Genomic DNA, 72089 nt, shown 5'->3' on the forward strand with positions numbered 1-72089 from the left:
TGGTGCAAGGCAAAACGAGAGGTAATGGGACAAGTTAACGAACAAAAGGTGGCTCAAGATGAGGTGTGAATGATGATGGCAGAAACATTAACAACTGCCATGTGAGGAAATATGAGAACAAATAAAAAAAAAAGAAATAGAGAGGCCAATTAATAGTCTAAAATTGTTGAACTCGGTGTTAAGTCCAGAAGGCTGTATAATGCCTCATAGAAAGATGAGGTGCTGTTCCTCGAGCTTACGTAGAGCTTCATTGTAACAATGTAACTGGCCAAGTAAGGAGAGATCAGAGAAGGAGTGGAGTGGAGAATTATAGTGACAGGCGCCCGGAAGCTCGGGGTCACACTTGTGGAATGAATGGAGGTGTTCCGCAAAGCAATCACCCAATCTGCGTTTAGTCTCACAATGTAAAAGCAGCGAATACAGTTTACTAAATTGTAAGAAGTACAAGTAAATCGCTGATTCACCTGGAAGGTGCCCTGGGTGATGGGAAGGAAGGAGGTAAAAGGGCAGGTGATGCATCGCCAGCACTTGCACGGGAAGATGTCAGGCGAGTGGGGAAGGGTTGTTGGGGTGATAGAGGAGTGGACCAGGGTGTCGTGGAGAGAGCCGTCCCTTCAAAATACTGAAAGTGGGGAGGGCAGATGTGATTGGTGGTGGGATCATGTTGTAGGTGGCTGGATTGGCGCAGGCTGATCCGTTGAATGTGGAGACGGGTGGGGTGAAAGGTGAGGACAAGGGTGGAACCCTATCATGTTCCTGCGAGTGAGGGGAAGGGGTGAGAGCAGCAGTGCGGGAAATGGAACGGACACAGTCGAGAGTCATGTCAACCACGGTAGAGGGGGATCCTCAGTTGAGAAAAATGGAAGACTTGCCGGAAGCACTGATATGGAAGGTGGCATCGTCAGAACAGATGCAATGGAGACTTGTTAAACTGGGAGAATGGAATATAATCCTTACAGCAAGCGGGGTGGGAGGAAGTGTAGTCCAGGTAGCTGTGGGAGTCAGTGGGCTTATAGTGGATGTTGGTAGAAAGCCTAGCCCCAGAAATGGGGGCAGAGAAGTCGAGGAAGGGAAGGGAAGAGTTGGAGATGGACCATCTGAAGGTGAGGGAAGGGTGGAAATTGGAAGCAAAGTGAAGGAAAATATCTAGTTTAGGGTGAGAGCAGGAAACGGCACCAATACAGTCATCGATGCACCGGAAAAGAGGTGAGGAAGGGGATCTGAGTTGGACTGGAACAAAGAATGTTCCACATATCCCACGAAAAGGCAGGCATAGCTACGGCCCATGCAACACCTTTAATTTGGAGGAAGTGAGTGGAATCAAAGAAGAAGTTGTACAATGTGAGGGCAAGTTCAGCCAGGCGGTCGAGGGCGGTGGTGGATGAGGACTGGTGAGGCCTCTGTTCAAGGAAGAAGTGGAGCGGCTTAAGGCCGTCCTGGTGGTGGATGGTGGCGTGGAGGGATTGGACGTCCATAGTGGAAAGGAGACGTTTGGGAACCGGAAACTGTTAAAGTGACCAATCGAGAAAAAATAGTCTAGCTATGAAGAAATCTGTTCTGTGGGGAAAGAAGAGGCCCCAACAATTGGTCGGCTAGGGCAGTCCTGTTTGTGGATCTTGGGAAGGAGGTAGAAGTGGGCAGTGCGGTGTTGAGGAAGTGAGAGGTTGGCGGCCATGGGGCAAGATCTCCAGAGGAGGTGAGGTCAGTGAAAGTCTTGGAAACGATTGCTTGATGTTCAGTAGTGGGGACATGGTCCAGGCTTAAGGTAGGAGGAGGTGTCAGTGAGTTGCTGTTCAGCATCCACATGGTAGAGAACGGTTCACCAAACAACAACAGCACCACCTTTGTCAGTAGGTTTAATGAAAATGTTAGGGTTGCATCGGAGAGAACGGACTGCGGCAAGTTCAGAGGGAGGTAGGTTGGAGTGGGTGAGGGGAGCAGGGAACTGGAGATGGCCGATGTCATTTCAGTCCCATTCTTTGCACTCCAAACCAACAGAGAGAGTAGACAATGGTAATGCAGCAGATGTAATGTTTCTTGATTTTCATAAGGCCTTCGATAATGTACCCGATACTAGACTGATGAACAAGGTCAGAGAATGCTGAGTCAGGGGACAAGTAGTTGAATGGATTGCTAGCTGGCTTCAGGACAGAAGGCAGAGAGTTGGAGTAAAGGGTAGCTTATTCACAGTGGCAGAAGGTTGGCGGTGGTGTTCCACAAGTATCAGAGCTGGAGCCACTGCTGTTCGCAATTTATATTAATGATTTAGATTAGTAATCTGAAACACAATTTATAAATTTGCGGATGACACCAAGTTGGGGGGCTAGTCAATGCTGAGGAGGACTGCAACAAGTTACAGGAGGACATTAATAAACTTGCAGAATTGGCATAGAATTGGTAAGTGAAGTTCAACACAGATAAATGTGACGTATTTCATTATGGTAGGAAGAATAGGGAGGTCACTTATCACTTGGAGGGCACGAGTCTAGGTGGGGTAGACGAACAAAGGGGTCTCGAAGTACAAATACACAATAGCTGAAAGTTGTTACACAGAATAAAAAGGCCATAAAAAAAGCAAACCAAGCACTCGGGTTTATTTCTAGAGGGATAGAATTGAAAAGTATGGAAATTATGCTAAACCAGTAACAAACCTTGGTTAAAGTAAACCAAGCACTCGGGTTTATTTCTAGAGTTATAGAATTGAAAAGTAGGGAAATTATGCTAACCCAGTAACAAACCTTGGTTAGACCAAGGGTACAGAGAAGATTTACAAGGATGGTACCAGAAATGCGAAGGTATACATATCAGGAAAAGATTAACAGGCTGGGTCTCTTTTCTCTTGAAAAAAGAAGGCTGAGAAGTGACCTAATAGAGATATTTAAAAATATGAAACCTTTTTACAGGGTGAATACAGAGAGAATGTTTCCACTTGTATGGAAGAGCAGAACTAGAGGCCATCAATATAAGATAGTCAGCAACAAATTCAATTGGGAATTCAGCAGAAACATCTTTACCCAAAGGGTGCTGAGCATGTGGAGCGCGCTACCACAGGGAGGGGTTGAATAGTATAGATGCATTTAACGGGAGGCTAGATAAGCACATGAGGGAGAAGAGAATAGAAGGTTATGCTGATAGATTCAGATGAGGAAAGACGGGAGGAGGCTCGGGTGAAGCATAAACGTCGGCATGGACTGGTTGGACTGAACGTTCTGTTTCTGGCGGTATGTTAATAATGAGTGATTAAATCCCGGGGATTGTATTTATTTCAGTTCTATTCTTTGCACTCCAAACTAATCAGCGGCTGTGAACCGTTGACTGATTGAAATACGAGAAGTCCCGATGGATCTGGAATTGTTCATTTAATATTGGAAATGCTCCGCAGGTCATAACTCAGGATTTCCGGCTTTGCTTCAAATTATTGCAGGACCCGTGTGAGTTTCCATCCAAACTTTTAAACAAATAACAAAATCAAGAAAAACCCCTGTCTACCAAGAATCAAACAGCTCGCATGGGGATTGAAGCAGCGAGCATGGCGATATTGGTACCACGCTCTAACCAACTGAGCTAACCAGCCTTCAATCATTTGGCTATCAGTTCATTTATGGTTGATTTTCCTCTTTGTCGGCTCATTCACTTTTTTCTCAGCAGGCTCTAAAAGAAAGACTTGCACTTATAGAATCTTTCATAGAATCATAGAATGGTTACCACACAGAAGGAGGCCATACGGCCCGACGAGCCCGTGCCGTGTCTCTAAAAGATAACTTCTGCTTGTCCCACTCCTCCACCCTTTCCCTGCAGCCCTCCAATGTTTTCCCTGTTGAAAGCCACTCTTGAATCTGCCTCCACCACCCTTTCAGGCAGTGCACTCCAGATACTAACCACAACATTTGTATTTCTGAATAGAAGCGGGGATGCTGCAGTAAAATGAAAAGCCAATTGCAGCAGATGCTGGATCTGGAATTGTTTATTAAATGCTGGAAACATCTGTGGACAGAGAAACGCAGGGTTAATCTTTCAGGTCCATGAGCTCTGGGCAGAACTAAGTCGGTAGCTTTGCGTCAAAATATTGCAGGTCCCGTGTGCGTTTACTTCCAAACTTTTTAAGCTGCTCAAAAAGAACAAGAAGAAACTAACTCAATACAAAAATGTCAATGGCCCGTACGGGGATCGAACCGTGACCTTCATGCTCAAACAACTGAGCTAATCGGCCATCAGGTTTGGCTTATGTGTCCTAAGATTTTATTTTCGAGAAACACTCTCTGGCATTTTTCTGCATTAATCTTTCTGCTTACAACCTGCAGTTGTCGATCATACACTATCCGATCGGTAAATGCAGTAGATATGGCACTTTGTGCCACACATGAACACAACCAACACAAGTGCCAGTAAATCAGCTCCAACAAGCGAAAGTCTATGCACCACCCCTTGACATTCAACAGCATGACCATCACCGAATCCCCAACCACCATCATCAACAATAACAACTTGCATTTATATAGCGCCTTTTATGTAGTAAAACGGCCCAAGGCTCTGCACAGGAGTATTTTCGGAAAAAAAATTGACACCAATCCACATAAGGAGAAATTAGGGAAGGTGACCAAAAGCTTGGTCAAAGAGATAGGTTTTTAGAAGTGTCTTAAAGGAGGAAAGAGAGGCAGACAGGTTTCGGCAGGGAATTCCAAAGCTTAGGGCAACAGAAGGCATGGCCACCAAAGGGTGAGCGATTATAATCAGGGATGCTCAAGAGGGCAGAATTAGAGGAGCGCAGATATCTCAGGCGGTTTTGGGGCTGAACGAGATTACAGAGATAGGGAGGGGCGAGGACATGGAGGGATATGAAAACAAGCATGAGAATTTTGAAATCGAGACACTGCTTAACCGGGAGTCAGTGTAGGTCAGGGAGCACAGGTGTGATGTGTGAACGGGACTTGGTGCGAGTTAGGGAAAGGGAGAGCAGAGTTTTGGATCACCTCAAGTCTATGTAGGGTGGAATGTCGGAGGCCAGCCAGGAGTGCATTGGAATAGTCAAGTCTAGAAGTAACAAAGGCATGGATGAGGCTTTCAGCAGCAGATGAGCTGAGGCAAGGGCGGAGACGGGTGATGTTACGTAGATGGAAGTAGGTGGTCTTTGTAATGCTGTGGATATATGATGGAAAGCTCATTTCAGGGTGAAATATGACATCAAGGTTGTGAACAGTGTGGTTCAGCCTCAGACAAATGATCGTGAGATGGATGTGGTTAGTGGCTACGTAATGCAGTTTGTGGAGGGGTCTGAAAACAATGGCGGAATACAATCGAAAACATCAACATCCTGGGGGTTACCAGTCAGATGAAGAGTGTGGTTACAAGAGCAGGTCACAGGCTGGGTATACTGTGCCGAGTTTCTCATCTTCTGACTCCCCAAATCATTTCCTCCTTCTACAAGGGACAAGATAGGAGTGTGGTGGAATAATCTCCACTTGCCTGGATGCGTGCAGCTCCAACAACACTCAACAAGCTCGACACCATCCAGGACAAAGCAGCCCGCTTGATTGGCACCCCATCCACCGCCATAAACATTCACTCACTCCACCACCAACACACCGTGTTTGGAGTCTGTACCTTCTACAAGATGCATTGCAGCAACTCACCAAGGCTCCTTCAACAGCACCTCCCAAACCCACGACCTCTACCACAGCCTTATCTGCTGATGATACAAAGATAGGTGGGAAAGCAAGTTGTGAGGAGGGCACAAAAAGTCTTCAAAGGGATATAGATAGATTAAGTGAGTGGGTATAAATTTGCAGATGGAGTATAATGTGGGAAAATGTGATGTTATCCACTTTGGTAGAAAGAACAGCAAAGCAAAATATTATTGAAATGGAGGGAGACTACAGAATGCTTCGGTTAAGAGGGATCTGAGTGTCCTCGTACATGAAACAGAAAAAGTTAGCATGCAGTAATTTAGAAGGCAAATGGAATGTTGGCCTTTATTGCAAAGGCATGGAGTATAAAAGTCGGGAAGTTTTGCTCCAAATGTACAGTTGCGAACACACCTAGAGTATTGCATACATTTTTGTTCTCCTTATTTAAGGAGGGATATACGTGCATTGGAGACAGTTCAGAGAAGGTTCTCTAGGTTGATTCCTGGGATGAAGGGATTGTCTTATGAGGAAAGGTTGAGCAGGTTGGGCCTATACTCATTGGAGGTTTGAAAAATGAGAGGTGATCTTATGGAAACATATAGGATTCTGAGGGGGCTTGACAGGGTAGATGCTGAGAGGGTGTTTTCCCTCATGGGTGTATCTAGAATCAGGTGGCATAGTTTTAGAATAAGGGTTTGTCCATTTAAGACCGAGATGAGGAGGAATTTCTTCTCTCAGAGGATCGAGAATCTTTGGCATTATCTAACCCAGAGAGCTGTGCAGCCTGAATCATTGATTATATTAAAGGCTGAGCTAGACAGATTGTTGAACTACAGGAGAGTCAAGGATATGGGGCAACAGGCAGAAAATTCGAGTTGAGGCCTGATCAGATCAGCCATGATCCTACTGAATGGCGGTGCAGGCTTGAGGGGACGAATCGACTGCTCCTGCTCCTATTTGTTATGTTGTTATGTTTTTATAAGGGCAGCCGGTGCATGGGAACACCATCACCTCCAAATTGCCCTCCAAGTTACACACAACCCCGACGTGAAAATATATCACCATAACTTCATCATTGCTAGGTCAAAACCCTGGAAGTCCCTCCCTAACAGTACTATTGGAGTACCTTCTCCACATTGACTGCAGTGGGCCAAGAGGGCTTCTCACTAACACCTTCTCAAAGGGAATTAGGGATGGGCAATTAATGCTGGCCTTGCCAGCGATGCACAAATCCTAGGAACGAATTAAATTAAATTAAAATAGTCACGACTGGATGTGGCAGGATTTCAGAGAATTGTTCTGATCCGTTGGTTGTTGGATCGCTTAGCTCTGTATACACATGCTGTTTCCATAGTTTAGCATGTGTGTAGTCCTGTGCTGTAGCTTCATGAGGTTGGCACCTCATTTTTAGGTATGCCTGGTGCTGCTCATCACATGCACTTCTACACACCTCATTGAACCAGGGTTGGTCCTGTGTCTTGATGCTAATAGTAAAGGGAGGGATATGCTGGTCCATAAGGTTATAGATTGTGGTGGAACAAAATTCCAAAACTGAGGCCCGCTGTGCCGGCTGTGGTGGACATAAATGATCCCATGGCACTATTGGAAGTACAGCAGGGTGGTGAGGTTCACCCCGGTGTCCTGCAGCAAATATTTATCCGTAAATCAGCATCACTGAAACAGATTATTCTCGATTATATCATTGCTAGTTGCGGGAGCTTGATGTGCACAAATTGGCTGCGGCTGTTTTTCCTATATTACAACAGTGACTACAACTTCACTGGTTGTAAAGCGTTTTGAGACGTCCTGTTGAAAAGCGCTGTAGAAATCCGAGTCTTTCTTTTACAGCCTTCGAAGTCAACTGACAAAGACCAGAAGTCAACATAAATTGAATGTAACAACAAAAGATGTGGAACAAAGCCAGTTACCGCAGTTCGTTAGAGCGTGGTGCTAATACCACCAAGGTTGTGGAATCGATGCCCGTACCGGACATTTATTTTTTGCTGGCCTGGGTAGTTTTTTAATGTTGTTATTTGCAGAAAAGTTTAGAACTGCAATACTTTGAAGCAAAGCTGCAAAACCTTAGTTCTGCCGAGAGCTCAAGGACCTGCAAGGTTGAACCTGTGTTTCTCTGTCTGCAGATATCATCTGACCTGCATACTGCTTCTAGTGGCGCGTGGATCCGTGGCTGCTCCTGATGTTATCAGAAGATTGTGGGGTCGACTCCTGCTGCGGTCGTTTTACAAACTTTTTAAATTGTGTTCAACTTTAGAAAACAAAATTGCGTTTCCACTCATTAGCTGAAGGTTATTTCCTTCCAAACACTGCAGGGCTCTTTATTAATTAGTATTTTGACGCTGTTCTGTGTGTGTATTACTCACTAGTTCCCATGAAATCCACAATATCTAATTCATGCCGATAAATTATTAGTGTTTCAATTAGAACAACAGCTTTGCGCTAATCAGTGTAATAAATTGCAGAGGAGGGAATTCTGATCAGTTTCGGGGCCAGTGTTCTCCACAGGGAGCCGATTAAATAAAATAAAGAATTTGTGGCAAAGTTGCTGAAAGCAGGTTTCGAACCAAGATTTTGAGCCAGTGAAAATGAAGGATCAGCAATATACTTCTAAGGCAGGATGGTCTGCGACTTGCAGGGGAACTTGGAGGTGGGGGCGCTCCCATGCGCCTGCTGCCCTTCTCCTTCTGGAGAAAAAGTTTGCGTATTTGGCAGGTGCTGCCGAAGATGCCTTTGTGAGTTGCTGCAGTGAATCTTGTCGATGGTACGTACTGCAGCCAAGGTACACCGCTGGTGGAGGGAGTGATTGTTTAAGGTGGTTGATGGGGTACCAATCAAGCGGGCTGCTTTGTGCTGGATGGTGACTAGCTTCTTGCGTATTGTTGGTGCAACGCTCATCCAGGCAAGTGGAGAGCATTCCATCACACTCCTTATTTGTGCCTTGTAGATGGCAGAAAGTCTTTGGAGAATCAGGAGATGAGACACCCGCCGCAGAGTATCTAGCCTCTCACCTTCTCTTGTTGTCACAGTATTTATGGGGTTGGTCCCGTTATGTTTCTGGTCACTGGTAACCCCCCAGGATGTTGATGGTCGGGGATTCGGCGATGGTAATGTCGTTGAATGTTAAGGGGAGGTGGTTAGACTCTCGTTTGTTCGAAATCGTCATTGCCGGGCACTTCTGTGGAACGAATGTTACCTGCCACTTATCAGCACAAGCCTGAATGTTGTCCAGGTTTTTTGTATACGGGCATGGATTGCTTCAATATCTGAGGAGTTCTTAATGGCACTGAACACTGCAATCATCAGCGAATATCCCCACGTTTGACCTTATGCTGGAGGGAAGGTCATTGATGAAGCAGCTGAAGATGGTTCGACCAAGGACACTGCCCTGAGTAAATCCTGCAGCGATGTCCTGGGGCTGTGATGACTGACCTTCAGTCACCACAACCATCTTCCTTTGTGCTAGGTAAGGCTCCAACCAATGGAGAGTTTCCACCCCACCCTCCGAATCCCATTGACTTCAGATTTACTAGGGCTCCTTGATACCACACTCAGTCAAATGCTGCCTTGATGCCAAGGGCAGTCACTTGCACTTCTCCTCTGGAATTCAGCTCCTTATTTCATGTTTGGACCAAGGCTGTAATGAAGTCGGGAACCGAGAGGTTTTGGCAGAACCCAAGCTGGGCATCCATTAGCAGGTTATTGGTGAGTAAGTGCCACTTGATCGCACTATCGATGACAACTTCCATCACTTTGCTGATGATTGAGCGTAGATTGATGGGGCGGTATTTGGCTGGATTGGATTTGTCCTGCTTCTTGTGGACAGGAAATACCTGGGCACTCTTCCACATTGTTGGTTCGATGCCAGTGTTGTAGCCTCACTAGAACCGCTTGGCTAGATGCGCAACAAGTTCTGGATCACAAGTCTCCAGCATGATAGCCGGGATGTTGTCAGGGCCCATAGCCTTTGCTGTCGACAGTGTGCTCAGCCGTTTTTGATATCACGTGGCGTGAATCGAATTGGCTGAAGTCTGGCTTCTGTGGTGTTGGGGACCTTAGAAGGAGGCTGATATGGATCAGGACAGGTGATCCTCCCAGATTCATTTTTATTATTTTGTTTTATAGCGGTTTGTTACAACTGAGTGGCATGCTAGGCCAGTTCAGAGGGCAGTTCAGAGTCAACCACATTGCTGTGGGTCTGGAGTCACTCATCGGCCAGACCAGGTAAGGACGGCAGATTTCTTTCCCTGAAAGACATTAGTGAACCAGATGGGTTTTTACGACAATCCGATAGTTTCATGGTTACCATTACTGATCCTGGCGTTTTTTTGGTGAGTTGCAATACAGAAGGAGGTGCCTCGTGTGGAGACCAGTTTGTGCAAATGGACTGTTTCTGTGGTGCAGACTCTATGATAATATGTAACACCCGTTTTAAACAAACATAGAATGATCTGAGTCTGACAGACGATCCCTTTTAAACAGACACAGAATGATCAGGGACTGCCAACACACCCTTTTAAAAAGTCAAAGAATGATCCGGGACTGACAGCACATCCCTTTTAAATAGACACAGAATGATCCGGGACTGAAAGCAGAACCATTTTACACAGGCATCTAAAGCTGCCTGACTTGCAGAGTGCTTCCAGCATTTTATCTGTTTATATTTCAGATTTCCAACATCAACAATATTTTGCTTTTGTGATACAAGTGCCTTTAGTTGGCTCTGTGGCGCAATGGAAGTGCATTGAACTTATAATTATCTATGTGACTAGATGAAGTCATTCAAAGGCTAGTGGGTTCGAATCCCACCAGAGTTGAATTTTGGATCAGGGTTCTGTGGTTCCTCCACTGACGGTGCATTTGGCAGTAAATCAGTAATTCAGTGAAAGGAAACTCCCCCCCCAACACTTCCTTTACACAAGTGGCTCCAGTCCCACCCCACTTTCCCTCTGAGTCCTCTCAACCCCTGAATCTGTTACACAGGAACAGGAGGATTCAATTGAACCCCTCGAGTCTGTTACACAGCAGCAGGAGGAGGCCATTCAGTCCAATGGCTCTTTTACATAGAAACAGGAGAAGGCCATTCAGTCCTATGGCCCTTTAACTTAGGAAAAGGAGGAGGCCTTTCAGTCCCATGGCCCTCTTACATAGGAACAGGAGGAGGCCATTCTTTCGCATGATCCTTTGACATAGGATCAGGATGAGGCCATTCATGTCCATGACACATTAATAAAGGAGCAGAGGCATGCCATTCAGTCCCAAGGCCCTTTTACACAGGAACAGGCGGAGGCCATTTAATCCCATGACACTTTTACATAGGAACAGAATGCCATTCTGTCCCATGAGCCTTTCGCACAGGAACAGGAGGAGGCCATTCAGCCCCTGTAGCCTGTTATACAGGAACAGGAGGAGGCCATTCAGCCCCTCGAGCCTGTTACACAGGGACAAGAGGAGGCCTTTAACGCCTCGAGCCTGTTGCATTGGACTCGAGGAAGCCATTCAGCGATACAAGATCTGTATAAGAACAGTAGCAATCCATTCAGCCCCTTGAACCTGTTACAGAGGATGACAAGGAGATAATTCAGAGCCACGATCCAGTTATACAGGAACAGGAGAAGGCAATTCATTCCAACAAGTCTGTTATACAGCAACAGGAGGAGACAATTCAGAACCACGAGCCTGTTTCACATGAACAGGAGGAGGCCATTCAGCCCCTCAATCCTGTTATACATGAATAGGAGGAGGCCATTCAGCCCCTCGACCCTGTTATGCATGCACAAGAGGAGGCCATACAGCCACTCGAGCCAGTTACATAAGAACAGGAGGAGGCCATTCAACCCCTCAAGTCTGTTACAATGGAACTGGAGGAGGCTATTCAGTTCTTCGAGTCTGTTATTCAGGAAGAGGAGGAGGACATTCATCCCCTTGAGCCTTTTACACAGGAACAGGAGGTGACCATTCAGCCGCTCGGGTCTGTTATACAGGAAAAGGAGAAGTCCATTCAACCACTCAAGCCTGTTACACAGTAACAGGATGAGGCGATTCAGCCACTAATGCCTGTTACACAGTGTCAGGAGGAGACCATTCACCCACTCGAGTCCGTTATCCAGGAACAGGAGGAGGCCATTCAGCCCCTCAAGCATGTTACACAGGAACAGGAGGAAGCCATTGAGCCACTCGAGTCTGTTATATAGGAAGAAGAGGAGGCGGTGAAAAATCCTCTCCGTCACGGAATTAAACCCCGGTCTCCAGCGTGAGAGGCAATGATACTCACCACTATACTAAGAAAGAAGTGAGCGATGCAATGTCCGTCAGTGCTAGAATTGACCGAGGGACAAAGAGGCAGAAGGGAGAGAAAGAAGAATAAGAACAGAAGAAATAGGAGCAGGAGTGGGCCATTCGGCCCCTCGAGCCTGCCACGTCATTGAATAAGATCATGGCTGATCAGATCATCCACTCTACGCCAGATTCCCGCCAACTCCCCATAATCCTTGACTCCCCTGTAGCTCAAATATATGTCTATCTCTGCCAGACCTACAGAGCGAGAGCCTCAGTTTGACGTCTTACAGAGTGGCCCGAGGGATAAGGGACTTCAGTTATGTTGATAGTGTGGAGAACTGGGATTGCTTTCCTCAGAAGGTTAAGAGGAAATTTAATAGAGGCTTGCAAGATTACAAGGGGATTTGGTAGAGGAAATGAGGAGAAACGCTTTCCAGTGGCAGGAGGGTCGGTAACCAGAGAACACCGATTGGAGATAACCGGCAAAAGAACCAGCATGAGGAGAATTGTCTTACGCAGCAAGGGGTGAGGACTAATGAATGTCTTAATGCTCAGGATAAGTTATCACGGCGCAGGTACACTCTCATTCCAGTCTTGCACACGTTGCTAATGTGGCATTTTTCACACTGGCAATGAGGTGATTGATAGCCGTGCTGTGATCAGCTAAGTTTGTTCGGGAGATGCAGTCGGCAACAAAATACATGGATGACGGATAACAACCATGACGGTTCTGACACTGTGAGGTACAGTTAAATGTTTGCAAGTAAACATTTAAAGTATCTTGTTCCCAATGTCATTTCCTGCAAACATTGAAACAACAGGCTTTTCACAGAAGGCAATGAAGTGTATAACATAACATTACATAAGAACTCGGAGCAGGAGTAGACCATACGGCCCCTCGGGCCTGCTCCACCATTCAATAGGATAATGGCTGATCCGAACCTTGACTCACGTACAATTCCCTGCCCGCTCCCCATAACCCCTAATTCCCTTATCAGATAGGAAACTGTTTATCTCCTTTTTAAATGTATTTAATGTCGCAGCATCCACAGCTCTCTGAGGTAGCAAACGCCATAGATTTACTACCCTCTGAGTGAAGAAGTGTCTCCTCATCTCAGTTTTGTAATGGCAGCCCCTTATTCTAAGACTAGCTGGAGTGCCCGGCGGTGCCGAGGCTTTTTCGAGGACATGTTGTTGGAAGAGAGAGAGAGAGAGCGACTGGGGGGGGGGAAAGAGAGCGAGTGACTGTGGGGGGGGGAAGAGAGCGAGCGACTGTGGGGGGGGAAGAGAGCGAGCGACTGTGGGGGGGAAGAGTGCAAGGGAGAGAGGGGGGGAAGAGAGCGAGGGAGAGAGGGGGGAGTGAGGGAGAGAGGGGGCGAGGGAGAGGGGGCGCGGGAGTGGGGGGCGAGGGAGAGGGGGGTGAGGGAGAGGGGGGGCGAGGGAGAGGGGGGGCGAGGGAGAGGGTGAGGGCGAGGGAGAGGGGCAGGTGAGGTGGGGGTGAGGGAGGGGGGCGAGGGAGAGGGGGGGCGAGGGAGGGGGGGCGAGGGGCAGGGGGGCAAGGGGGGGGAGGGAGAGGGGGGCGAGGGAGAGGGGGCGGGGCGAGGGAGAGGGGGCGAGGGAGAGGGCGAGGGAGAGGGGGGGCGAGGGAGAGGGGGGGCGCGAGGGAGAGGGGGGGCGCCGGGGGGGAGAGAGAGAGAGAGAGAGAGAGAGAAGGGGGGGAGAGAGTGAGAAGGGGGGAGAGAGTGAGAAGGGGGAGGAGGTGGAGGAAGGAGAGTGGGAGGAGGGGAGGAGGGTTTTGAGGGAGTCAGCGAAAGAACAAAAATTTTTTTTTTTCAAAAACGGGTGTTAAGAAGATGGGAGGCCATCTTGAAAGGTTTTTAATGTTTTTAAAAAGCCGCCATGGAGAAGGAATGCGCAGTCTGTGAAACCAACAGATTTTTTTTTTTTTTCAGCTGCTACGGAGAAGGAAACCAACAGAATTTTATTTTTTTTAAAGCTGCCACGGAGAAGGAACGCGCAGTCTGAAACGAACAGAATTTTTAAAGTTTTTTTTTAAAAAGCTGCCACGGAGAAGGAACGCGCAGTCTGTGAAACAAAAAGAATTTTTTTTTATTTTTTTATAAACGGGTGTTAAGAAGATGGGAGGCCATCTTGAAAGTTTTTCAGTGTTTTTAAAAAGCTGCCATGGAGAAGGAACGCGCAGTCTGTGAAACCAACAGAAATTGTTAAATTTTTTTTTTGAAAAGCTGCCACGGAGAAGGAACGCGCATTCTTGCTGAAAACACCAAAAGTTATTTTTTTTAAAACGACTGTTAATAAGATGGGACACCATCTTCATTGTGTTTTAACGTTTTAGACATTGTGTTTTTACGTTTTACACATTAAAAAAAAAAAATCGCTCCTAACAAAACAACAGAAATTTCACTCACTTCTTAATCCTGCAAGTGACTCACGTGTACTCAGGCCAGTGTCCGTCTCTTTGTTGATGAAAGAAGGCTAAGCTAATGTATTTATAGTCTATGAAGGATTAGGCCCCACCCAGACAATAAACACACAGAAGGTGAGAATAAAGATGGCGGCCACTCACCTCAGTTCAGAACGATAAGGCCCGCCACAGTAGCACTGATTGGTCGATTGTCATGTCACCGAAGCATAGGATTGGTCAATCGCCCTGTCACTCGACTCTAGGAGGGCCCGGCTTCACATGCGACGAACCCGCCCCCGCCACGCATTGATTGGTCGACCATCGGGTTGGTCACTCTATGGTAATGAGTGGATAATGAGCGGAATGTTGAAGGTTTTTCGGATACCGCGGGCACAATTTTTGTCCGGCCGAAACGTAAATATGCTTACCATCGTTTTGGAACGGTGAGCTTTCTTTTGATGCAACGCACGCATAGGTACGCTCTGTAACTTTCGAGCGCATAGCCGGACAGACGCACACCCGAGGACAGACAGATGGACAGACAGAATGACAGACAGAAGTACGGACAGAACGACAGACAGAAGGACAGACAGACAGAAAGAACGATCCGTTTATATATACAGATGATGTACCCTAGTTCTATTCTCACCCATCAGCAGAAACATCCTCCCCACATCCACCCGATCAAGCTACCTTTCAATCTTATATGTTTCGATAAGATCGCCACTCATTCTTCTGCATTCCAATGAGTAGAGGCCCAACCTACTCAACCTTTCCTCATAAGTCAACCCACTCATCTCCGGAATCAACCAAGTGAACCTTCTCTGAACTGCCTTGAGAGCAAGTATATATTTTCTTAAATATGGAAACCAAAACTGTACGCAATATTCCAGGTGTGGCCTCACCCCTACCCTGTATAACTGAAGCAAGACTTCGCTGCTTTTATACTCCATCCCCCTTGCAATAAAAGCCAAGATTCCATTGGCCTTCCTGATCATCTGCTGTACCTGCATACCAACATTCTCTGTTTCCTGTGCCAGGACCCCCAGATCCCTTTGTACTGTAGCACTTTACAGTTGCTCTCCATTTAGATAATAAACTCCTCTTTAATTTTTTTCTGCCAAAGTGCATAACCTCACAATTTCCAACATTATATTCCATCTGGCAAATGTCTGCCCACTTACTTAGCCTGTCTATGTCCTTTTTGCAGGATTTTTATGTCCTCCTCACTCACTGCTTGCCCTCGCATCTTTGTATCATCGGTAAACTTGGATATGTTGCAACTGGTCCCCTCCTCCAAATCGTTAATATAGATTGTAAAGAGTTGTGGTCCCAGGAATGATCCCCGCGAAACACCACTAGTTACTGATTGCCAACCTGAGAATGAAACATTTTCCCAACTCTCTGTTTTCTGTTAGATAGCCAATATTCGACCCATGCAGGATATAACCTCAAATCCCATGGTATTTTATCATGTGCAGTAACCTTTTGTGTGGCACCTTGTCAAATGCCTTTTGGAATTCCAAATACACCACAACCACTGGTTCCCCTTTATCCACACTGTTTGTTACACCTGAAAGAATTCAAGCAAATTTGACAAACATGACTTCCCCTTCATGAAACCATGCTGACTCTGTCCGATTAAATTATGCTTATCCAAATGTCCTGTTACTGCTTCCTTAATAATGGACTCCAACATTTTACCAACCACAGATGTTAGGCTAACTGCTCTATACTTTCCAGCCTTATGTCTACCTCCCTTTTAAATAAGGGCTTTACATTAGCAGTTTTCCAATCTGCTGGGACCTTTCCTGAATCCAGGGAGTTTTGGATATTACCTCCAATGCATCCGCAATCCCTACCGCTGCTTCTCTAAAGACCCGAGGATGTAAACCATCATGTCCAGGGGATTTGTCTGCCTTAAGTCCCATTATCTTACCGAGTACCATCTCCTTAGTGACTTTAATCGTGTTTAGCTCCTCCACCCCTATAGCCCCCTGTTTGTCCAGTGTTGGGATAGTTTTAGTTTCCTCTACTGTAACGATTGATACAAAATATTTGATCAGTGTTTCTGCCATCTCCATGTTCCCAAGCAGTAATTTCCCGGTCTTGTCCTCTCAGGGGCCAACATTCACTTTAGCCACACTTTTTCTTTTTATATAACTGTAGAAACACTTGCAATCTATTATTTGCTAGTTTACTTTCATAATTTATCTTCCCTTTCTTAATTAATCTTTTAGTTATTCTTTGCTGGCTTTTAAATGCTTCCCAATCTTCTCTCCTCCCAGGAGATTTGGCTACTTTATATGCCCTTGTTTACAGTCGGATACTATCCTTTATTCCTTTCCTTAGCCATGGATGGCTGTCTTTTCTTTTATGCCCCTTTTTCCTCAATGGAATATATTTTTCTTGAAAGTTGTGTAATATCTCCTTGAATGTACACCACTGCTCACGTACCGTCTTACACCTTAATCTATCTGCCCAGTCCACTTTAGTCAACTCTGCTTTCATACCTTCATAATCTCCTTTACTTAAGCATAGTACGTTGGTTTGAGCTCCAAATGTCTCACCCTCCAACTGAATTTGGAATTCAACCATGTTATGGTCAGTCATTCCAAGGGGATCCTTTACTAGGACATTTTTTATGAATCCTGTCTCATTACACAAGACCAGATCTAAGATTGCCTGTCCCCTGGTTGGTTCAGTAACATACTGCTCAAGGAACCCGTCCCTAATACACTCTATGAAATCTTCCTCAGGGGTGCGCTGCCCAATTTCAATTGTCCAATCATTATGAAAGTTAAAATCTCCCATGATTATAGCTGTTTCCTTATTACAAGCCCAAACTATTTCCTGATTTATACTCCGACCAATAGAGTTCCCACTATTAGGAGGCCTATAGACTACGCCCACTAGTGACTTTTTCCCCTTATTATTCCTTATCTCCACCCAAACCTTTCCACTATCCTGAACATTTGACCGAATATAATTTCTCACTATTGCAGTGATTCCATCTTTATTAACACAGCCACCCAACCTCCCTTTCCTTCCTGTCTGTCCTTCCTAATACTCAAGTGCCCCTGGATGTTTAGTTCCCAGTCCTGGTCACCCTGCAGCCATGTCTCCGTAATGGCCAGCAGAACATACCCATGTGTAATATTTGTACCGTCAACTCGTCTATTTTATTACGAATGCTGCATGCATTCAGATAAAGAACGTTTAAATATGCTTTGTGACAATTAATTCCTGCTTTTACCCCCTTTACTACTTTACCTTTATTTTTATATATTCTGTCCCTTCCTGACACGATCTGGTTTTTAATTCCCCCACTGCTACCTTGGTTTTTAATTCCCCCACTGCTACCTTGCTCTATTGCCTTCTCCGTTGACATTTTTATTTTTCACTCTCTTGAAACCTCCCTCCCCCCACTAATTATTTTAAAGCCCTCTCTACAGCCCTAGTTTTTCGATTCGCCAGGATTCTAGTCCCAGCACTGGGCAAGTGAAGTCCTTCACAACGGAAAAGCTCTCTCCTGTCCCAGTACTGGTGCCAGTGTCCTAAGAAGCAAAACCCATTTCTCCCACACCAGTCTTGTAGCCACGCATTTAACTCTCTGATTTTATTTACCCAAGCCAAATTTGCTCGTGGCTCAGGTAGTAATCCAGAGATTATTACCCTTCTGGTTCTGCTTTTTAATTTGGCACCTAGCTGCTCATACTCCCTCAGAAGAACCTCTTTCCTTGTCCTATTTATGTCGTTTGTACCAACATGGACCACGACAACTGGATTCTCCCCCTCCCACTCCAAGTTTCTCTCCAGCCTAGAGGAGATGTCCTTAACCGTGGCACTGGGCAGGCAACACAGCCTTTGGGACTCTCACTCTCGGCTGCAAAGAACCCTATCTATCCTCCGAATGATGCTACCCCCTACCACTACAACATTTCTATTTACTCCCCCAACTTGAATGGCCCCTCGTTCCACGGTGCTGTGGCCAGGTTGCTCATCATCCCTGCAGTCCCCGTTCCCGTCCTCACAGGGAGTAAGAGCCTCGAACCTGTTGGACAAGAGCAAGGACTGTGGCTCGTCCAGCACTAACTCCTGCTTCCCCGTCCCTGCCTCAATAATAGTCACACCATCCTGCCCTGACCACGGACTACATCTGAATTGGTGTGACTACTTCCAGAAACAGAGAGTTCAGGTAACTCTCCCCCTCCCTGATGTGTCACAGTGTTTGAAGCTCGGTCTCCAGCTCATCAACACGGAGCCAGAGTTCCTCGAGAAGCCAGCACTTACTGCAAATGTGATCACTGTGAACATCAATGCTGTCCACCAGCTCCCACATATTGCAGCAGTAACACATCACCTGCTCGCCCATTCTATGTAATTAATTACATTTATTAATATTATTTTTAAATACCCTCTGCCCCGATTCTAGATGAAGAATATCGCACCTCTATTTAATTGAACTTATCAACTTATAAAGGTTTCAAAGGGAAGGAAAAGTACTCACGAACCAGCCAATCACCTACCAGCTTTTCTGTGATGTCACTTTTAAATTCTGACGTCCCCTTGGTATGTTGACTTTGGAGCCTTTTTAGGCTGCTTCGCCTCGCTGCTCTGACTCGACTCAACACCCACTGTTGCTACCGGCAGCCTCGACTGGGCCTCGCCTCGCTGCTCCGCCTCCACGATGTCTGCTAATCCTGAGACTGGCAGGAAAACAAGGCCAGAAACAAAACAGAAACAGCACCTCACACCCCAATTACCCTAACTCTCTCACTTACCCAAACTCTCACAGCACGCTCTGCTACTCGCACTGATCTTTTTATACTGTTTGTTTGTAACCAATTGAATCACCCCTGCTGATTGGTTAGAGAACTGGTTTTTACTGCCTGCCAATTAACTCTGACTGCACTGTTACTGCCAAAAGCTTTTATAAATATATCAAAAGGAAAAGACTGGTGAAAACCAAAGTTGGTCCATTGCAGTCAGATACGGGGGAATATATAATGGGAAATAAGGAAATGGCAGATCAACTAAATGCATACTTTGGGTCAGTCTTTACGAAGGAAGACACAAAAAACCTCCCTGGGATATCGGGAAAAATAGGGACATTGGCAAAGGAGGAACTGACGCAAATCAATATCTCTAAGGATATGGTGTTAAGGAAGCTAAAGGGATTGAAGGTGGACAAATCCCCAGGGCCTGATAACATGCATCCTAGGGTACTGAAGGAGGTGGCCCTAGAGATAGCGGATGCACTAAGGATGATTTTTCAGAATTCATTAGACTCGGGAACAGTGCCGATGGATTGGAGGGTAGCTAACGTTACCCCACTATTCAAAAAGGGGGGTAGGGAAAAAGCAGGTAATTACAGACCTGTAAGCCTTACATCAGTTGTGGGCAAAATGCTGGAGTCCATCATTAAGGATGAAATAGCGGAGCACTTAGCAAATGGGGACAGGATAGGACAGAGTCAACATGGATTTACAAAGGGTAAATCGTGCTTGACTAATCTATTGGAATTTTTTGAGGGAGTAACTGGTAGAATAGATGGGGGAGAGCCAGTAGATGTGGTGTACCTGGACTTCCAAAAGGCCTTCGATAAGGTCCCACATAAAAGATTAGCATGGAAAATTGAGGCTCATGGGATAAAGGGGAAAGTTTTGGCGTGGATAGGGAACTGGCTGTCAGATAGAAAACAGAGAGTTGGAATAAACGGCTCATTTTCTGAATGGCAGGCAGTAACAAGTGGGGTACCACAGGGATCTGTCCTGGGCCCCCAGCTGTTCACAATTTACATTAATGACCTGGATCAGGGAGTCGGATGCAGCATTTCCAAATTTGCAGACGACACTAAACTAGGAGGGGGGGTGGGCTCAGAGGAAGAGACCAGGAAGCTCCAGAGCGATTTGGACAGACTGGGCGATTGGGCGGATAAATGGCAGATGCACTATAATGTGGACAAGTGCGAAGTTATCCACCTTGGGTGCAGGAACGGGAGGGCAAATTATTATTTAAATGGCAATAGATTGGGAGAGGGGGAAGTACAGAGAGACCTGGGTGTTCTTGTACACCAGTCACTGAAGGCGAGCATGCAGGTGCAACAGGCGGTCAAGAAGGCAAACGGTATGCTGGCCTTCATAGCAAAAGGGTTAGAATACAGGAACAGGGATACCTTGCTGCAGCTGTACAGGGCACTGGTGAGACCACACCTCGAGTACTGTGTACAGTTTTGGTCGCCTCATCTGAGGAAGGATGTTCTTGCCATGGAGGGGGTGCAGCGGCGATTCACCAGGCTGATACCAGGAATGGCGGGAATGACCTATGAGGAGAGACTATGTAGTTTAGGGATGTACACACTGGAGTTTAGAAGATTGAGAGGGGACCTCATAGAAGTGTATAAAATTCTGACAGGTCTAGACAGACTGGATGCAGAAGGAATGTTTCCCTTGGCGGGTGAGAACAGAACTAGAGGACATAATTTAAGGATAAGGGCTAAACCATTTAGGACAGAGATGAGGGGGAATTTCTTCACTCAGAGAGTGGTGAACCTGTGGAACTCATTGCCACAGAGGGCAGTGTACGCCAGCTCATTAAATATATTTAAGAGGGAATTAGATATATTTCTACGGGCAAAAGGGGTTAAGGGTTACGGAGAGAAGGCGGGGACGGGATACTGAATTAAAGGATCAGCCATGATCTCATCGAATGGCGGAGCAGGCACGAAGGGCCGAATGGCCTACTCCTGCTCCTATCTTCTATGTATCTATGTATCTATGTTACCTTGCATTACTCTTCTTAAATCAACAGAATCTCAAATATTTAACTTTTCCCCTTTACTTAAACTGTTTAAGTAATCTTATCAAGATACTACTGGCAAATGCCACTAACAATTTGCACCACTCCAAATGATTCAAAGAGAAATAACCATTGAAGAACTATGTCATTTACCCAAACTTTCACAGCACTCTCTGCTAATCGCACTCATTTTGTACCTCTGTACCGAATGATGCGCTGCTGATTGTTGAGGCAACAGCAGCGGTGTGGAAAGTTGAAAGGTTCAGAGGTGCACGCAACTTTTCTCGTGGCTGCTTTGAATGATGCTATTACAAACAGCCGAAAAATGCACTGTTCTCTGACTGCAAATGGAACCCATGCCGCGGCGGTTTAAGCGCCGAATCCTAACCACTAGAACAGGAAGCGTGCTACCAGCAAGCAGAACAATGCAGTCTTTCCTCCTTGCTGCTTTGAAATTCAGGTCACATTCATGCCAGGCAAACTTTTCGTACACGATGACATTTTTTAGGCGAGATCACAAAGGACATGTTCACGAAACCACAGCATCAAGTGCGGGGAGGCGTTCACCTGAAATCTATTTGCTTCTGTGCTTTTCTCAGAGACACACAGTCAGAGAAAACCCTTCGGGATATTGAATAATCAGGACTAAAATATCAAGGACAAAATAGAGGAAATAGTAATGCACTGCTTGAGACATAGACTCAAACACATACACGAACACAGATGTGTGCTCACTTTGTGTGGGTATGTCTCAGATATCCATATGATTCATGGAGGATTGCAGTACAGTGTGAGGCCATTCGGCCAATCGTGCCAGTGCTGTCCCCTTGAAAGCTCAGGCGTGCTTTCTCCCGCTGTTATCTGCATTTCCCTGTCCTCTCTCGTTCCGCAGTGCCCCGCACAAAAGACAAACAGAAGGAGAACACTATGCTAACGAGGAATTGATGCAGGAGGTTTTTCTACAGTCCCTCACCGTTTAAAATTATTTTAGGTTCAATTTTTCGCTTTTGATCTTTTCCAAGGAGCGCTTTATGGTGCTGCCCAAAGGTTTAAAATTGGGGATGTTAAAATTCCTCCCCGTCGGGGAATTTCACCCAGGTCTCCCGCGTGACAGGCGGGGATACTCACAACGAGACAGTAAGCAACGTAATGTCTGTCAGAGTAAGAATCGAGCCTGTTACACAGGAACAGGATGAGATTCAGCCCCATGACAGCTGTTAGCACAGTGAACAGGAGCAGAACATTCATACCCTTGATCCAGTTGCACAGATACAGCTAATATATTATATATGCTCAAGTGATGTGTTTGCTATGAAATGAATTGTTTAAAATGTTAACCTGCATTGGCCGGGAATCGATCCCGGGTCCCCCGCGTGGCAGGCGAGAATTCTACCCCTGAACCACCAATGCACGCCGAGTTACCAAATTTCCTTTACTGGTAGCTACAATTTATTTTTGACTTTTGTTAATACAAGCGGGGACACTGCGTTAACTTAAAAAGCAAAATGCAGCAGATACTGCATCTGGAATTGTTGACTAAATGCTGGAAACACTTCGAAGGTCCTGGAAGATCTGTGGACAGAGAATCACAGGGTTAACCTCTCAGGTGCATGAGCTCACGGCAGAGCTAAGATTTTGCACTTGTCTAGGTGCCGTGGGAGTTTCCTTCCAACGTTGCTTAGCTGCTCAAAAATTACATAATTAAGAAACTAACCTTCCCCAAAAGAATAAATAGGAGCAGGATTGGGCCATTCGGCCCCTCGAGCCCCGCCATTTAATAAGTTCGTGGCTGATGAGATCTTCGACACAACGCAACGTTTCCACCCGCTCCCCATAACCCTTGACTCCCCGACATACAGAACTCGTTTGACGTCTTACAGTGTGGCCCGAGGGACAAGCGACTTCAGTTATGTTGATGGTGTGGAGAAGCTGGAATTGCTTTCCTCTGGAGGCTAAGAGGAAATTTAATAAAGGCTTGCAAAATTACAATGGCTTTTGATAGAGGAAATAAAGACAAACGCTTTCCAATGGCAGAAGGGATGGTAACCAGAGGTAGAATTGTCTTATGCAGCGAATGTTAAGGCCTCATGAATATCAGGATAAGTTATCACGGCCCAGGTACTCTGTCATTCGATTCTTGCACACGTAGCTAATGTGGCATTTTTCACACTGGCAATGTGTTGACTGATAGCCGTGCAGTGATCAGCTAAGTTTGCTAGGGAGATGCAGTCGGCAAAATAATACATGGAAGGCGGATAATAACCGTGACTGTTCTGACACTGTGAGGTGCACAGAAATGTGGGCATTTAAAGTGTCTTGTTCCAAACGTCATTTCCTGCTGACTTTGAAACAGCAGGCATTTTTTGAAGGCAAGGAAGCGAATGCTGCACCGCGGTACCGAATGATGCGCTGCTGACTGTTGAGGCAACAGCAGCAGTGTGGAAAATTGAAAGGTTGATGAGGTGCAAGCATTGTTCCGCGCGGGTGCTTTGATTGCTGGCATTTCAAATAGCCAGAACACGCACTGCTTTCCTGACCGGGAATCGAACCCGGGCCGCGGCGGTGAAAGCGCCGAATCCTATCCACTAGACCACCAGGGAAGCTGCGAGAAGCGTCCTGCCAGCAAGCAGAACAAGGCAGTCTTTCCTCCTTGCTGCTTTGAAATTCAGGTCACTTTCACGCCAGGCAACCTTTTCGTACAAGATGACATTTTTTAGGCGAGATCACAAAGGACATGTTCATGAAACCACAGCATCAAGTGCGTGTAGTCGTCCACCTGAAATCTATTTGCTTCTGTGCTTTTCTCAGAGATACACAGTCAGAGAAAAGTCGTCGGGATATTGAATAATCAGCACCAAAATATCAAGGACAATACAGAGGAAACAGTAATGCACTGCTTGAGACAAAGTCTCAAACATATGCACGAACATAGATGTGTGCTCACTTTGTGTGAGTATGTCTCAGATATCCATATGATTCATGGAGGCGTGCAGTACAGTGTGAGGCCATTCGGCCAATCGTGCCAGTGCTGTCCACTTGAAAGATCAGACGTGCTTTCTCCCGCTGTTATCTGCATTTCCCTGTCTTCTCTCGTTCCGCAGTGCCCCGCATAAAAGACAAACAGAAGGAGAACACTATGCTAACGAGGAATTGATGCAGGAGGTTTTTATGCAGTTCCTCACCGTTTAAAATTGTTTTAGGTTCAATCTTTCGCTGTTGATCTTTTCCAAGGAGCGCTTTAAGGTGCTGCCAAAACGTTTAAAATTGGGGATGTTAAATTTCCTTCCCGTCGGGGAATTTCACCCCGGTCTCCCGCGTGACAGGCGGGGATACTCACAACGAGACTAACGAGGAAGTGAGCAATGTAATGTGTGTCAGAGTAAGAATCGAGCCTGTTACACAGGAACAGGATGCCATTCAGCCCCTCAAAGCTGTTGCACAGGAACAGGAGCAGAACATTCATACCCTTGATCCACTTGCACAGGTACAGCTAACAAATTATTTATGCTCATGTGACGTGTTTGCTATGAAATGAATTGTTAAAAAACTTAGCCTGCATTGGCCGGGAATCGAACCCGGGTCTCCCGCGTGGCAGGCGAGAATTCTACCCCTGAACCACCAATGCACGCCGACTTAATCGATTCTATTTTCTGGTAGCTACAATTTATTTTTGACTTTTGTTAATACAAGCGGGGACACTGCGTTAACATAAAAAGCAATATGCAGCAGATACTGCATCTGGAATTGTTGATTAAATGCTGGAAACACTTCGAAGGTCCTGGAAGATCTGTGGACAGAGAAACACAGGGTTAACCTCTCAGGTGCATGAGCTCTCGGTGGAGCTAAGATTTTGCACTTTTCTACGTCCCGTGGGAGTTTCCTTCCAGCGTTGTTTAGCTGCTCAAAAATTACATAATTAAGAAACTAACCTTCCCCAAAAGAATAAATAGGAGCAGGATTGGGCCATTCGGCCCCTCGAGCCCGCCATTTAATAAGGTCGTGGCTGATGAGATCTTCGACATAACGCAACTTTGCCGCCCGTTCCCCATAACCTTTGACTCCCCTGTAGCTGAAATATATATCTATCAGACATACAGAACCCGTTTGACGTCTTACAGTGTGGCCCGAGGGATAGTGTGGAGAAGCTGGGATTGCTTTCCTCAGGAGGCTAAGAGGAAATTTAATAGAGGCTTGCAAAATTACAATGGGTTTTGATAGAGGAAATAAAGACAAACGATTTCCAATGGCAGGAGGGATGGTAACCAGAGGTAGAATTGTCTTATGCAGCGAATGTTAAGGCCTCATGAATATCAGGATAAGTTATCACGGCCCAGTTACTCTGTCATTCGAGTCTTGCACACGTTGCTAATGTGGCATTTTTCACACTGGCAATGAGTTGACTGATAGCCGTGCTGTGATCAGCTAAGTTTGTTAAGGAGATGCAGTCGGCAAAATAATACATGGAAGACGGATAATAACCGTGACTGTTCTGACACTGTGAGGCAAGGAAGCGAATGCTGCACCTCGGTACCGAATGATGCGCTGCTGACTGTTGAGGCAACAGCAGCGGTGTGGAGAATTGAAAGGTTGATGAGGTGCAAGCATTGTTTCGCGCGGGTGCTTTGATTGCTGGCATTACAAACAGCCAGAAAACGCACTGCTCCCCTGACCGGGAATCGAACCCGGGCCGCGGCAGTGAAAGCGCCGAATCCTATCCACTAGACCACCAGGGAAGCTGCGAGAAGGGTCCTGCCAGCAAGCAGAACAAGGCAGTCTTTCCTCCTTGCTGCTTTGAAATTCAGGTCACTTTCACGCCAGGCAAACTTTTCGTACAAGATGACATTTTTTAGGCGAGATCACAAAGGACATGTTCAGGAAACCACAGCATCAAGTGCGTGTAGGCGTCCACCTGAAATCTATTTGCTTCTGTGCTTTTCTCAGAGATACACAGTCAGAGAAAAGCCGTCGGGATATTGAATAATCAGCACCAAAATATAAAGGAGAATACAGAGCAAACAGTAATGCACTGCTTGAGACAAAGACTCAAACATATGCACGAACACAGATGTGTGCTCACTTTGTGTGAGTATGTCTCAGATATCCATATGATTCATGGAGGCGTGCAGTACAGTGTGAGGCCATTCGGCCAATCGTGCCAGTGCTGTCCACTTGAAAGATCAGACGTGCTTTCTCCCGCTGTTATCTGCATTTCCCTGTCCTCTCTCATTTCGCAGTGCCCCGCACAAAAGACAAACAGAAGGAGAACACTATGCTAACGAAGAATTGAAGCAGGAGGTTTTTATGCAGTTCCTCACCGTTTAAAATTGTTTTAGGTTCAATCTTTCGCTGTTGATCTTTTCCAAGGAGCGCTTTAAGGTGCTGCCAAAACGTTTAAAATTGGGGATGTTAAAATTCCTTCCCGTCGGGGAATTTCACCCCAGTCTCCCGCGTGACAGGCGGGGATACTCACAACGAGACTAACGAGGAAGTGAGCAATGCAATGTCTGTCAGAGTAAGAATCGAGCCTGTTACACAGGAACAGGATGCCATTCAGCCCCTCAAAGCTGTTGCACAGGAACAGGAGCAGAACATTCATACCCTTGATCCACTTGCACAGGTACAGCTAATAAATTATTTATGCTCATGTGATGTGTTTGCTATGAAATGAATTGTTAAAAAAATTAGCCTGCATTGGCCGGGAATCGAACCCGGGTCTCCCGCGTGGCAGGCGAGAATTCTACCCCTGAACCACCAATGCACGCCGACTTAATCGATTCTATTTTCTGGTAGCTACAATTTATTTTTGACTTTTGTTAATACAAGCGGGGACACTGCGTTAACATAAAAAGCAATATGCAGCAGATACTGCATCTGGAATTGTTGATTAAATGCTGGAAACACTTCGAAGGTCCTGGAAGATCTGTGGACAGAGAAACACAGGGTTAACCTCTCAGGTGCATGAGCTCTCGGTAGAGCTAAGATTTTGCACTTTTCTACGTCCCGTGGGAGTTTCCTTCCAACGTTGTTGAGCTGCTCAAAAATTACATAATTAAGAAACTAACCTTCCCCAAAAGAATAAATAGGAGCAGGATTGGGCCATTCGGCCCCTCGAGCCCGCCATTTAATAAGTTCGTGGCTGATGAGATCTTCGACACAACGCAACTTTGTCGCCCATTCCCCATAAGAAAGGGAAGATAGATTATGAAAGTAAATTAGCAAAAAATATAAAAACAGATAGTAAAAGTTTCTATAGTTATATAAAAAGAAAAAGGGTGGCTAAAGAAAATGTTGGTCCCTTAGAGGATGAGACCGGGAAATTAATGGTGGGAAACATGGAGATGGCAAAAACACTGAACAATTATTTTGTATCAGTCTTTACAGTAGAGGACACGAAGAATATCCCAACACTGGACAAACAGGGGGCTCTAGGGGGGGAGGAACTAAATACAATTAAAATCACTCAGGAAGTGGTACTTGGTAAAATAATGGGACTCAAGGCGGATAAATCCCCTGGACCTGATGGCTTGCATCCCAGGGTCTTGAGGGAAGTAGCGGTAGGGATTGTGGATGCATTGGTAATAATTTTCCAAAACTCACTGGACTCAGCAAAGGTCCCGGCAGATTGGAAAACTGCTAATGTAACACCCTTATTTAAAAAGGGTAGCAGGCAGAAGGCTGGAAACTATAGACCTGTTAGCCTAACATCTGTGGTTGGTAAAATGTTAGAGTCCATTATTAAGGAGACAGTAACGGGACATTTGGAAAAACATAATTTAATTGGGCAAACTCAGCATGGTTTCATGAAGGGGAAGTCATGTTTAACAAATTTGCTTGAGTTTTTTGAGGAAGTAACATACAGGGTGGATAAAGGGGAACCAGTGGACGTAGTGTATTTAGACTTCCAAAAGGCATTTGACAAGGTGCCACACAAAAGATTATTGCTCAAGATAAAAAATCACGGGATTGGGGGTAATATTCTGGCGTGGGTGGAGGATTGGCTCTCTAACAGAAAGCAGAGAGTTGGGATAAATGGTTCGTTCTCAGATTGGCAACCAGTAACTGGTGGTGTTCCGCAGGGGTCGGTGCTGGGTCCCCAACTCTTTACAATCTATATTAACGATTTGGAGGAGGGGACCGAGTGTAACATATCAAAGTTTGCAGATGATACAAAGATGGGACGGAAAGTAGTGAGTGAGGAGGACATAAAAAACCTGCAAAGGGACATAGACAGGCTAAGTAAGTGGGCAGAGATTTGGCAGATGGAATACAATACTGGAAAGTGTGAGGTTATGCACTTTGGCAGGAAAAATCACAGAGCAAGTTATTATCTTAATGGCAAGAAACTGGAAAGTACTGTAGTACAAAGGGATCTGGGGGTCCTGGTGCACGAAACTCAAAAAGTTAGTATGCAGGTGCAGCAAGTGATTAAGAAGGCCAATGGAATGTTGGCTTTTATTGCTAGGGGGTTGGAATATAAAAACAGGGAGGTATTGCTGCAGTTGTACAAGGTATTGGTGAGGCCGCACCTGGAATACTGCATGCAGTTTTGGTGTCCATACTTAAGAAAAGACATACTTGCTCTCGAGTCAGTACAAAGAAGGTTCACTCGGTTAATCCCGGGGATGAGGGGGTGGTCATATGAGGAGAGGTTGAGTAGATTGGGACTCTACTCATTGGAGTTCAGAAGAATGAGAGGCGATCTTATTGAAACATATAAGCTTGTGAAGGGGCTTGATCGGGTGGATGCGGTGAGGATGTTCCCAATGATGGGTGAAACTAGAACTAGGGGGCATAATCTTAAAATAAGGGGCTGCTCATTCAAAACTGAGATGAGGAGAAACTTCTTCACTCAGAGGGTGGTAGGTTTGTGGAATTTGCTGCCCCAGAAAGCTGTGGAAGCTACATCATTAAATAAATTTAAAACAGAAATAGATAGTTTCCTAGAAGTAAAGGGAATTAAGGGTTACGGGGAGCGGGCAGGAAATTGGACATGAGTCTGGGTTCGGAATGGTCATGGCCCTGTGGGTAGTGGAGCGGGCCCAGGGGCCTTGTAGCCTTGTTCTGCTCCTACTGTGTTCTAATTCTGTTAGATTTCAGGAGATGGTTTTATTCCTGTTCCTGGCTGGGGTGGAGATCGCCTTTACAGAAGGTAAGTACTGTAGAAAATATAGGGACAGAGTGATCTGCTGGAAGAATTTCGATCGCCTAGATGGGTCGGAGAGGTATTTCCCAGATTTTTTTCTCCCAAATTGGCCATTGGGTCTTTATCTGGTTTTTCGCCTCTCCCGGGAGATCACATGGGTTCGGGTCGATGCAGAGTGGTAGAAGATTTGAGGTTAGGATCAGATCAGCCATGATCTTATTGAATGGTGGAGCAGGCTCGAGGGGCCGATTGGCCTACTCCTGCTCCTATTTCTTTTGTTCTTATGTTCTTATAACCTTTGACTCCCCTGTAGCTGAAATATATGTCTATCAGACATACAGAACCCGTTTGACGTCTTACAGTGTGGCCCGAGGGATAGTGTGGAGAAGCTGAGATTGCTTTCCTCTGGAGGCTAAGAGGAAATTTAATAGAGGCTTGCAAAATTACAATGGGTTTTGATAGAGGAAGTAAAGACAAACGCTTTCCAATGTCAGGAGCGATGGTAACCAGAGGTAGAATTGTCTTATGTAGCGAATGTTAAGGCCTCATGAATATCAGGATATGTTATCACGGCCCAGTTACTCTGTCATTCGAGTCTTGCACACGTTGCTAATGTGGCATTTTTCACACTGGCAATGAGTTGACTGATAGCCGTGCTGTGATCAGCTAAGTTTGTTAGGGAGATGCAGTCGGCAAAATAATACATGGAAGACGGATAATAACCGTGACTGTTCTGACACTGTGAGGTACACATAAATGTGGGCATTTAAAGTGTCTTGTTCCCAACGTCATTTCCTGCTGACTTTGAAACAGCAGGCATTTTACAGAAGGAAAGGAAGCGAGATCACAAAGGACATGTTCAGGAAACCACAGCATCAAGTGCGTGTAGGCGTCCACCTGAAATCTATTTGCTTCTGTGCTTTTTTCAGAGATACACAGTCAGAGAAAAGCCGTCGGGATATTGAATAATCAGCACCAAAATATCAAGGACAACACAGAGGAAATAGTAATGCACTGCTTGAGACAAAGACTCAAACACATACACGAACACAGATGTGTGCGTATGTCTCAGATATCCATATGATTCATGGAAGCTTGCAGTACAGTATGAGGCCATTCGGCCAATCGTGCCAGTGCTGTCCCCTTGAAAGATCAGACGTGTTTTCTCCAGCTGTTATCAGCATTTCCCTGTCATCTCTCGTTCCGCAGTGCCCCGCACAAAAGACAAACAGAAGGAGAACACTATGCTAACGAGGAATTGAAGCAAGAGGTTTTTATACAGTTCCTCACCGTTTAAAATTATTTTAGGTTCAATTTTTCGCTGTTGATCTTTTCCAAGGAGCACGTTAAAGTGCTGCCCAAAGGTTTAAAATTGGGGATGTTAAAATTCCTCCCCCTCGGGGAATTTCACCCCGGTCTCCCGCGTGACAGGTGGGGATACTCACAAGTATACTAACGAGGAAGTGAGCAATGTAATGTCTGTCAGAGTAGGAACCGAGCCTGTTGCACAGGAACAGGATGCCATTCAGCCCCTGAAAGTTGTTGCACAAGAACAGGAGCAGAACATTCATACCCTTGATCCAGTTGCACATATACAGCTAATATATTATTTGTGCTCAAGTGATGTGTTTGCTATGAAATTAATTATTTAAAATGTTAACCTGCATTGGCCGGGAATCGAACCCGGGTCCTCTGCGTGGCAGGCGAGAATTCTACCCCGGAACCACCAATGCACACCGAGTAAGCAAATTCCATTTTCTGGTAGCTACAATTTATTTTTGGCTTTTGTTAACACAAGCGGGGACACTGCGTTAACATAAAAAGCTAAATGCAGCAGATACTGCATCTGGAATTGTTGACTAAATGCTGGAAACACTTCGAAGGTCCTGGAAGATCTGTGGACAGAGAATTACAGGGTTAACCTCTCAGGTGCATGAGCTCACGGCAGAGCTAAGATTTTGCACTTTTCTCGGTGCCGTGGGAGTTTCCTTCCAACGTTGTTTAGCTGCTCAAAAATTACATAATTAATAAACTAACCTTCCCCAAAAGAATAAATAGGAGCAGGATTGGGCCATTCGGCCCCTCGAGCCCCGCCATTTAATAAGTTCGTGGCTGATGAGATCTTCGACACAACGCAACTTATCCGCCCGCTCCCCATAACCCTTGACTCCCCGACATACAGAACTCGTTTGACGTCTTACAGTGTGGCCCGAGGGACAAGCGACTTCAGTTATGTTGATGGTGTGGACAAGCTGGAATTGCTTTCCTCTGGAGGCTAAGAGGAAATTTAATAAAGGCTTGCAAAATTACAATGGGTTTTGATAGAGGAAATAAAGACAAACGCTTTCCAATGGCAGAAGGGATGGTAACCAGAGGTAGAATTGTCTTATGCAGCGAATGTTAAGGCCTCATGAATATCAGGATAAGTTATCACGGCCCAGGTACTCTGTCATTCGAGTCTTGCACACGTAGCTAATGTGGCATTCTTCACACTGGCAATGAGTTGACTGATAGCCGTGCTGTGATCAGCTAAGTTTGTTAGGGAGATGCAGTCGGCAAAATAATACATGGAAGGCGGATAATAACCGTGGCTGTTCTGACACTGTGAGGTACACATAAATGTGGGCATTTAAGGTGTCTTGTTCCCAATGTCATTTCCTGCTGACTTTGAAACAGCAGGCATTTTACAGAAGGCAAGGAAGTGAATGTTGCACCTCGGTACCGAATGTTGCGCTGCTGAGGCAACAGCAGCGTGGAAAGTTGAAAGGTTGATGAGGTGCAAGCATTGTTTCGCGTGGGTGCTTTGATTGCTGGCATTTCAAACAGCCAGAAAATGTACTGGTTTTCTGACCGGGAATCGAACCCAGGCCGCAGCGGTGAAAGCGCCGAATCCTAACCACTAGGCCACCAGGGAAGTTGCGGAAAGCATCCTGCCAGCAAGCAGAACAATGCCGTCTTTCCTCCTTGCTGCTTTGAAATTCAGGTCACTTTCGCGCCAGGCAAAATTTTCGTACAAGATGTCATTATTTAAGCCAAATCACAAACGACATGTTCAAGAAACCACAGCATCAATTGCGGGTAGGCGTCCACCTGAAATCTATTTGCTTCTGTGCTTTTCTCAGTGATACATAGTCAGAGAAAAGCCGTCGGGATATTGAATAATCAGCACCAAAATATCAAGGACAACACAGAGGAAATAGTAATGCACTGCTTGAGACAAAGGCTCAAACACATACACGAACACAGATGTGTGCTCACTTTGTGTGGGTATGTCTCAGATATCCATATGATTCATGGAAGCTTGCAGTACAGTATGAGGCCGTTCGGCCAATCGTGCCAGTGCTGTCCCCTTGAAAGATCAGACGTGCTTTCTCCCGCTGTTATCTGTATTTCCCTGTCCTCTCTCGTTCCGCAGTGCCCCGCACAAAAGTCAAACAGAAGGAGAACACTATGCTAACGAGGAATTGATGCAGGAGCTTTTTATACAGTTCCTCACCGCTTAAAATTATTTTAGGTTCAATTTTTTGCTGTTGATCTTTTCCAACGAGCACGTTAAGGTGCTGCCCAAAGGTTTAAAATTGGGGAAGTTAAAATTCCTCCCCGTCGGGGAATTTCACCCCGGTCTCCCGCGTGACAGGTGGGGATACTCACAACTATACTAACGAGGAAGTGAGCAATGTAATGTCTGTCAGAGTAAGAATCGAGCCTGTTACACAGGAACAGGACATTCATTCCCTTGATCCAGTTGCACAGATGCAGCTAATATATTATTTATGCTCAAGTGATGTGTTTGCTATGAAATAAATTGTTTAAAATGTTAACCTGCATTGGCCGGGAATCGAACCCGGGTCACCCGCGTGGAAGGCGAGAATTCTACCCCTGAACCACCAATGCACGCCGAGTTAACAAATTCCATTTTCTGGTAGCTACAATTTATTTTTGGCTTTTGTTAATACAAGCGGGGACACTGCGTTAACATAAAAAGCTAAATGCAGCAGATACTGCATCTGGAGTTGTTGACTAAATGCTGGAAACACTTCGAAGGTCCTGGAAGATCTGTGGACAGAGAATTACAGGGTTAACCTCTCAGGTGCATGAGCTCACGGCAGAGCTAAGATTTTGCACTTTTCTAGGTGCCGTGGGAGTTTCCTTCCAACGTTGTTTAGCTGCTCAAAAATTCCATAATTAAGAAACTAACCTTCCCCAAAAGAATAAATAGGAGCAGGATTGGGCCATTCGGCCCCTCGAGCCCCGCCATTTAATAATTTCGTGGCTGATGAGATCTTCGACACAACGCAACTTTTCCGCCCGCTCCCCATAACCCTTGACTCCCCGACATACAGAACTCGTTTGACGTCTTACAGTGTGGCCCGAGGGACAAGCGACTTCAGTTATGTTGATGGTGTGGACAAGCTGGAATTGCTTTCCTCTGGAGGCTAAGAGGAAATTTAATAAAGGCTTGCAAAATTTCAATGGCTTTTGATAGAGGAAATAAAGACAACCGCTTTCCAATGGCAGGAGGGATGGTAACCAGAGGTAGAATTGTCTTATGCAGCGAATGTTAAGGCCTCATGAATATCAGGATAAATTATCACGGCCCAGGTACTCTGTCATTCGAGTCTTGCACACGTAGCTAATGTGGCATTCTTCACACTGGCAATGAGTTGACTGATAGCCGTGCTGTGATCAGCTAAGTTTGTTAGGGAGATGCAGTCGGCAAAATAACACATGGAAGGCGGATAATAACCGTGACTGTCCTGACACTGTGAGGTACACATAAATGTGGGCATTTAAGGTGTCTTGTTCCCAATGTCATTTCCTGCTGACTTTGAAACAGCAGGCATTTTACAGAAGGCAAGGAAGTGAATGTTGCACCTCGGTACCGAATGTTGCGCTGCTGAGGCAACAGCAGCGTGGAAAGTTGAAAGGTTGATGAGGTGCAAGCATTGTTTCGCGCGGGTGCTTTGATTGCTGGCATTTCAAACAGCCAGAAAAAGCACTGGTTCCCTGACCGGGAATCGAACCCGGGCCGCGGCGGTGAAAGCGCCGAATCCTAACCACTAGACCACCAGGGAAGCTGCGGAAAGCATCCTGCCAGCAAGCAGAACAATGCAGTCTTTCCTCCTTGCTGCTTTGAAATTCAGGTCACTTTCGCGCCAGGCAAACTTTTCGTACCAGATGACATTTTTTAGGCGAGATCACAAACGACATGTTCAAGATACCACAGCATCAATTGCGGGTAGGCGTCCACCTGAAATCTATTTGCTTCTGTGCTTTTCTCAGTGATACACAGTCAGAGAAAAGCCGTCGGGATATTGAATAACCAGCACCATAATTTCAAGGACAACACAGAGGAAATAGTAATGCACTGCTTGAGACAAAGGCTCAAACACATACACGAACACAGATGTGTGCTCACTTTGTGTGGGTATGTCTCAGATATCCATATGATTCATGGAAGCTTGCAGTACAGTATGAGGCCATTCGGCCAATCGTGCCAGTGCTGTCCCCTTGAAAGATCAGACGTGCTTTCTCCCGCTGTTATCTGCATTTCCCTGTCCTCTCTCGTTCCGCAGTGCCCCGCACAAAAGACAAACAGAAGGAGAACACTATGCTAACGAGGAATTGATGCAGGAGCTTTTTATACAGTTCCTCACCGTTTAAAATTATTTTAGGTTCAATTTTTCGCTGTTGATCTTTTCCAACGAGCACGTTAAGGTGCTGCCCAAAGGTTTAAAATTGGGGATGTTAAAATTCCTCCCCGTCGGGGAAATTCACCCCGGTCTCCCGCGTGACAGGTGGGGATACTCACAACTATACTAACGAGGAAGTGAGCAATGTAATGTCTGTCAGAGTAAGAATCGAGCCTGTTACACAGGAACAGGACATTCATTCCCTTGATCCAGTTGCACAGATGCAGCTAATATATTATTTATGCTCAAGTGATGTGTTTGCTATGAAATAAATTGTTTAAAATGTTAACCTGCATTGGCCGGGAATCGAACCCGGGTCACCGGCGTGGGAGGCGAGAATTCTACCCCTGAACCACCAATGCACGCCGAGTTAACAAATTCCATTTTCTGGTAGCTACAATTTATTTTTGGCTTTTGTTAATACAAGCGGGGACACTGCGTTAACATAAAAAGCTAAATGCAGCAGATACTGCATCTGGAATTGTTGACTAAATGCTGGAAACACTTCGAAGGTCCTGGAAGATCTGTGGACAGAGAATTACAGGGTTAACCTCTCAGGTGCATGAGCTCACGGCAGAGCTAAGATTTTGCACTTTTCTAGGTGCCGTGGGAGTTTCCTTCCAACGTTGTTTAGCTGCTCAAAAATTCCATAATTAAGAAACTAACCTTTCCCAAAAGAATAAATAGGAGCAGGATTGGGCCATTCGGCCCCTCGAGCCCCGCCATTTAATAATTTCGTGGCTGATGAGATCTTCGACACAACGCAACTTTTCCGCCCGCTCCCCATAACCCTTGACTCCCCGACATACAGAACTCGTTTGACGTCTTACAGTGTGGCCCGAGGGACAAGCGACTTCAGTTATGTTGATGGTGTGGACAAGCTGGAATTGCTTTCCTCTGGAGGCTAAGAGGAAATTTAATAAAGGCTTGCAAAATTTCAATGGCTTTTGATAGAGGAAATAAAGACAACCGCTTTCCAATGGCAGGAGGGATGGTAACCAGAGGTAGAATTGTCTTATGCAGCGAATGTTAGGGCCTCATGAATATCAGGATAAATTATCACGGCCCAGGTACTCTGTCATTCGAGTCTTGCACACGTAGCTAATGTGGCATTCTTCACACTGGCAATGAGTTGACTGATAGCCGTGCTAAGTTTGTTAGGGAGATGCAGTCGGCAAAATAACACATGGAAGGCGGATAATAACCGTGACTGTCCTGACACTGTGAGGTACACATAAATGTGGGCATTTAAGGTGTCTTGTTCCCAATGTCATTTCCTGCTGACTTTGAAACAGCAGGCATTTTACAGAAGGCAAGGAAGTGAATGTTGCACCTCGGTACCGAATGTTGCTCTGCTGAGGCAACAGCAGCGTGGAAAGTTGAAAGGTTGATGAGGTGCAAGCATTGTTTCGCGCGGGTGCTTTGATTGCTGGGATTTCAAACAATCAGAAAAAGCACTGGTTCCCTGACCGGGAATCGAACCCGGGCCGCGGCGGTGAAAGCGCCGAATCCTAACCACTAGACCACCAGTGAAGCTGCGGAAAGCATCCTGCCAGCAAGCAGAACAATGCAGTCTTTCCTCCTTGCTGCTTTGAAATTCAGGTCACTTTCGCGCCAGGCAAACTTTTCGTACAAGATGTCATTTTTTAGGCGAGATCACAAACGACATGTTCAAGATACCACAGCATCAATTGCGGGTAGGCGTCCACCTGAAATCTATTTGCTTCTGTGCTTTTCTCAGTGATACACAGTCAGAGAAAAGCCGTCGGGATATTGAATAACCAGCACCATAATATCAAGGACAACACAGAGGAAATAATAATGCACTGCTTGAGACAAAGACTCAAACACATACACGAACACAGATGTGTGCTCACTTTGTGTGGGTATGTCTCAGATATCCATATGATTCATGGAAGCTTGCAGTGCAGTGTGAGGCCATTCGGCCAATCGTGCCAGTGCTGTCCCCTTGCAAGATCAGACTTGCTTTCTCCCGCTGTTATCTGCATTTCCCTGTCCTCTCTCGTTCCACAGTGCCCCGCACAAAAGACAACCAGAAGGAGAACACTATGCTAACGAGGAATTGATGCAGGAGGCTTTTATACAGTTCCTCACCGTTTAAAATTATTTTAGGTTCAATTTTTCGCTGTTGATCTTTTCCAAGGAGCACGTTAAAGTGCTGCCCAAAGGTTTAAAATTGGGGATGTTAAAATTCCTCCCCGTCGGGGAATTTCACTCCGGTCTCCCGCGTGACAGGTGGGGATACTCACAACTATACTAACGAGGAAGTGAGCAATGTAATGTCTGTCAGAGCAAGAATCGAGCCTGTTACACAGGAACAGGATGCCATTCAGCCCCTGAAAGCTGTTGCACAGGAACAGGAGCAGAACATTCATACACTTGATCCAGTTGCACAGATACAGCTAATATACAGCTAACATACACAACGCAACTTTGCCGCCCGCTCCCCATAACCCTTCACTCCCCTGTAGCTGAAATATATGTCTTTCAGACATACAGAAACCGTTTGACGGCTTAGAGTGTGGCCCGATGGACAAGCGACTTCAGTTGTGATGATTGTGTGGAGAAGCTGGGATTGCTTTCCCCTGGAGGCTAAGAGGAAATTTAATAGAGGCTTGCAATATTACAGTGGGTTTTGATGGAGGAAATAAAGACAAACGCTTTCCAATGGCAGAAGGGATGGTAACCAGAGGTAGAATTGTCTTATGCAGCGAATGTTAAGGCCTCATGAATATCAGGATAAGTTATCACGGCCCAGGTACTCTGTCATTCGAGTCTTGCACACGTTGCTAATGTGGCATTTTTCACACTGGCAATGAGTTGACTGATAGCCGTGCTGTGATCAGCTAAGTTTGTTAGGGAGATGAATTCGGCAAAATAATACATGTAAGGCGGATAATCACCGTGACTGTTCTGACACTGTGAGGTACACATAAATGTGGGCATTTCAAGTGTCTTGTTCCCAATGTCATTTCCTGCTGACTTTGAAACAGCAGGCATTTTACAGAAGGCAAGGCAAGTGAATGTTGCACCTCGATACCGAATGATGCGCTGCTGATTGTTGAGGCAACAGCAGCGGTGTGGAAAGTTGAAAAGTTGATGCATTGTTTCGCGCGGTGGCTTTGATTGCTGGCATTTTAAACTGCCAGAAAACGCACTATTTTCCTGACCGGGTAATCGAATTCGGGTCGCGGTGGTGAAAGCGCCGAATCCGAACCACTGTACCACCAGGGAAACTGCGAAAAGCGTTCTGCCAGCAAGCAGAACAATGCAGTCTTTCCTCCTTGCTTCTTTGAAATTCAGGTCACTTCCACGCCAGGCATCTTTTCGTACAAGATGACATTTTTTAGGCGGGATCACAAAGGACATGTTCAGGAACCCACAGCATCAAGTGCGGGTAGGCATCCACCTGAAATCTATTTGCTTCTGACCCACTGACCACAAGCTGACCGATCACAAAGAAAGTGACCAAATGATCACAATCTGAAAGAACACACAGAAACTGACCCATTGACTAAAACCTGATGGAACAAACACTGAAACTCTCACACTGACCACAAACTGACCTAAGACACCGAAAGTGACCCATTGACCACAACCTGAACAAACACACAGAAAGTGACCAACTGAACAAATCATGACTGAAGAAACAGAAACTGACCCACTGACAACAACTTAACCGAACACAGAGAAACTGTACCACTGATCAAACACTGATGGCACTGACAGAAAATGATCCACTGACCACAAACTGACCGAAAACAAAGAAACAAACCCACTGACCACAAACTGATCGAGCACACAAAGACTGGCACAATGAGCTCAACCTGAACAAACTCACAGAAACTGACCCACCGGACACAACATGACCGAACTCACAGAATCTGACAAAATGACAACAACCTTACTGAGCACACAGAACTGACCCACTGACCAAAACTTGAACAAACACAAAGAAACTGAATCACTGAAGACAGCCAGACGTAGGTCTGATTGGACAACGTTCCTGAGAGGACTGGAGGTAGATAAACAATGGCAAACATTTAAAGATAGAATGACAAAATTGCAAAAATTGTTTATACCAATCTGGCATAAAAGGAAATCTAAAAAGGTGACTCAACCGTGGATAACAGGGGAAATTAGAGACAGCATAAAATCCAAAGATAGGGCGTATAAAATAGCCAAAAAAAGCGCCAGAGCGGAAGATTGGGAACAGTTTAAGATAGAGCAACGGAAGGCAAAGGGCATGATCAAGAGGGGCAAAATAGCTTACGAAAACAAGCTGGCGGAAAATATAAAAACTAACTCCAAAAGCTTTTATAAATATATCAAAAGGAAAAGACTGGTGAAAACCAAAGTTGGTCCATTGCAGTCAGATACGGGGGAATATATAATGGGAAATAAGGAAATGGCAGATCAACTAAATGCATACTTTGGGTCAGTCTTTACGAAGGAAGACACAAAAAACCTCCCTGGGATATCGGGAAAAATAGGGACATTGGCAAAGGAGGAACTGACGCAAATCAATATCTCTAAGGATATGGTGTTAAGGAAGCTAAAGGGATTGAAGGTGGACAAATCCCCAGGGCCTGATAACATGCATCCTAGGGTACTGAAGGAGGTGGCCCTAGAGATAGCGGATGCACTAAGGATGATTTTTCAGAATTCATTAGACTCGGGAACAGTGCCGATGGATTGGAGGGTAGCTAACGTTACCCCACTATTCAAAAAGGGGGGTAGGGAAAAAGCAGGTAATTACAGACCTGTAAGCCTTACATCAGTTGTGGGCAAAATGCTGGAGTCCATCATTAAGGATGAAATAGCGGAGCACTTAGCAAATGGGGACAGGATAGGACAGAGTCAACATGGATTTACAAAGGGTAAATCGTGCTTGACTAATCTATTGGAATTTTTTGAGGGAGTAACTGGTAGAATAGATGGGGGAGAGCCAGTAGATGTGGTGTACCTGGACTTCCAAAAGGCCTTCGATAAGGTCCCACATAAAAGATTAGCATGGAAAATTGAGGCTCATGGGATAAAGGGGAAAGTTTTGGCGTGGATAGGGAACTGGCTGTCAGATAGAAAACAGAGAGTTGGAATAAACGGCTCATTTTCTGAATGGCAGGCAGTAACAAGTGGGGTACCACAGGGATCTGTCCTGGGCCCCCAGCTGTTCACAATTTACATTAATGACCTGGATCAGGGAGTCGGATGCAGCATTTCCAAATTTGCAGACGACACTAAACTAGGAGGTGGGGTGGGCTCAGAGGAAGAGACCAGGAAGCTCCAGAGCGATTTGGACAGACTGGGCGATTGGGCGGATAAATGGCAGATGCACTATAATGTGGACAAGTGCGAAGTTATCCACCTTGGGTGCAGGAACGGGAGGGCAAATTATTATTTAAATGGCAATAGATTGGGAGAGGGGGAAGTACAGAGAGACCTGGGTGTTCTTGTACACCAGTCACTGAAGGCGAGCATGCAGGTGCAACAGGCGGTCAAGAAGGCAAACGGTATGCTGGCCTTCATAGCAAAAGGGTTAGAATACAGGAACAGGGATACCTTGCTGCAGCTGTACAGGGCACTGGTGAGACCACACCTCGAGTACTGTGTACAGTTTTGGTCGCCTCATCTGAGGAAGGATGTTCTTGCCATGGAGGGGGTGCAGCGGCGATTCACCAGGCTGATACCAGGAATGGCGGGAATGACCTATGAGGAGAGACTATGTAGTTTAGGGATGTACACACTGGAGTTTAGAAGATTGAGAGGGGACCTCATAGAAGTGTATAAAATTCTGACAGGTCTAGACAGACTGGATGCAGAAGGAATGTTTCCCTTGGCGGGTGAGAACAGAACTAGAGGACATAATTTAAGGATAAGGGCTAAACCATTTAGGACAGAGATGAGGGGGAATTTCTTCACTCAGAGAGTGGTGAACCTGTGGAACTCATTGCCACAGAGGGCAGTGTACGCCAGCTCATTAAATATATTTAAGAGGGAATTAGATATATTTCTACGGGCAAAAGGGGTTAAGGGTTACGGAGAGAAGGCGGGGACGGGATACTGAATTAAAGGATCAGCCATGATCTCATTAAATGGCGGAGCAGGCACGAAGGGCCGAATGGCCTACTCCTGCTCCTATCTTCTATGTATCTATGTATCTATGTAACACACATAAATTGGCTCACTTACCACAACCTGACCGAACACAAAGTAACTGACACACTGTCCACAACCTGATCGAACATACTGATTCTGATACACTAACCACAACGTGACTGAACACACATAAGCTGACATACTGACCAAAAAGTGACCGAAAACACAGAAACGAACCCACTGACCACAACCAGACCGAAAGCACAGAAACTGACCCACTGACCACAACCTGGCTGATCAAACATAAACTGACACAGTGACCAAGTCCTGACTGAACACACAGAAACTGACCCACTGACCACAACCTGACAAAACACACATAAACTGGCCCACTAACCACAACATGACCAAACACACAGAAACAAAACCACTGACCACAACATGTCCGATCACACATAAACTGACCCACTGACCACAAATTGACCGAACACACAGAAACTGACCCACTGACCACAACCTGACAGACCACACAGCAACTGACACACTGACGGCAACCTGTACGATCACACAGAAACTGACCCACTAACCACCACCTTTCCAAACAAACAGAAACTGATCCACTGACCACATACTGACCAAAGTCAACCAAACTGAACCACTGATCACAGCCTGCCCAAAACTCAGAAACTGAACTTCTGATGATAACCTGGCCGGACATGCAGAAACTGGCCAACTGAACACAACCTGACCGAACACACAGAAACTGACCAACGGACCAGAACCTGATCAAAAACACAGAAACTGACACTCTGACCACAGCCTTACCAAACACAAAGAAACTGACCCACTGACCACAACCTGACTGAACACACAAAAACTGTCCCACTGACCACAACCTGACCAAAGACACTGAAACTGACACACTGACCACAAATTGAACGAGCACACAGAAATTGAGCAACTGACCACATTCTGACCAATCACATAGAAACTGACCCACTGACCACAATCTGACTGAACACACAGAAACTGACCCACTGAGCAGAACCTGACTGAACACACAGAAACTGACCCACTGACAACACATGACAGAACAAATAGAAACTGGCCCATTGACCACAACCTGACCGAACTGAACCAGACTGAGCCACTGACCACAACCTGACAAAACATGCAGAAACTGACCTTCTGGCCATGACCTGAGCGAAGACACAGAAACTGACCGATTGACCACAACATGACCAAACACAAAGTACCTGACCCACTGTCAACAACCTGGCTGAACACACAGAAACTGACCCACTGACCACAACCTGACAGAAAACACGGAACCTGACACAATGACCACAACCTGAACGAGCACACAGAAACTGACACACTGAACAAATACTGAACGTACACAGTGAAACTGACCCACTGAGCACAACCTGAGAGAGCACGCAGTAACTGAGCAACTGGCCACAAACTGACCAATCACACAGAAACTGACCCACTGACCACAACCTGATCGAACAAACAGAAACTGGCCCACTGACCACATACTGACCGAACTCAACCAGACTGAGCAACTGACCACAACCTGACCGAACATGCAGAGTATCACACACTGACATATCCAGACCGAAAACACAGGATATGATCCACTGACCACAACCTGACCGAACAGACAGAAACTGACCCATTGACCACAACCTGACCGAACAATCACTGAAACTGACCCACTGACCAAAACATGAGAGAGCACACAGAAACTGATCTTCCAACCACAACCTGAGTGAACACAAAGCAACCGACCCATTGACCACAACCTGACCAACTGAACAAATCCTGACAACTTGGCTGAACACACAGAAATTGATCCACGGACCACACACTGACAGAACTGACAGAAAATTATCCACTGACCACAACCTGACCGAACACCCATAAACAAACCCACTGGGCACAAACTGACCGAGCACACAGAAACTGACCCACTGACCACAACCTGACCAAACACACAGAATCTGACAAACTGATGACAACCTGACCGAACAAACAGAAACTGACACATTGACCACAACCTGACCGAAAAAACACTGAAACTGACCCACTGACCATAACATGACCAAGCACACAGAAACTGATCTACCTACCACAAGCTGACCGAACACACAGAAACCGACCCATTCACCGAAACCTGGCCAAACACACAGCAAATGACCAAATGAACAAATCCTGACAGAACACACAGAAAATGAACATTGGACAACAACTTGACGGAACAGACAGAAACTGACCCACTGACCACACAATGATGGAACCCACAGAAACTGATCCGCTGACCACAAACTGACTGAACACACAGAAACTGACTAACTGACCATATTGGACCAAACACACAGAAATTGACACACTGACCACAATTTGTCCGAACAGAGAAACACTGACCCATTGACCACAATCTGACCCAATACACTCACAGTGACCAAATGACCACAACCTGACCGAGTACACCAAAACTGAACCACTGATACAACCTGACGGTGCACAGAGAAACTGACTCACTGACCAGAACATGACCGAAGACACAGAAACTGACCCATTGACCACAACCTGACCGAACAAACACTGAAACTGACCCACTGATCAAAACATGATAGAGCACACAAAAACTGACCTTCAAACCACAACCTGAGCGAACACAGAGTAACCGACCCATTGACCACAACCTCTACAATCACACAGAAACTGACCAACTGATAAAATCCTGACAACTTGACTGAACACACAGAAACTGATCCACGGACCACACACTGACGAAACTGACAGAAATATATCCACTGACCACAACCTGACCGAACACACATAAACAAACCCACTGGGCACAACCTGACCGAGAACACAGAAACAGACCCACTGACCACAACCTGACCAAACACACAGAATGTGACAAACTGACGACAACCTGACCGAACAAACAGAAACTGACACATTGACCACAACCTGACCGAAAAAACACTGAAACTGAACCACTGACCATAACATGACGAAGCACACAAAAACTGACCTTCCTAGCACAACCTGACCGAACACAAAAACCGACCCATTGACCGCAACCTGGCCAAACACACAGCAACTGACCAAATGAACAAATCCTGACAGAACACACAGAAACTGAACATCTGACAACAACTTGACGGAACAGACAGAAACTGACCTACTGACCACACAATGACGGAACCCACAGAAACTGATCCGCTGACCACAAATTGACTGAACACACAGAAACTGACCAACTGACCATATTCGGACCAAACACATGGAAATTGACACACTAAAAACAACTTGTCCGAACAGACAAACACTGGCCCATTGACCACAATCTGACCCAATACACTCAAAGTGACCAAGTGACCACAACCTCACCGAGTACGCCAAAACTGAACCACTGACAACAACCTGAAGTGCACAGAGAAACTGACGCACTGACCAGACCCTGACCGAACACACAGAAAGTGACCCACTGACCAGCACCTGTCCAAGCACACAGTAAGTGACCCACTGATAACAGTTTGACCACACACACAGAAACTTACGCATGGAACACATCCTGACCGATCAGACAGAAACTGAAACACTGACCAAATCCTGACTCACAATACAGAAACTGACCCATTGACAACAGCCTGTCCCAACACAGAGAAACTAACCCACTGACAACAACCTGACTGAACACACCGAAACTGACAAAATAACCACAACCTGAGTGAACAAACAGAAACTGACCCATTGATCACAACCTGACCGAACACACAGAAACTGATACAATGACCAACTCCTGACTGAGCACACAGAAACTGTCACGCTGACCACAACTTGAATGAACACACAGGAATTGACCCACTGGCGACAACCTGACCAAACACGCAGAAAGTGACCCATAGACCAGCACCTGTCAAAACACACAGATACTGACCCACTGACAACAACCTGGCTGAAGACACAGAAATTCACTCATGAACACAACCTGGCCGAAAACACACAAACTGACCAATGACCACAAACTGACCGAACAAACAGAAACTGACCCACTAACCACAACCTGATGGAACACAGATAAACTGGCCCACATACCACAGCCAGACTGAGCACACAGAAACTGTCCCACTGACCAGAACCTGACAGAACACATAGAATCTGACCCACTGAACAAAACCTGACCGAGCACACAGTAACTGACCCATGGACCAGCACCTGTCAAAACAAATAGAAAAAGACCCACTGAACAAAACCTGGCTAAACAAACAAAAATTGACGCACTGAACACAACCTGACCAAACACACAGAAACAGACCCACTGACCACAACCTGACCGAACAAATGGAAACTGACCTACTGACCACAACCTGACAGGTCACACAGAAACTGACCAAAACTTATCGAGCAAACAGAAATTGGTCCACTGACCAAATACTGACCAAAGTCAACCAATTGGAACCACTGATCACAACCTGACCAACTACCCAGAAACTGACCATCTGAGCATATTCTGACCGGACAAACAGTAACGGACCCATTGACCACAACCGGAGCAAATCCACAGAGACTGACCCACTGAACACAATCACACCAAAAACACAGAAACTTACCCACTGACCAAATCATAAAGGTCACATAGAAATTGACACACTGACCAAATCCTGACCGAACACACATAAACTTACCCACTGACCACAACTTGACTGAACACACAGAAACTGACCCACTGACCAGAACCTGACTGAACACAAAGAATCTGACCCACTGACTACACCTGACCGAACAAACAGATACTGGCCCACTGAACATATACTGGTCGAATTCAATCAGACTGAGCCTCTGACGGCAACCTGAACAAACACGCAGAAACTGACATTCTGACCATGTCCTGACCGAACACACAGAAACTGACCGACTGACCACAACCTGACCGAACACAGAAACTGACCGACTGACCATAACCTGACCGAGAACACAGAAATTGCCCCACTGAACGCAACCTGATTGAACATATGGAAACTGACCCACAGACCAGATCCTTTCTGAAAACACAGTAACTGACACAATGACCAACTCCTGACTGAGCACAGAGAAACTGACACACTGACCACAACCTTAATGAACACGGAGAATTTGAGCCACTGGGGACAAACTGACCGAACATGCAGAAACTGACCCACAGACCAGCACCTGAATAAACGCATAGAAACTGACCCACTCACCACAAACTGGCTGAAGACACAGAAACTGATGCACTGAACACAACCTGACTGAACAAACACAAACTGACCCACTGACCACAAACTCACCGAACAAAAACTGAAACTGAACCACTGACCACAACCTGACAGAACACACAGAAACTGACCCATTGTCCACAACCTGACCGAACACACAGAAACTTCTACAATGCCTAAATCCTGACTGAGCACACAGAAACTGAACACTGACCACAACCTGAATGAACACACAGATGTTGACCCACTGGCGACAAACTGACCAAACATGCAGAAACTGACCCACAGACCAGCACCTGTACAAATACATAGAATCTGATCCACTGCCCACAACCTGGCTGAAGAAACAGAAACTGATGCACTGAACACAACCTGACCGAACATACACAAACTGATCCACTGACCACAAACTGGCCAAACACACAGAAACTGGCCCACTGACCTCAACCTGATGGAACACACAGAAACTGGACTACTTACCAGAACCTGACCAAGCACACAGAAACTGACCCACTGACCAGAACCGGATCGAACAATCAGAAACTGACCCACTGACCAAATCCTGACGGAACACACAGAAACTGACCCACTGACCACAACCTCACCGAACAAAAACTGAAACTGACAAACAGACCACAACCTGACCGAACACACAGAAACTGACCTTCCTACAGCAACCTGACCGAACACACAGAAACCGACCCATTGACCACAACCTGACCAAACACACAGAAACTGACCAACTGAACAAATCCTGACAGAACACACCGAAACTGAACCTCTGACAACAACTTGACCGAACAGACAGAAACTGACCCACTGACCGCATACTGACAGAACCCACAGAAACTGATCCACTCACCACAAACTGACTGAACACACATAAACTCATCAACTGACCATATATTGACAAACACACAGAAACTGACACACTGACCACATCTTGTCCAATCACAAAGGAACTGGCCGATTGACCACAATCTGACCGAACACACTGAAAGTGACCAAATGACCGCAACCTGACCGACCACCCCAAAGCTGAACCACTGACCACAAACTGATGGTGCACACAGAAACTGACCGACTGACCACAACCTGACCGAACACACAAAAACTGAACCACTGACCAATTCCTGACCGAACACACAGAAACTGATCCACTAACAACAGTGTGATGAAACAAACAGAAACTGCCCCACTGACCACAACCTGAGCGAACACACAGAACCTTATACATTAACCACAACCTGACTGAACACACAGCAACTGACACACTGACCACAACCTGATTGAACACACAGAATCTGACCCAATGACCACAACCTGGCCTAACATTCAGAAACTGACCAACTGAACAAATCCTGACAGAACTCAAAGAAAATGATCTTCTGACAACAATTCGATCAAACAGACAGAAACTGACCCACTGACCACACACTGACAGAACCCATAGAAACTGATCCACTGACGACAAACTGACTGAACACACAGATACTGGTCAACTGACCATACCAAACACACAGGTACTGACCCACTGACCACAACTTCTCCGAACTCACAGAAACTGACCCATTCGACACAATCTGAACGAACACACTGGAAGTGACCAAATGACCACAACCTGAACGAACACACCAAAAGTGAACCACTGATCACAACCTGGCGGTGCATACAGAACTGACCAACTGGCCACAACCTGACCGAACACACAGAAAGTGACCAACTGACCACAAATTGATTGAACACACAGAAACTGACAAACTGATCACCACCTGTCCTAACACACAGAGACTCACCCACTAACCACCACCTGTCCGAGTGCACAGTAATTGGCCCACTGACAACAGTATGACCACAAATACAGAAACTTACCCACTGAAAACATCCTGACTGAAATCAGAGAAAATGAACCACTGAACACAACCTCACCGAACACACAGAAACTGAAACACAGACCAAATCCTGACTGACCACACAAAAACTGACCCATTGACAACAAACTGAGCGAACACGCAGAAAATGACACAAGAACCACAGATGGAACGAACACACAGAAACTGACCCACTGACCACAACCTGTCCAAACACAGAGAAACTGAACCACTGACCATAACCTGACTGATCACACAGAAGATCACACACTGACCAAATCATGACCGATCACACAGAAACTGACCCAATGACCACAACCTGACCGAACACACCGAAACTGACACAATAACCACAACCTGAATGAACACCGAGAAACTGACCAACTGACCACAACCTGACCGAACACACAGAAACTGACACAATGACCAACTCCTGACTGAGCACACAGAAACTGACACACTGACCACAACCTGAATGAACACAGTGAAGTTGACCAACTGGCGACAAACTGACCGAACACGCAGAAACAGACCCACAGATGAAACAAACAGTAATTGACCCACTGACCAGATCCTGTCCAAACACATAGAAACTGACCCACTGACCAAAACCTCGCTGAACACACAGAATCTGACGCACTGAACACAACCTGACCGAACGCACAGAAACTGGCCCACTGACCAAATCCTGACCGAACGCACAGAAACTGACCCACTGTCAACAGCCTGATGAAACAAACAGTATCTGACCCACTGACCAGATCCTGTCCAAACACATAGAAACTCAGCCACTGACCACAATCTCGCTGAACACACAGAAGCTGACGCACTGAACACAACCTGACTGAACACACACAAACTGACCTACTGACCACAAACTCACCGAACACACAGAAACTGACCCACTGACAGAACCTGACAGAACACAAAGAAACTGGCTCACTTACCACAACCTGACCAAGCACACAGAAACTGACACATTGACCACAACCTTACCGAACACACAGAAACTGACCCATTGACCAAATCCTGACCGAACGCACAGAAACTGATCAACTGTCAACAGTCTGATGAAACAAACAGAAACTGACACACTGACCAAATCCTGACAGAACACACAGAAACTGACCAACTGACCACAACCTCACCGAACAAAAACTGAAACTGACAGACTGACCACAACCTGACCGAACACAAAGAAACTGACCCATTGACCAAAGTCTGACCAAACACAGAAACAGACCGACTGACCATAACCTGACCAAGAACACAGAAATTGCCCTTCTGACCGCAACCTGACTGAACACACAGGAATGACCCACTGGCCAAAACCAGACGGAGCACAATAAAACTGACCCACTGCTCACAAACTGATCGAAAACAGAAAATGTCACCAACTGACATAACCAGACAGGAAGTACAGGAAGTAACCCACTGACCACAACCTGATTGAGCACAGAGAGACTGACCCACTGCCCATAACCTGCCCGAAAACACAGGAAATGACCCACTGACCACAATCTGACTGAACACACAGAAACTGACACATTGACCACAACCTGACTGAAAAAATACTGAAACTGACCCATTGGCCATATCATGACCGAGCACACAGAAACTGTCCTTCCTATCACAACCTGACTGAACACACAGGAAATGACCAATTGACCAGAATCTGGCCAAACACGCAGAAACTGAACAACTGAACAAATCCTGACTCAACACACAGAAACTGAACCTCTGACAACTACTTGAACAAACAGACAGAACTGATCCACTGACCACACACTGACTGATCCCACAGAAATTAATCCACTGACCACAACCTGACAGAACACACAAAAACTGACCCACTGACCACAATCTGACTGAACACACAGAAAATGATCAAATGACCACAACCTGGCCAAACAAACACAAACTAATCCACTGACCACAACCTGACAGAACACACAGAAACTGACCCATTGACTAAAAACAACCAAACACGCAGAATCTGTCCTTCTGACCATAACCTGTCCGAACACTCAGGAACTGATACACTGACCACAATCTGACCACACAGAATCTGACCCACTGACAACAACTTGACTGAACACAGAGAAACTGATCCACTGACCACACACTGACAGAAACCACAGAAACTTATCGACTGACCACAAACTGATTGAACACACAGAATCTGACCCACTGACCACCACCTGTCCCAGCACACACTCACTGACCCACTGACAACAGGCTGACCACAAACACAGAAACTTACCCGCTGAACACATCCTGACTGAACTCAGAGAAAATGAACCACTGACCACAACCTGACCGATCACACAGAAACTGAAAAACTGACCAAATCCTGACTGACCACACAGAAACTGACCCAAACACAACAAACTGAGCGAGCACACAGGAACTGACACAAGGACCACAGATGGAACAAACACACGTAAACTGATCCGCTGACCACAAACTGTCCGAACACAGAGAAACTGAACCAGTGACCATAACCTGACCGATCACAAAGAATCAAACACGCTGAACAAATCCTAACCGAACACACAGAAACTGACCCATTGACCACAATCTGACTGAACAAACTGAAAGTGACCAAACTACCACCAACTGATCGAACACACCAAAACTAAACCACTGATCACAACCTGAAAGTGCACACAGAAACTGTCCCACTGACCACAACCTGACCGAACACGCAGAAAGTGACCAATTGTACACAACCTGACCAAACACACAGAAACTAATCCACTGATCACAACCTGACAGAGCACACAGAAACTGACCCATTGACAAAAACATTAACAAACACGCAGATACTGACCTTCTGACCATAATCTGACCAAACACTCAGAAAGAGATACACTGAACACAATCTGACCACACAGAATCTGACACACTGACAACAACTTGACCGAACACAGAGAAACTGATCCACTGACCACAAACTGAGAGAAACCACAGAAACTGATCCATTGACCACAAACTGATCGAACATGCAGAAACTGACCTACAGACCAGCACCTGTCCAAACAAATAGAAACTGAACAACTGACCACAAACTGACCGAAAACACAGAAAATGACCCAGCGACCACAACCTGACTGAACAGACATAATTTGACCCACTGAACAAATCATGACCGAACAGATAGAAACTGACCCACTGACAACAGTCTGATGAAACAAACGGAAACTGACCCACTGACCAGATCCTGTCCGAAGAGACAGAAATTGACACACTGATTGCAACCTGACCGAGCACACATAAACTGACACACTGACCAAATACTGACCGAACACACAAAAATTGACCCACTGACCACAACCTCACCGAACAAAAACGGAAACTGACATGCTGACCAAACCTGACCAAACACACAGAAACTGACCCATTGAACACAAACTGACCGAACACACAGAAACAGACCCACTGACCTAAACCTCACTGAACAAAAACTGAAACTGACCCATTGACCAAAACCTGGCCAAATACACAGAAAGTGATCAACTGAACAAATCCGGACTGAACACACAGAAACTGACCCAATGACATCAACTTGATGCAACACACACAAACTGACAAACTGACCACAAACTGACGGAACACACAGAAACTGGTCCACTGACCACAACCTGACTGAACACACAGAAACTTACCGTTTGACCACCACCTGTCTGAACACACAGAAACTGACCCACAGACCACCACCTGTCTGAGCACAGAGAGACTGACCCGCTGTCCACTTCCTTAGTGAGCACAGAGAAACTGACCCAGGGAACAAACCCTGACGAAACACACAGAAACAGACCCACAGAACACAACCTGCCCGAGCACAATGAAACTGGACCATTGACAAAAACCTGACCGAAAATATACTGACCACAATCTGACCGAGCCCACCGAAACTGACCCATTGACCACAAGCTGGTAAAAACACACAGAAAGTGACACACTGAACAAATCCTGACCGAACAAACAGAAACTGAACCACTGACAACAACTTTATCGAACACACAGAAACTGTCCCACTGACCACACACTGATGGAACCGAGAGAAACTGATCCACTGACCAAATCCTTACTGATCACACAGAAACTGACACACTGAACAAATCCTGACTGAACACACATAAAGAGAAACACTGACCACAACCTGACCGAACACGCAATTACTGACACAATGAACAGAACATGACCAAACACACAAAAACTGACTCACTGAACATATCCTGAATGAACTCACACAAACTGACCCACTGAACATAACCTGACCGAACAATCAGAAACTGATGCAATGACCACAAATGGAACGCATTCAGAGAAACTGACCAACTGACCACAACCTGTCTGAACACACAGAAACTGAAGCACTGACCACAAACTGAGTGAACACACAGGAACTGACACAAGGAATACAGATGCAACGAATGCACAGAAACTGACCCATTGAAAACAACCTGTCCGAACACAGAGAAACTGAACCACTGACCATAACCTGACCGATCACACAGAAACTGACACACTGACCAAATCCTGACCGATCACACAGAAACTGATGCAATGACCACAACCTGACCGAACCAATCGAAACTGACACAATAACCACAACCTGAAGGAACACACAGAAACTGACCCACTGCCCACATCCTGAGCGAACACACAGAAACTGAAAAATGATCAACTCCTGACTGAGCACACAGAAACTGACACACTGACCACAACTTGAATGAAAAACTATAAATTGACCCACTGTCAACAGCCTGACTGAACAGGCAGAAAGTGGCCCACAGACCAGCACCTGTCCGAACATATAGAAAGTGACCAACTGGCCACCAACTGGATGAACACACAGAAACTGACGCACTGAACACAACATGACCAAACACACACAAACTGACCACTGACCACAAACTGACCTAACACACAGAAACTGACCCACTGACCAGATCCTGTCCGAATAGACAGAAATTGACCCACTGATCACAGCCTGACCGAGCGCACAGAAACTTACACACTGACCAAATCCTGACCGAACACACAGAAACTGACCCACTGATCACAACCTCACCGAACAAAAACTGAAACTGATATACTGACCATAACCTGACTGAACACACAGAAACTGACCCATTGACCACAACCTGACCGAACACACAGTAACTGACCCACTGACCACATCCGCACAGGACAAAAACTGCAACTGACCCAATGACCACAACCTGGCCAAACACACAGAAAGTGACCAACGGAACAAATCCGGACCGAACACACAGAAACTGAACCAATGACAACAACTTGATGGAACACACAGAAGCTGACCCATTGACCACAACCTGACTGAAGACACAGAATTTGACACATTGACCACAATCTGACCGAGCACACCGAAACTGACCCATTCATCACAACCTGGCCAAACATACTGAATTGACCAACTGAACAAATCCTGACCAAACACAGGGCAACTGGACGACTGATAACAACTTGACTGAACACACAGAAACTGTCCCACTGACAACAAACTGACGGAATCGACAGAAACTGATTTACTGACCACAATCTGACTGAACACACAGAATCTGACACACTGACCACAACATTACCGAGCACACAAAGACTGATACAATGACCACAACATGACTGAACACACTGAAACTGATCGACTGAACACATCATGAACGAACTCACAGAATCTGACCCTCTGACTAAAACCTGACCGAGCACACAGAAACAGACCCAACGACCACAACCTGACAGAATGCAGAGAAACTGAACGATTGACCACATCCTGACCAAACACAAAAATTCAGTTGGTTGCGCCAGCCGGTAATGCCATAAGAGGGGTATATTTCCAGCACTAGGCACTTAGCGCCTGGGCGCAGACCGATCTGCGCCAACGCCCAAATTCAGTTGACATTTAGCGCCGGCGCAAAGTGTTTGCACCTGCTCAGCTGCACGTGCAGCTTATGAAGTCATTTCGTCGTGCAGCGCTGTTTGTGCACCCCAAACCGGAAATTCAGTGGCGCCCGCCCAATGTGGGCGTGGCGCTGCTAAGAACTGTGAAGTGGAACGCAACAGAGGCCCTGCGGGCCTCGGGGAGCGCTAATTAAAGGGCACTTACACTGACCTATAAAGCCCTGCCATTTTGCTGCAATGACTTTACTGCTTAGGATTTCTGGACAGAGACCAAGGGAAAGAGCTTACTGATTTGGGACAACATAGGAGAGGTATTTTTGGCTTCTGGCCAGTGCTTTGACATTTGATTCATTTGATTTCACTGTTTTCAACTTTATTATGGGGGCTGTATGGGGGTCCAAACCTCAGTTGCAGCATTATGTGCAAAGGGCTCGCAGACGCTGTGAGAGAGGGCCAGCCATGCCTGGACGCAGAGGGGCCATCAGGCGTCGGCAACGTCGGCATTACCCACTCAGGCAATACCGGCAGCAGGTGACCTATCTCACCATGACTGCGGCGCATTGTGTTAAGAGGCTGCGCTTCAGAAGGGAGGTGGTTGCAGAGATCTGCCAGCTGCTTCACAGAGATCTGCGTCCACAGCTGATGTGCAGGACGTCTCTCTCGGTGGAAGTGAAGGTCACGGTGGCTCTGAACGTATATGCAAGCGGCTCCTTCCAAGCCGCTGCTGGGGACATAGCGAACATCTCCCAGTTCGCCGCGCATTGCTGCATCCGGCAGGTCACCGATGCACTTTACGCGAGGAGACACCAATTCATCTCCTTCCCCATGACCCGACAGAGGCAGGAGCAGCGTGCAGTCGGATTTGGCAGGATCGCGGGCTTCCCCATGGTGCAGGGCGCCATTGACTGCACGCATGTGGCTATGCGGGCACCTATTCACAATGCCGAGGATTACTGCAACCGGAAGGGCTACCATGCCCTAATTGTACAGCTGGTGTGTGACCACAAGCAGCGCATCCTAGCTGTCAATGCCCGCTTCCCAGGAAGCAGCCATGATGCATTTATCCTGCGCCAGACTACTGTGGCTGACATGTTCGAGGCACAGCCTCCACCAAGGGGATGGCTTATCGGGGACAAGGGCTACCCTTTGTGTACATGGCTCATGACCCCGCTCCGCGCGCCCAGGACCCCAGCGGAGGAGGCATACAACGAAAGCCATCAAGCCACAAGGAACATCATAGAGGAAACGATAGGCGTCCTCAAGCAACAGTTCCACTGCCTGGATCGTTCCAGCGGATCTCTACAGTATTCGCCGGATAGAGTCTCCCAGTTCGTCGTCGTGTGCTGCATGCTGCACAACCTGGCTATCCGCAGGACTCAGGCACTGCCACCTGACATTGCACCACCACCTCAGGAGGACGAGCAGGAGGACCATGAGGAGGAGGAGGAGGAGGAGGAGTACCAGCCCAGGAGGGAGCCACAAGGGCCAAGGGCCGTCCGCCGGGGGCTTATTGATCGACACTTCTAGGCCCCCTGTCAGGGAATGGGCTATGGCAATGAACGCACCTGAAGGCAGCCGCACCGCTAGCCCTCAGCCGATTAACGCAACAACCACTTGAAACCTGAGACGTGGACATGCTGAATAAATAAAAAGCTTTATTTCACAAACTCAGGGCCCTTCCCACATGAAACAGAAAAACAGACAAGACCCCCAAAAAACAGTCAAAACCATCTGTCACTCCCAAAACCTGGGGAGGACTAACAAAGCTTGTCCATCCAAATGGCCTTCATCATCGGCCTTACAAAAATAAGGCCCCCCCTCCACAACACAAACACACCCCTAAAAACAAAAAATGCCTTGATCCTCGGCCTTACCAAAATAATGCCCCCCCAGAACACAAGCCCCACAATATAAAAAAAACCGCTATCACCACAGTCTAATGGGTGTGCCGAGAGGGCGAGTCCTTAGACAGGCTTCTCTGGCCTCTGCCCGACCTGCTGCTCCACCTCAACCTTGGCCCTGCGCAAGTGGCAAGGCTGGGGGAAGGCTCATGGGGGCCACAATGCGTGTCGGCAGATGCCCTTGGGGGTCGGCCTAGACGAGGCCCGGCCCGGGAGGGGCCGGCTGCTGACTGCTGCAGCTGTGGCTGGCCAGCATCTGTCAAAGCAGCAGCTCGTCGCACCTTGGCTGGGGGAGTGGCAGTGTCGGCTGCACCAATGGGGGCAAGCTGGCAGATGGCAGGCGCGCGCTGCTTGCCAGAGACACTGGCACTCGGCCGGGCTGGCAGTGCAGCAAGTGCAGCAATCTGGCGGAGGCCAGACCACTGTGCTGCAGCAGGGCGGCGGGTGCCCTGGTGATGCTTCCACGCCACAGCGAGTGTGGCAGAAGTGAGTGCCCGAACTGCCCTGGTATGTGCCCGCATCAGCTCTGCCAGTGTCTGGACGGCACCACTCCTCTCGCGAGTCACGTCCTGGGCTGCCGCGAGTTGCTGGACACCCCTGTCATGCGCTGCCGTGAGTTGTTCGACCCCCCCTGGCCTGTGATTCCCCGAAAGCGACCACACTATGAGCCAGGGACTCAATGGCCTGAGGCATCTGTTGCACAACCCCCATGAACTCCTGGTGGCGCCGCTCAGACGCCGCCGACATCTCATCGAGGAGGCGCACCTCCTGGGTGAGGACAGTCTCCGGGCTGGAGGGTGGACTCTCCCTCTGGGGAGAAGGCCGCCGAGCTGGCCGACCCTTCCCACGTGCCTCGAGCACACTGGACCCAGGATCTGCCCTCCCCTGCAACACCTCCCCGCTCTGGGGAGAAGGTCGGCGTGCTGCCGGACCCTTCCCACGTGCCTCGAGCCCACTGGGCCCAGGATCTGCCCTCCCCTGCAACACTTCCCCCTGGCTCTCCTGCAGGCCAGATGTCTCCCCTCCATTGCCATCCCCTGGCGTGGATGAGGGTTCCCCCGATGTGCTGCCTTCCTCCTGGTCCTCGTCGTCCTCGTCCTCCTCCTCCAAAGGCCTGGCACTCTGAGCTTCAGGGACCACCTCCTCCTCACCAGCTGAAAGCAGGAAGGCACAAGAGTAGCTTTAGAGTGAGGACAGGGCGTCAGCGAGGGAGGCCTGAGTGGTGGCATTATGCGCAGTTGTCGGTCAGTGCGAAAGGATGTAGATCTGAAGCGCAAGGGCAACGACAGAGGTCCAACCGGTCATGTCCTTATCAGTGGGTCCCAGTGCAGGGTCCGCATCTCCGATCGCAACAGGGCCAGTCACCCGGGCACGCATGAGTCGAGCAACGCTCTCCTCCAGCTCACTGAGTGGCTGGTACTGGGCACGGCCTCCCCCGGTGGCAGACTGGCTCCTCAAATTCCACGCTAGCTTGGCCTGCAAGAGAAAGGACGGCCTCTAAGTACAGTGTGGTGCCCTGTTGCTGTGTGCACTGCCTCCCATGGTCGAATAGCTTGGCCAGTGTGGTGCCCTGTTGCTGGTGCACTGCCTCCCATGGTCGAATAGCTTGGCCAGTGTGGTGTCCTGTTGCTGTGTGCACTGCCTCCCATGGTCAAATAGCTTGGCCAGTGTGGTAAGTGCAGAAAGTGCTATTGATGATCATGCCAGTGCCATTGCTGCGGGAGGAGGGCTGCCCATTAGTCCTTTGAGGTCCCTTTGCCCATAATGTGAGGTGCACATGCAAGGATGAGGAGGACACTGGAAAGGGTACTCACCTTCACCATCCGAGTGAGGTCGTTGTACTTCTTGCGGCATTGGTCCGCACTCCTGGGGACATCGCAGGTGGATGACACCCTGCGGGCGATTTTCCTCCAGGCTTTCCTGTACTGGCTCCTGGGAGCCTTCTTGCCACTGTCCGGGCACAAGATCTCTCTTTTGTTTTCGACACCATTAATCAGCACCCTCAGAGCATGCTCTGAGAAGCGCTGCGCTCATTCACGGGCCCTCTCCATGGCTCCAGGCGCTATTTTGGCCCACCAGCAGTGTTGTGGCCTAGCTGCAGGGCTCCAGTATGCAGGGCGTGGCAGCAGTCAAAGTGGACCCTTCCCCCTTTAAGAGCTGGCCGGCGTCAGGGTGTCTGCTGTCAATCAAAACATGACCGCACCTGCGCTGCGCCCGGCCTCGGCGTTATCAGGCCGCATCGCCGGCTTAGCGCCTGAAGAGAGCATTGCAATGCAAGTTTCAGTGCTCGTCCAAACTCTTGGCCAACTCTACTGAATTTCGGCGATGTGGCCTACACTTTCCGGCGGGCGCTAACTTTAGCGAACGCCCGACTTTAGCGCCCCAAAAGTGTCCAGACTGAATTTCTAGGCCACAGTATCTGACCCACTGTCCACAGCATGACTGATCACACGGAAAATGACACACTGAACAAATCCTGACCAAAAACACAGAAACTGACACACTTACCACAACCTGACCGAACACACAGAAACTGACACAATGAACACAACATGAACGAAGACACAGAAACTTCCAACTGACCACATCCTGACCGAGCACAGAGAAACTGACACACTGAACAATCCTGGCAGAACGCACAGAAACTGACACACTGACCACAACCTGAATGATCACACAGAAACTGACCAACTGACCCACCTGATCGATCAAACATAAACTGAACAACTGCCGACAACCAGACTGAAAACACAGAAAATGACCATCTGAAGACAACCTGAAAGAACACACATAAACTGAGCCACTGACCACAAGCTGATCGTACAAACAGAAATTGGCCTTCTGAACAAATCCTGACCAAACACATATAAACTGACCCACTGTCTACAACCTGACCAAACACACAGAAACTGATGCACTGACCAAATCCTGACTGAACACACAGAAACTGACACACTGACCAAATCCTGACTGAACACACATAAACGGACCCACTGAAAACAACCCGTCCGAACACACAGAAACTGACCATCTGACCACAACCTGTCTGAGCACACAGAAACTGACCCACTGACAAAACATGACCGAGCACACAGAAAATTATCCATTGACATACCTGACCGAGCACAGAGAATCTGTCCCACAGACCACCACCTGACTGAGCACACATAAACTGACCCAGTTACATAACCTGACCGACCACACAGAAGCTGACACACTGACATAACCTGACCGAAAGCACTGATAATGTCCCACTGAGCACGACCTGTCCGAACACACAGAAACTGACCCATGGTAAACAACCTGAATGAACAAACACTGAAACTGACCCACTGACCACAACCTGAACGAACAAAAAGTTAAACTGTCCCACTGACCACACTTGACCAAGCTCACAGAAAAGGGCCTTCCTAACAAAACATGAACCAACACACCGAAACTGACCCATTGACCACAACCTGGCCAAGCACTCACAAACTAACCAACTGAACAAATCCTGACCGAACACACAGAAACTGAACCACTGACAACTTGACCAAACAAACAGCAACTGTCACGCTGACCACACACAGACAGAACCAACAGAAACTGATCCACTGACCACAAACTGACTGAACACACTGAAACTGACTAATTTACCACAACCTGACCGAGCAAACAAAAATTGACCCACTGGCAACAAACTGACTGAACACACAGAAACTGAACCACAGACGAGCACCTGTCCAAACACACAGAAACAGAACGACTGACCACAACCTGGCAAAACACACAGAAACTGACACACTGAACACAACCTGAGAAAACACACACAAACTGACCCACTGAACCCAAACTGATCACACACACAGAAACTGACCCACTGACCACAACCCGATGGAACACACAGAAACTGGCCCACCGGCCACAACCTGACCAAACACACCGAAATTGGCCCACTGACCACAACTTGACCGAACACACAGAAACTGGCCAACCGACCCCATCCTGACGGAACACACAGAAACTGGCCCACATACCACATCCTGACTGAACACATGGAAACTGACCCACTGACCACAACCTCACCGAACAAGAATTGAAACTGACACACTGACGACAACCTGACTGAACACACTGAGGCTGAGCCATTGACCACAACATGGCCAAACACACAGAAAGTGACCAACTGAACAAATCCGGACCGAACACACAGAAACTGACCCAATGACAACAACTTGATGGAACACACAGAAACTGACCCACTGACCACATACTGACAGAACCCACAGAAACTGATCCACTGACCACAACCTGACTGATCACACAGAATCTGACAAACTGAGCACAATCTGACCGGGCACACTGATGCATTGATCACTACCTGGCCAAACACACAGAAAGTGACCAAGTGAACAAATCCTGACCAAACACACGGCAACTGGACGACAGACAACAACGTGGCTGAACACACAGAAACTGTCCCACTGACCACAAACTGACGGAATCGACAGAAACTGATTTACTGACCACAACATGACCGAGAACACAAAGACTGACACAATGACGACCACATGACTGAACACACTGAAACTTACCCACTGAACACATCCTGAACGAACTCACAGAGTCTGACCCACTGACCAAAACCTGGCCGAGCGCACAGAAACAGACCCACTGAACACAACCTGACCAAACACACAGAACCTGACCCAATGACCAAAAACTTACAGAACACACATAAACTGGCTCACCCACAACAACCTGACCGACCACACAGAAACTGACACAGTGACCAAGTCCTGACTGATCACACAGAAACTGAAATAACAACAGAAAATGCTGGAAAATCTCAGCAGGCCAGACAACAATCGTGGAGAGAAATTAGATTCAACGTTTTGGGTCAAAACCCTTTACCAAGACCACATCGTGAACACATCCTGAACGAACTCACAGAAACTGATCTATTGACCGCAAACTAACAAAACACACAGACACTGACACAATGACCACAACCTGAACAAACACACAGCAAGTGATCCACTGACCACAACCGGACCTAGCACACAGACACTGACACAATGAACACAATCTGACCGATCACACAGAAACGGACCCACTGACCACAACATGAATGAACAAACAGAAACTGACACTCTGACCAGAAACTGACCAAAAACACAGAAAATGTCACACTGACAACTAATTTTCCGAACACACAGAAACTGACGCACTGACCACATCCTGACGGGCCACACAGAACCTGACCATTCTGAAGGCAACCTGAATGAACACACAGAAAATTACCACTGGCCGCAACCTGACTGAACAGACAGAAACTGACACACTGAACACAACCTGAATGAACACACAGAAACTGGCACACTGACCATAATCTGACCGAGCACACATAAACTGAACCACTGACCAAATCCTGACCGAATACAGAGAAAGGGACCCACTGACCACAACCTGACCGAGAGCACAGAAACTGCATCACTGACCAAATTCTGACCGAAAACACAGAAACAGACCCACTGACATATCCTGACAGAAAACACAGAAACTGACCCACTGCCCACAACCTGACCAAACACACAGAAACTGACCCACTGACCACACCTGACTGACAAAACAAAACATGGCCCACTGATCACAACCTGACCAAACAAGCAGAAACTTACATTCTGACCATGACCTGAAAGAAGACACAGAAACTGACCCACTGACCGCAACCTGACTGAACACACAATAACTGACCCACTGACCAAAACCTGACCGAGAGCACAGAAACTGCACCACTGATTAAATTCTGACTGAAAACAAAGAAGCTGATGCACTGACATATCCTGACCGAAAGCACAGCAAATGACACACTGACCACCTCCTGACCAAACACACAGAAACCGACCCACTGACCACAACCTGAGAGGATGCACAGAAACTGAACGATTGACCACATCCTGACCGAACACACAGAATCTGAACCACTGACCACAGCATGACTGATCACACAAAAACTGACACACAGAACAAATCCTGACCGAACACACAGAAACTGACCCACTGACCACAACCTGACCGAACACACAGAAACTGGCCCACTGACCACATCTTTACTGAACACTCAGAACCTGACCCACTGAACAACAACCTGACTGAACACAGAGAAACTGGCCCATCGACCACAACCTGACTGAACACACAGAAACTCACCTACTGACCACATTCTGACCAAACACAAGAACTGACCCACTGAACACAACCTGACGAACACACAGAAGCTGAACCACTGACCAAATCCTGACTGAACACACAGAAACTGGCCCACTGACAACAGTATGAAGAAACAAGCATAAACTGACCCACTGACCAGATCCCCTCTGAACAGACAGAAACTGACCCATTGAACACAACCTGTCCGAACACACATAAATTGGCACACTGAACAAATACTGACTGAACACACAGAATGACACATTGACCACAACCGGACCGAACACACAGAAACTGACCCAATGACCATACCCTGGCCGAACACGCAGAAACTGACCCACTGACCACAACCTGACAGAACACAACAAAATTGACCCATTGACCACAACGTGGCCAAACACACATATACGGACAGAACACACAGAAGCTGACCCACTGAACACACACTGATGGAACCCACAGAAACTGGCCCATTGACACATCTTGACTGCACACACAGAAACTGACACACAGACCAAATCCTGATCGAACACAAAGAAACTGACCCATTGACCACAACCTGACTGAGCACACAGAAACTGACACGCAGACCAAATCCTGATCGAACAGAAAGAAACTGACCCATTGACCACAAACTGACCGTACACACAGAAAATGACCCATGGGCCATACCCTGACCGAACACACAGCAACTAGTACACTGACAGCAAATTGACTGAATACAAAGAAACTGTCCCAATGTACACATCCTGAATGAACTCAAAGGCCTAGAAATTCAGTGGGTTGCATCAGCCGCTAACTCCAAAAAAAGGGCTATATTTCCGGCGCTAGACACTTAGCGCCTGAACGCAGACCGATCTGCGCCGACGCTCAAATTCAGTTGACATATAGCGCCGGCGCAAAGTGTTTGCGCCCGCTCAGGTGCACGCGCAGCTTATGACATCATATCATCGCGCAACGCTGTTTGTGCGCCCCAAACCGGAAATTCAGTGGCGCCCGCCCAATGTGGGCATGGCGCTGCTAAGAACAGTGAGGTGGACCATCAGGCGGAGCAACAAAGGCAGGCAGGTAGTGCAGGGAACCCCTGCGGACATCCCCCTTTCAAACAATAATACCGCTTTGGATACTGTTGAGGGGGATGACTCACCAGGGGAAGGCAGCAGCAGCCAACTTCCTGGCACTGGCGGTGCTCCTGCTGCCCAGGAAGGGGGGAAAAAGAGTGGGAGAGCATTAGTGGTAGGGGATTCTATAGTAAGGGGAACAGATAGGCGTTTCTGTGGCCGTAGACGTGAATCCAGGATGGTTTGTTGCCTCCCTGGTGCCAGGGTCAAGGATGTCACTGAGCGGCTGCAGGGCATTCTGGAGGGGGAGGGTGAACAGCCAGTGGTCGTGGTCCACATTGGTACCAACGACATAGGTAAAAAGAGGGATGAGGTCCTGCAGCAAGAATTTAGGGAGCTAGGTGAAGGATTAAAGAGCAGGACCTCAAGGGTTGTAATCTCTGGATTACTCCCGGTGCCACGTGCTAGTAAGTATAGGAATAGGAAGATAGAACAGATGAATGCGTGGCTAAAGGGATGGTGCAGGGGGGAGGGCTTTAGTTTCCTGGATCACTGGGTCTGCTTCGGGAAAGGTGGGACTTGTACAAGTCGGACGGTTTACACCTGAACCAGAGGGGAACCAATATCCTTGCGGGGAGGTTTGCTAGCACTGCTGGGGGGGGTTTAAACTAACTTGGCAGGGGGATGGGGTACAGAGTGGAGCTATAGTAGGGGGTGATTTGCAGCCAAATACAGAGGGAAAAACAAGTCAGCTGGGAAGGCAAAGCAAATATGTGAAGGCAAAAGAGAATATGGCAGGGCTGGAAGGCATTTATTTTAATGCAAGGAGTCTTGCAAATAAGGTGGATGAACTGAAGTTGTTGTTGAACACATGGGAGTACGATATTGTTGCTATCACGGAGACATGGTTGAGGGAGGGTCAGGACTGGCAGCTCAATATTCCGGGGTATAGAATCTTCAGGCGAGACAGAGGGGGGTGTAAAAGGGGAGGGGGTGTTGCAATATTAATTAAGGAGTCAATTACTGCTGTAAGGAGGGATGATATATTAGCGGGTTCCTCTAATGAGGCCATATGGGTAGAACTTAAAAACAAAAAGGGGGCAAGCACTTTGCTGGGAGTGTACTATAGGCCTCCAAACAGTCAGGGGGAGATAGAGGAACAGATATGTAGGCAAATCTCAGAAAAGTGCGAAAATAATAGGGTAATAATAGTGGGGGATTTCAACTTCCCCAATATAAATTGGGATAGTCAGAGTGTGAACGGCTTAGAGGGTGCAGAATTCTTAAAGTGCATCCAGGAGAGCTTTTTGAGCCAACATGTAGAAAGTCCTACAAGAGAGGGGGCGGTACTGGACCTAATTCTGGGGAATGTAGCCGGGCAAGTGGTGGAAGTGTCAGTAGGAGAGCATTTTGGCGACAGTGACCACAATTCGGTGAGATTTAAGGTGGTCATGGAAAAAGACAAAGACGGCCCGGAAATAATGGTTCTAAATTGGGGGAAGGCCGATTTTAATATGATAAGGCAGGATCTGGCCAAATTGGACTGGGAGCAGCTACTTATAGGAAAATACGCATCAAAACAGTGGGAGACTTTCAGAAGGGAAATAGAGAGAGTACAACGCCAACATGTTCCTGTAAAGGTCAAGGGTGGGACCAACAAGCAAAGGGAACCTTGGATGACAAGGGATATACAAAAATGCATTAGAAATAAAAGGGGGGCTTTTGGCAGTTACAAAAGACTAAAGACGGAAGAAGCCCTAGAGGAGTATAAAAAATGCAGGGGCATACTTTAAAAAGAAATTAGGAGGGCGAGGAGGGGCCATGAAATAACACTGGCGAGCAAAATAAAGGAAAATCCTAAGATGTTTTATAAGTATATTAAGGGCAAGAGGATAACCAGGGAAAGGGTAGGGCCCATTAGGGACCAAAGTGGCAATCTGTGTGTAGAGCCAGATGATGTAGGCGGGGTTTTAAATGAATTTTTTGCATCTGTGTTCACTATGGAGAAAGACGATGCAGACATAGAAATCGGGCAAGGGGGCTGTGACATACTTGAACATATTAGCATCGAGAGGGAGGAGGTGCTAGCGGTTTTAGCGGGCCAAAAAGTGGATAAATCCCCAGGCCCAGACGAGATGTATCCCAGGCTGCTGTGGGAGGCAAAGGAGGAGATTGCAGGGGCTCTGACACAAATTTTCAGAACCTCTCTGGCCACAGGGGATGTACCAGAGGACTGGAGAACAGCTAACGTAGTACCATTATTCAAGAAGGGTAGCAGGGATAAACCAGGGAATTACAGGCCAGTGAGCCTAACATCTGTGGTAGGGAAATTATTGGAAAAAATTCTGAGGGACAAAATTAGTCTCCACTTGGAGAGGCAAGGATTAATCGGGGATAGTCAGCATGGCTTTGTCAAGGGTAAATCATGTCTGACCAATCTGATTGAATTTTTCGAGGGGGTGACTAGGGGGGTGGATGAGGGAAATGCTGTGGATGTGGTTTACATGGACTTCAGTAAAGCTTTTGACAAAGTCCCGCATAGGAGACTGGTCAAGAAGGTAAGAGCCCATGGGATCCAGGGTGCCTTGGCGCGTTGGATCATAAACTGGCTGAGTGGCAGGAGGCAGAGGGTGATGGTCGAAGGTTGCTTTTGTGACTGGAAGCCTGTGTCCAGTGGGGTACCTCAGGGATCGGTGCTGGGTCCCTTGTTGTTTGTGATCTACATAAATGATTTGGATGAGAATGTAAAAGGTATGATCAGTAAGTTCGCAGATGACACGAAAATTGGTGGGGTGGTAAATTGTGAGGAGGAAAGCCTCAGGCTACAGGACGATATAGATGGGTTGGTCAGATGGGCGGAAAAGTGGCAAATGGAATTTAACCCTGAAAAGTGCGAGGTGATGCATTTTGGACGGACAAATAAGGCAAGGGAATACACAATGAGTGGTAGGACCCTAGGAAGTACAGAGGGTCAGAGGGACCTTGGTGTACATGTACATAGATCCCTGAAGGCAGCGGAACAGGTAGATAAGGTGGTTAAAAAGGCATATGGGATACTTGCCTTCATTAGCCGAGGCATAGAATATAAGAGCAGGGAGGTTATGATGGAGCTGTACAAAACGCTGGTGAGGCCACAGCTGGAGTACTGTGTGCAGTTCTGGTCGCCTCACTATAGGAAGGATGTGATTGCTTTGGAGAGGGTGCAGAGAAGATTCACCAGGATGTTACCTGGGATGGAGCGCCTCAGCTATGAAGAGAGGCTGGACAGGCTGGGGTTGTTTTCCTTGGAGCAAAGAAGGCTGAGGGGGGACCTGATTGAGGTGTACAAAATGATGAGGGGCATAGATAGGGTAGACAAAGAGGATCTTTTCCCCTTAGTAGGGGGGTCAATAACAAGGGGGCATAGATTCAGGGTAAGGGGCAGGAGATTTAGAGGGGATTTGAGGAGGAACTTTTTCACCCAGAGGGTGGTTGGAATGTGGAACTCAATGCCTGAAAGGGTGGTAGAGGCAGGAACCCTCACAACATTCAAGAAGCATTTGGATGAGCACTTGAAATGCCATTGCATACAAGGCTATGGACCAAATGCTGGAAAATAGGATTAGACTGGACAGGGATGGATGGGCGGCGCAGACACGATGGGCCGAAGGGCCTCTTTCTGTGCTGTAAAACTCTATGACTCTATGACTCTAAAAGAGGTCCTGTGGGCCTCGGGGAGCGCAAATTAAAGGGCATTTACACTGACATATAAAGCCCAGCCATTTTGCTGCAATGACTTTACTGCTTTGGATTTCTGGACAGAGACCAAGGGACAGAGGTTACAGATTTGGGACAACATAGGAGAGGTATTTTTGGCTTCTGGCCAGTGCTTTGACATTTGATTCATTGTGATTTATCTGTTCTCCACTTTATAATGGGGGCTGCATGGGGGGCCAACCCTCAGTTGCAGCATTATGTGCGAAGGGCTCGCAGACGCTGTGAGAGAGGGCCAGCCATGCCTAGACGCAGAGGGGCCATCAGGCGTCGGCAACGTAGGCCTTACCCACTCAGGCAATACCGGCAGCAGGTGTCCTATCTCACCATGACTGCGGCGCATTGTGTGAAGAGGCTGCGCTTCAGAAGGGAGGTGGTTGCAGAGATCTGCCAGCTGCTTCACACAGATCTGCGTCCACAGCTGATGTGCAGGATGTCTCTCTCGGTGGAAGTGAAGGTCACGGTGGCTCTGAACTTTTATGCAACCGGCTCCTTCCAAGCCGCTGCTGCGGACATAGCGAACATCTCCCAGCTCGCCGCGCATCGCTGCATCTGGCAGGTCACCGATGCACTTTACGCGAGGAGACACCAATTCATCTCCTTCCCCATGACCCGATAGAGGCAGGAGCAGCGTGCAGTCGGATTTGGCAGGATCGCGGGCTTCCCCATGGTGCAGGGCGCCATTGACTGCACGCATGTGGCTATGCGGGCACCTATCCACAATGCCGAGGATTACTGCAACCGGAAGGGCTACCATGCCCTAAATGTACAGCTGGTGTGTGACCACAGGCAGCGCATCCTAGCTGTCAATGCCCGCTTCCCAGGAAGCAGCCACGATGCATTTATCCTGCGCCAGGCTACTGTGGCTGACATGTTCGAGGCACAGCCTCCACCAAGGGGATAGCTTATCGGGGACAAGGGCTACCCTTTGTGTACATGGCTCATGACCCCGCTCCGTGAGCCCAGGACCCCAGCGGAGGAGGCATACAACGAAAGCCATCAAGCCACAAGGAACATCATTGAGCAAACGATAGGCATCCTCAAGCAACGGTTCCGCTGCCTGGATCATTCCGGAGGATCTGTTCAGTATTCGCCGGATAGAGTCTCCCAGTTCGTCATCGTGCGCTGCATGCTGCACAACCTGGTTTTCCGCAGGACTCAGGCACTGCCACCTGGCATTGGACCACCAACTCAGGAGGACGAGCAGGAGGAGGAGGAGGAGGAGGAGGACCAGCCCAGGAGGGAGCGACAAGGGCCAAGGACCGTCCGCCGGGGGCTTATTGATCGACAATTCTAGGCCCCCTGTCAGGGAATGGCCTCAGGCAATGAACGCACCTGAAGGCAGCCGCTCCGCAAGCCCTCAGCCGGTTACCGCAACAACCACTTCAAACATGACGCCTGGACATGCTGAATAAATCAAAAGCTTTATTTCACAAACTCAGGGCCCTTCCCACATGAAACAGAAAAACAGACAAGATCCCAAAAAACATTCAAAAACATCTGTCACTCCCAAAACCTGGGGAGGACTAACAAAACTTACCCATCCAGAAGGCCTTCAACAGCGGCCTTACAATAATAAGCCCCCCCCCCACAACAGAGACACCCCCATGAAAAGAAAAAATGCCTTGATCCTCGGCCTTAACACAATAATGCCCCCCACAACACAAGCCCCCCAATATAAAAGAAACCGCTCTCACCACACTCGAATGGGTGTTCCGAGAGGGCGAGTCCTTAGACAGGCTTCTCCGGCCTCTGGCCGACCTGCTGCTCCGCCTCAACCTGGGCCCTGCGGGTGTGGCGAGGCTGGGGGAAGGCTCATGAGGGTCACAAAGCGTGTCGGCAGATGTCCTTGGGGGTCGGCCTAGACGAGGCCTGGTCCGGGAGGGGCCGGCTGCTGACTGCTGCAGCTGTGGCTGGGCAGCATCAGTCTTAGCAGCAGCTCGTCGCACCTTGGCTGGGGGAGTGGCAGTGTCGGCAGCACCATTGGGGGCAAGCTGGCTGATGGCAGGTGCGCGCTGCTCGCCAGAGACACTGGCACACGGCCGGGCTGGCAGTGTAGCAAGCGCAGCAATGTGGGGGAGGCCAGACCGCTGTGCTGCAGCAGGGCGGCGGGTGCCATGGCGATGCCTCCGTGCCACAGCGAGTGTGGCAGAAGTGAGTGCCGAACTGCCCTGGTATTTGCCCGCATCAGCTCTGCCAGTGTGTGGACGGCACCACTCATCTCGCGAGTCGTGTCCTGCGCTGCCGCCAGTTGCTGCACATCCACGTCCTGTGCTGCCGTGAGTTGCTGCACACACCTGTCGTGCGCTGCGGCCAGTTGCTGGACACCCCTGTCGTGCACTGCCGTGAGTTGTTCGAACCCCCTGGCCTGTGATTCCCTGAAAGCCACCACACTCTGAGCCAGGGACTCAATGGCGTGAGGCATCTGTTCGACCACCCCCATGAACTCTTGGTGGCGCCGCTCAGATGCTGCCGACATCTCATTGAGGATGCGCACCTCCTGGGCGAGGACCGTGTCCGGACTGGAGGGCGGACTCTCCCTCCGGGGAGAAGGCCGCCGAGCTGGCCGACCCTTCCCGCGTGCGTCGACCCCACTTGGGCCAGGTTCTGCCCTCCCCTCCAACACCTCCCCCCTCTGGGGAGAAGGCTGGCGTGCTGCCGGAGCCTTCCCGCGTGCGTCCACCCTACTGGGACCAGCTTCGGCCCTCCCCTCAAACACTTCCCCCTGGCTCTCCTGCAGGCCAGATGTCTCCCCTCCATTGCCATCCCCTGGCACGGAGGAGGGTTCCCCCGATGTGCCGCCTTCCTCCTGGTCCTCGATGTCCTCCTCCTCCAAGGGCCTGGCTCTCTGCGCTTCAGGGACCACCTCCTCCTCACCAGCTGAAAGCAGGAAGGCACAAGAGTAGCTTTAGAGTGAGGACAGGCCATCAGCGAGGGAGGCCTGAGTGGTGCATTATGCACATTTGTCGGTCAGTGGGAAAGGATGTAGATCTGAAGCGCGAGGGCAACGAGAGAGGTGCAACTGGTCATGTCCTTACCAGTGGGTGCCAGTACAGGGTCCGCCTCGCCGATCGTGACAGGGCCAGTCACCCGGCCACGCATGAGTCGTGCCACGCTCTCCTCCAGATCAGTGAGCGCCTGGTACTCGGGACGGCCTCCACCAGTGACAGCCTGGCTCCTTACATTGCTCACCAGCTTGGCCTGCAAGAGAAAGGACGGCCTCTAAGTACAGTGAGGTGCCCTGTCGCTGGGTGCACTGCCTCCCATGGTGGAATAGCTTGGCCAGTGTGGTGCCCTGTTGCTGTGTGCACTGCCTCCCATGGTGGAATAGCTTGGCCAGTGTGGTGCCCTGTTGCTGGGTGCACTGCCTCCCATGGTGGAATAGCTTGGCCAGTGTGGTGCCCTGTTGCTGGGTGCACTGCCTCCCATGGTGGAATAGCTTGGCCAGTGTGGTGCCCTGTTGCTGGGTGCACTGCCTCACATGGTCGAATAGCTTGGCCAGTGTGTTAAGTGCAGAAAGTGCTATTGATGAACATGCAAGTGCCATTGCTGCGGGAGGAGGGCTGCCCATTAGGCCTTTGAGGTCCCTTTGCCCATAATGTGAGGGGCACATGCAAGGATGAGGGGGACACTGGAAAGGGTACTCACCTTCACCATCCGAGTGAGGTCGTTGAACTTCTTGCGGCATTGGTCCGCACTCCTGGGGACATCACAGGTGGGTGACACCCTGCGGGCGATTTTGCCCCAGGCTCTGCTGCACTGGCTCCTGGGAGCCTTCCTGCCACTGTCCGGGCACAGGATCTCTCTTCTCTTCCCCACAGCATGAATGAGCACACTCAGAGCATGCTCTGGGAAGCGCTGCGCTCGCTCACGGGCCCTCTCCATTGCTCCAGGCGCTATTTTGGCACACCAGTAGTGCTGAGGCCTAGCTGCAGGGCTCCAGTATGCAGGGCGTGGCAGCAGTCAAAGTTGACACTTCCCCCTTTAAGAGCTGGCCGGCGTCAGGGTGTCTGCTGTCAATCAAAACGTGACCGCACCTGCGCTGCGCCCGGCTTCGGCGTTATTAGGCCGCATCGCCGGCTTAGCGCCGGAACACAGCATTTAAACGCCAGTTTCAGCGCTCGGCCAAAGTTAGGGCCAACTCTACTGAATTTCGGCGATGTGGCCTACACTTTCCGGCGGGCGCTAACTTTAGCGAGCACCCGACTTTAGCGCCCCAAAACTGTCCAGACTGAATTTCTAGGCCAAAGAATCTGACACACTAATCAAAACCTGACCGAGCACACAGAAACGGACCCACTGACCACAACCTGACCAAACACACAGAAACTGACCCACTGACAACAACCTGACCGAACACACATAAACTGGATCACTCACCAGAACCTGACTGACCACACAGTAACTGACAATGACCAGGTCCTTACTGAACACACAGAAACTGACCCACTGTCCGCAACCTGACAAAACACACAGACTCTGACACAATGACACAACCTGAACAAACACAAAGAAAGTGACCCACTGACAACAACCTGACCTAGCACATGGAAACTGGCACACTGACCTGTCTGAACACAGAGAAACTGACTGACTGACAACAACCTTGCCGATCACACAGAAACGTACCCACTGACCACAACCTGAACGCCCACACAGAAACTGGCCAACTGACCACAACCTGACCAAACACACAGAAACTGATCCACTGACCACAATCTGACAGAACACACAGTAAATGACCCACTGACCACCAATTGGTACGAACACACAGAAACTGACCCACTGACCACATTCTGACCAAAAACACAGAAACTGACCCACTGAGCACAAACTTACTGAGGACAAAGTTACTGACACACTGGCCTAAACCTGATCGAACACACAGCAACTGGCCCACAGACCACAATCTGACCGAAAACACAAACATTGGCCCATTGACCACAACCTGGCCAAACACACAGCAAGTGATAAACTGACCAAATCCTGACCATACACACAGAAACTGACCCATTTTCCACA

General features: G+C 47.7%; 5 non-coding genes across 5 annotated transcripts; all 5 read right to left on the minus strand.

The window, feature by feature from the left end:
- Positions 1-24698: 24698 nt before the first annotated feature.
- On the minus strand, positions 24699-24769 carry trnag-gcc (transfer RNA glycine (anticodon GCC)). The gene has a single exon. It is a non-coding gene; the product is annotated as a tRNA-Gly (tRNA).
- Positions 24770-26831: 2062 nt separating this feature from the next.
- trnag-gcc (transfer RNA glycine (anticodon GCC)) lies at positions 26832-26902 on the minus strand. Its single transcript has one exon. It is a non-coding gene; the product is annotated as a tRNA-Gly (tRNA).
- Positions 26903-33110: 6208 nt separating this feature from the next.
- trnag-ucc (transfer RNA glycine (anticodon UCC)) lies at positions 33111-33181 on the minus strand. The gene has a single exon. It is a non-coding gene; the product is annotated as a tRNA-Gly (tRNA).
- A 1109-nt stretch (positions 33182-34290) lies between these two features.
- trnae-uuc (transfer RNA glutamic acid (anticodon UUC)) lies at positions 34291-34362 on the minus strand. Its single transcript has one exon. It is a non-coding gene; the product is annotated as a tRNA-Glu (tRNA).
- A 909-nt stretch (positions 34363-35271) lies between these two features.
- trnag-ccc (transfer RNA glycine (anticodon CCC)) lies at positions 35272-35342 on the minus strand. The gene has a single exon. It is a non-coding gene; the product is annotated as a tRNA-Gly (tRNA).
- Between the last annotated feature and the right edge of the window lie 36747 nt (positions 35343-72089).

This window comes from Somniosus microcephalus, unplaced genomic scaffold, assembly GCF_052327205.1.
Source record: "Somniosus microcephalus isolate GS21.2 unplaced genomic scaffold, FLI_Smic_1.0 unresolved_chr8, whole genome shotgun sequence".
In the NCBI taxonomy this organism is placed as follows: domain Eukaryota; kingdom Metazoa; phylum Chordata; class Chondrichthyes; order Squaliformes; family Somniosidae; genus Somniosus; species Somniosus microcephalus.